This window comes from Nesoenas mayeri (genome assembly GCF_963082525.1).
Source record: "Nesoenas mayeri genome assembly, chromosome: 1".
NCBI classification, from domain to species: Eukaryota; Metazoa; Chordata; class Aves; order Columbiformes; family Columbidae; genus Nesoenas; species Nesoenas mayeri.
The window spans coordinates 68,131,481-68,203,569 of NC_137541.1; the positions used below are offsets into that span (position 1 = coordinate 68,131,481).

The window sequence follows — 72,089 nt, forward strand, 5'->3', positions numbered from 1 at the left end:
AACAGGAAGATTTGTGATTTCTGCAATCCAGGGAAAAAATCTAACACCTCATTTTCAATAATAGTATTCATTTTTTTTTTAACATTAAAAAGAAGTACTAAGCAGTATTTTAATTTCAAATGCTACTGTGAAAATGCCCAAATTGTAGGTTTTTCAGACTTCAAATACAGTACGCTCCTGGGTGCAACCAGACGGTTGGTATTTTTTTGAGTATGTCACTGCAGCTGGACACTCGTGCCCCCAGTGGTGACCCGCGCACACCTGCTGGGTCCCTGCGAGGGACTGGGGCTGCCAAACCTCAAAGGTGCAGCAACTCCCCTTCTTCGCCCCTCTGACCAACGTGCGAGGGGCCGACCTTGGTGCCAGACCTCACCCCACTTCCCACTAGTGCTGTGGAGCCCCAAGGGGACGATACTGTAGAGGGGACCCCGGCCTGGGACCAGGGCACCACACGAGGTGGGACGGAGAGCAGGGGCAGGCACCCTAAATCCTACTCCTGCCTATTCTTCACCTGCAGCATGGAGGGGAGCAAACCATGCAAATGGGATGGATACGGTGCCCAGCGTGCTGAGGCCATCCCGCTGTCTTGGGGACCCTCTGCCCGCTCCCCTGTGAAACTACGTTTGCTCATGCAGAAAGGCTGTCAGGGAATGATCCGATCTCTCATTTATGTGCTGCATGTGGCTCCTAAATCTTGCTTCCACAAAATTAACAACTTTTTTTTCCTCCAGGAGAGACACCATGGCTGCTGCTCCCAACATGGAACATCAAGGTGGGAGGTCACGGTGGTGAGAACAAGGCTGTCCCCAACACCAGTTTTTGGGAATAAGGATGTCCCAGACCAGCTCTGGCAGAGAATCAATGCATTTTTTCCACTATGAGTAGGATACCGAAGACCGAAACGGAGCCAGCGCCCCGGCTGCCTGCAAACTCTCCCCAGTGCGGCCGGAGCACGGGCCCCGGGGAAAAACCAAACTGTCACGTTGTGAGGTATTGTGAAAATGGGAACCATTTCTGTTTTGTCCAGTAAACCTGAGGTAAGTATACCGTCTTTGCAGGATGTGATTGAGAAGGAAGAAAAAAAAAAGAAAGAAAGAAAGAAGGAAAAAGATAAAATAAAAAAAATAATCATGAACACGCTATTAGGAAAAAAAAAACCGAACAACTGTACAGGGCATTTCCAGTAAATCAAAGAACTCATCATATCTCCACTTAACCATCTACTTCAGGATTTGAAATTTAAGCAGTAAAATAATATATTATAAAAATGTTTATAAAATAGCAGCACACTCAGTGAAACAATACAGCTAAGTACTGTTAATGTGAATAAGAATGAAACAAATCATAGCTTCTTAGCAGCGCAAAAAAAAAACCAAACAAAACCAAAATCAAAACAAAACACCCCTCCCCCCAAAAAAACAAAAACAAAAAACCCCAAAAAACCTTAGAATCTTAATCCATTTTCTACCCTCATCTAGCCAAATACGGCTGAGTCCATTCATATAATATTCTTCAAAGTAGCATGTTCTTTCTGGATTTCTGTCTTAAAAATGCAAACATTAACATTTCAACCAACAGCTTCATACTGTATAATTGCAAACTGTTAATACAATTGTGCAAAAAAAAAAAAAAAAGTTGCTCCAACTCCTTTGCCTTCTAAATGCCTCTTCGTTACAGATGGAGCAGAAAAATAAATTCAAGTACAATGAATACACCTTTGCAATAAAACTCCAAGTCACACACCTTGATGTTTCCCACTTGTGTCTTTTGCACCAGCAATTTTCTTTTGTTGTCCATAGATAAGTATGCAGGTGGTATTAAGATCCTTCTGTGACACTGAACAATACAAATCATCAGGCTTTTATCCGGAATGTCATGACAGGAATGTCATCTGAAGCAGGTGTTGGTATTTCCAGCAACACTGCAACTAACCAAGTACACCAGATACTGGAAAATATTGACTATGAAAAGCTATATGCTTTGCTTTTGTGACTTCTTAATATTTTTTTCCTTTTTTTTTTTCTTTTTTTTTTTTTTTTTTCCTCGGCAAAATCGTCATAAACCATCTCATTTAATCCCTTAGGAACAATTTTCAAAGTGCTTTTCGAATGAAATGGTTTACAAAAATGCTCACTGTGGATCAATAAAGTTAATGAAATGCTGAAAAAGTGTGTAGGGGCGGTGGGGGAAGCTGGGCAGGTAGAAGAGGGATCAAATAAAATCTCATCTTCTTTAACACAGTGAGGATATGTTAAAAAGGAAGATGGACAGATCGTCATTTAAATGTCTTTATGGCCAAGCTAAGGAGCTGCCAAAGGTTAACATTGACGTGAAGCATTAGCGCTGTAAAGGACTATAATGCTTTTCACAGATGATCCACCACATCTTGCAATCCAAAGGTCAGAGGCAGTCTGATTAGCGAACTGGTCAGAATTAATGGTGCATTTCCCCCATCTAACATGAACACTCAATAACTTTGGCTTGGCCCACAGCTGGGTAAACGGGATTGCCCTTATGCCAAAGATGCTGCTGTGCTTAGAATGAACCATTTCTAAAGGAAAAGTAGAAAAAGTCAAGAGGGGAGAGGGGAATTTGAAAACAAAACAAAATGAAACCAAACCAACCCAAAACCAACCAACCAACCAAAAAAAACCAAACCAAAACAAAACAAAAAAAACACCAAAGAAAAAAAAACACCTGCTCTTCCAGCTGGCAAAATAAAGCATCTTCTTTCTTAGGTAGCAGCTACCACAGACAGCAAGAGTAAACAAAACTAACATACAGAGATCCAACAAACACTTCTGACTAATAACAGAGGTGACAGATCAGCAAATCTCTTCTGCACTCAACATGGTTCAATTGCTTCAGGGATCTTTTCCCACTTTGCCCTAAACCCTTTATTCTATTGCTTTGCAATCTAGTCAAGCCGTAAAATCGCACACACGATTCCTTTCTTAAATCTAAAAAAGGGGTGTATGCACTAGGTCATAATACACAGACAAGTATACTCTACTTTGTTCCCACAAATGCAGGCTTATATTTATCTAGCTACTTTGTATGCTTTCATAAGCATTTAATATCACTGATACATAATCAAATAACAATTACCAAATATATTGTGGGATTCCCTTCTGTAGAACATCACAGGCACCAAATGCTTTTTTTTTTTTCCATTATTCAGTTTTTGTATTTTTTTTACCTAAAAGAGCTTTAAATACGTTCTATGTGGGAGCAGATTAAAAAAAAAAAAAAAAAAAAAAGAAGATTTCACTCTAAAAATAGTAACAAAAATAAAAGGGCAGGGGGAGCAAGCGTGACTTTCTGTGCTGATGTCCTCACAGGTTGATATCTCTCACATCTGTGGGAGTGCTGGCCTGGTCCAGTTCGTCCACCGTCTTAGAGGGGTTGCTTTGCTGTTGCTGCTGCCGAACTTGCCTAAGGCTGTTTACTAGCACCGCCTCGATCTGTTCTTGACAAGCTTTAAGGCAGTCCTAGAGGATAGAAAGCAAATTGGTCTGTTAGTGGAGACAGGTAGGTTTCTTTTCCTTACTAGGCTAGTAGACATTGGAAGAGCATCAATCTGATATTCCCAAGGAGCACCTGCTGCGATGGAAAATGACCCTGAATTCTCACAGGTAATCACCGTGTACAAACTCCCTGAGTTAAACAATGATAATGCTGTATTTATTAGAATCTTCAAATTTTAGTAACTCACCTGTTTGTGCTCATTTATGTGGTCTTCTTGAGCACGAACCCAAAGCATTGCAAAAAACGAAGGGCAAAGTACAGGAATTTTTGCATTCTGCTGTGCAGGGTTAGATGACTTGCGTAGGTCTTCTCTACAAAAAAGCTGCACTTTTCTCCTGAAATAACCAACATGTAATATACCCAGGTCACACAGACAGAGGCACTTCAGTCTTACCATCAAGCAAACTGATGGTAAATCAAAGGAGTTTTGAGTTCCCTGAAAAAGCGCAGTGCTCTGTCTGTGTTTTTATCATTCACGCATTTGGGTCCCCAAGGCAAAAGCAAAAGAAGGCTCTGTTTATCTGTGAAAATTCACACAAGTGGAATTAATGACGCAGCCCCAAACATGCAGCCACGTTATCATTCTCTGAGCGCATTCCAGAGGAAAAAAGAGATTTCAGCAGCTGAGGAGAAAGAGGAGGTGTAGGGTACAATTCCATACCTTCAGTCTGAGAACAGCATTATTTTAACAGCCCTACGAGTATTTATTTAGGAAAACATTTAAGTCAAAATGCACAGCCAAGCCTCAGAGACCACTACTTTACAAATTATACTACACAACACTTGGAGAAAGAGCAAGATACAGTACAGCAACACAAATATTACAGGATGTTCTGCATTCTTGATAATATGCCGGAAGACCAAATAATACGGATATTTAAAAAAAAAAAAAAAAAAAGTGTGAGGAAGCATTGACTTGGTTATAGCAGAAACTGAAAAATAAAACCCAAGCCATGACTGTATAAACACAATGCCGATTACGGGCAGCATGCTGGGGATGTGAGAGTATCAGTATGATACTGTGTAGGTGGGTAGATGGTGCTACAGTAAATGCTTTTTTCTCAAATGAACTCTGTGAAGTCCTTCTACAATACTGGAAAAGGTATCGATCCCATAAACTCACTAAAGCCTCAGTCTGTGTAAGAGCTGGGTCTCTCACAAAGACTTGAGGCAGCAGAAAAACACAGTTTTTGGTAGCAAGGAGTTTCACAGCAAAGTATTTTAACCAGAGCCCTGGCAGCACCTGGCAGGGGTGGTGAGACCCGGTATCACCATTCCCACTTTCAGACAGAGGAGCTGAAGGACAGAACTGGGGATTGACCTCCACAGGGGCCCACGGATGCTGGTATCAACCCAGGAACTGAGTATGGGATGCAACTGCAGCTCTGGGGACACCACCTGCTTTTTCCACGCAACAACAGGTTACTCAGGAGAGTCTAAAGTATTCATGTATGGAGGTTTAATTTGTCATCCTAGGCAGACTGGCAAAACACGTCAAATGCAAAGTATCTGCTCCGCTGACGACATTTACATTCGTGACGGGCGCAATTAACTCTGGTGGGTCATGTACACCCATTTTTCTTGGCTACTAGCCAGCAGCTGCTAGCTACAAAATTATGTCCTCTCCTCATCGTGAAACAGTCCTGCTTTATATAACAAAGCATCATAACCTTTCTCTGAAGGCACATCTGCCAAACAGAGGCCGCGATGGACAGTTTTTCAAGCTGATGCAGGAAAAAGGGGTTGGATGAGATGCTGGCTATATTAGAGAGAAAAATATTCACAGTGATGTGGATCACACCAGATATCTGCGCTACCTGTGTGCAGTATGACTCAGAAGTTGGTTCCCTCAGTGTGGTGAGTAACATCAGGGTGAAACAGAATATGGGCCATGGTGACACAAAAAAACTCTGCTGCAACATCCTGTGCATGTGGTGGGCAGACTGAGCCCTCCGTTTTGTCCCAAGAGCTGGGGACTGCTCCTGAAAAGGAGCTGTGGTCCAGTTAACTGGTTCATAGCTGTACCATACCTACTGCAACACCGCCCTGCTACAAGTAATGCTTCTCACTGCAAGTAGCTTTCCCAAGAGCTAAACTTTCCCACGATTTACCCTCTGCCTCAGGGTGGCTTTTTTATGGGAGGAGAGAAACCACTACAAAACATGCTGCTATGTCAAATGAAAGGGTTAAGGAAAGCAGGTGATTTTACCAACATTAGGCAGCTCTTAACCGAAGTTTCCAATTGTCTTTTTTTTGAGCAGATTAAGTATAATTAGAAATTGGCATGGCACATGGAGGGAGGGTCAGATACCTTTTGATACCCTCAAGAAATGCAGTCAAGGGTAGTTAAGACACATGGCTCAGAAAACTGCATACTACATTCATTCAGAGCCCTTATGGTAAAGGAGGCCCATGCTTTGAAGGAAGGCAACCACCGTCCTTGGCTGCATCTAAGCCCAGCTGAGCACAGGAGGGTCCCTGCAGGGTGCACAGGAGCTCCCTGCCAGCCCAGGCACCAACATTTCCTTCCTGGGGACACCAGGTTATAGGAAAAATGGTATGTATGTGCCATGCCACTGGTGCAGAGTCAGAATACAGACAGAGCATGATGTCAAAAGAAGCTGGGACACGGAAGGTTTGTTTAAGATGGCCTGGGGAGCACTGAATGCTGCATTCAGGCATCTGGCTGTAGGCTCCTCATCTCATGGAGCACCACACTCTGCTCCTGAACTCCAGCTGGCACCAGTGTAACCCCCATACAGCAAGGGAGTTCTGCAGCCTGCTCTTGGTCACATCAGTCCTTGCCCATAAAATGGAAGGTCTCCTGTGTCAGATGTGTTGCAGAAATCACCCAGAGCTCTTTGTAGCTGCCTCTGGGTTGTGCCCTGATTTCCCTCACTCCTGTAATTCATCCCAAGACTCTGAGCAGGAATTATGCTCTCAGGAAACCAGAGGTATCTCATGGGTAACACCACTGCATTGCCACAGTGAGTGCATAATCACAACCATCTGCCACCAGTGAATAACCATGGGGCTCAGAACCACACAGCACTTGGAATGTCAAGTCAGCTCGGTGGGACGCAGATATCACTGGTGTACTGAAGAAATGACCACTCAAGAGAAATGGCAGAAAGGCTGTGTTGGCAAACCCTGGTCACAGTGTGCATGGTTGCCTGCTTCTCCTTCCCTGACACAGGACACCAGCTCATCCCAGCATCCAGGCTGTGGCCCTGGGTAGACCCACGTTGGTCTGCATCTCTGCCTCTATCCCCACACCAGCACCCACCGCCTCTCCCAGCACCCCATGCGGCACAGCTCCTCCTGGGACAACCCTGCCAGCAGGAACTTAACCCAAAAACCTGACAGTTACCCAAAACAGGGTTCAGGCATCAGTTTCATTACAGCTAAGGTTTGACAGAGGGGGGTGCCTAAACCCAGGCCTCCCAGAGCTGCCTGGCAGGCAGAGCCCTGGGCAACTGCCCATCCCTGCCTGCACTCCCATCGGCTGGGGGCTGCGGTCTGCTGGACTCCTGCACCTGGAGACAAGGGAAGCTTTAGTATTTCATTTACTTGGAGTGGAGCAGGAAGCCTCGGAAGTGAGAGACTGAGGCAAATGCCTCATCTCAATGGGGTTCTTCCTTTCCTTTCAGCAAAAGGTAAGGAGAAGAGGGCTTCTCTGTCTGTCACCACCTTCCTGTGGCTGCTGGCAAAGGTACTTCTTTTAAGGTAAGAATATGTATTTCTGTTTAACCAGGTAAAGTTTTTTTATTTATAGCTAGGGCTTGCTCTTGCATTATTTGGGGCGTGATGATTTTCTAATACTGGATGGAATTGCTTGTTTAACAATAGCAGCTGGACAAATTCCTCGGACTTTCTTCCGAAGTATCTAGCTGGCAAAAGCTATCAGAAACTCAGATGAAAGAAAGTCTGCCACTATTAGCTTGCGTGGGTTTTAGGTCCACTGTAACCATCCACCTGTTTGTGAGAGGGCAATGGCAATAAGTCACTTCCAGGGTCAAGACATTTTCAAATGGAAAAGAAGAGCAGGGGCACTACTTTGGAGACACTTGTAACAGACTACTTTCATAATGCACTTTTTTTTTTTTTTTGGTATAAGAATGTCTTATTTTAAAGCTCAGTGGTGCACAATTTCATAATAGTATGTCCTTCTGAAAATAAGCCAGATTTTGTACAAGCAGCTTCAGACTGGAAAGCTTAATGAGGCAATTTCCTTGCAGCCAGGCTTGGGGAAGGAAGGGTGGTAACATGCGGAACACAAGGCTTGAGCATTTGGAGCCAACTTTGTCTGTTTCTAAACACCCTTATATGTGATCATTTACATCGTTATTACACAAACTTCTGATGATCAATATGACACATCATTTAATGTATGAAGAGAATAAAGTCTCTAGGTAATTCTATAGACAAATGGTTCATTTCTGATGTATTCTGTACATAAAACCAATGAAGGGGTCCAGACTGGAACTGTCACAGTTTGCATGGATTTTATTTCATATGTGGATCCACAGGCCACAGATGTATCTTTTCTGTCATGTGTTAGCTCTGGTCTACACTTAAATTTTGAACTTAAAATGACGTACCCATGAATTATTTGCAACAAAGAACGCTATGGCAAAATGACCAGCATGTTGCATTCAGCATGAAATAGCTTCCCAAAAAAGTGTTGCTGTTTGCATACTAATACTCAAGTTTTTATTAGTCTGAGTAATACATTCTGTTTAATTAGTCTTGTCCATGAAGCATCCATCCAGGAGCTGAAATTGTCTGGCTAGCACAAACCCGAACTGGTGAAACCTTTCTTTTGCAAGTTGTCAAGTTCTACAATCAAAATCTAGTAATGAAAAAAAAACTAATGCCAGATTCATGAATGAACCTCAGTCATGCAGCAAAACGTGCTGGAACACACCAGCAGGTGCACTCTCCAGTACTGATGATGGAAATACAATAAAATCATCCACATGATGCTGTGACTGCAATCCTGGAATCCTGGCTCTGTGCACCATCCTGGTTTGCTGAAGGTTACACACAGGCCCACATCACTGCTTCTGCTGAGGTGTTCAGGCGACACGATGGGTTTTTACTCACCGTGGTAGCTGCAGGACAAGAGATGATAGCTGGTACAGCACAATGGCAGAGTGAAACTGACGATCTTAAACACCTTTTCCAACCTAAATGATTCTGTGATTTTGTGCTGGACAGATTTTAGCAACGTGTTTTATGCCCGATAAGATGCCAACTGAACTTGCCAATGGTTTTTTTAATAAACTGGAATTAGCAGAAGAAGTTTACACCTGGCAATGTGACATGAGCAAAGTGCTTGTACTCTCACATGAAAAATCCTAAAACCACATTTGATATGCACTTGAACCACTGTCTCAGTCTGCAACTAGGTTTAAGATGTATGAAGTACACCAGCTGAATGGTAATCTCATGGGTGAAAGGAAAAAAAATGAATTTATCATTAATTTATCATTAGTGTCTTATCAGCTCACTTGCCATAGTGTGATACAAGTGGCTTATTTTATAGATGGGGCTATGACTTCTGTTTGCTTCACTGGGCCTTTCTGTCAATCCAGAGTTAAGTGACACAATACAAAAAATACAAAAAAAACCTATCAGGACAAACAGCCTGGCCCTCCCATGATGCAGTGGTTTTAACCCCTCCAAATTTCATGTGGATTTGCTGCATGTGTACATATTTTACTGGTGAATGTTCATTTTGCAAGCTTTAGATAACACTGACAAGGAAAGTTAAAGCTTTAAAAAACTTAACAAAGAAAAAAATATGAATTGCACTATTTTCAGCAAATCTTCCTTGAAAGAACACTATAATCCACTGAAGAAATGGCCCCAGATTTTGCAATACAGGGACTGGGCCATTCCTTCAGAATATTGTAGGGCTGCCTTTGCTGTCTTTATAAAGAAGTTTTTTAAGTGTGTGTCACATGGATCAACTTCCCCATTCTTCTATATGGTCTAGTAGCTTTAATGATTAAAATAGTTCAGGTACTTTCCATTCCATAGTTTTATTTTTACTTCAGCATGTACAGAACTAAAAAGGCAATTAACTTTTGGGTGCTTTTTTTTCAGAGACTTTTTCATCCCTGGGTGATTTTACTAGCACACTTGAAATGCATGTGAAGGAAAAGAAATGCTTTTTTGTGTCTGACGAGGAGTGTCCTCGTGGCTGTGATTGAAATGCTGGCAGTGAGGATGACTGGAAGGGGGAATCAGCAGTGCTATGGCAGGATCTACTTCAAGTAAATCATAATTGGGGATTTCAATTTCCATTCATGCCAATCTTGAAAGAAAGTGCAAACACTAGGAAAGATCCCGCAGAACACTATACATAATTATCTTGAACTTTTCAATACTTCTGCAATATATTTGCCCTATACTGCCCCCCAGCTTCCAGTTTTAAATTGTTTGTAGCACATTGACAAGCTATTAGGGGAGGCATCCCACTCAACTCAACCAATGGGCTCTTGCTTTGCACTGGAATTTTCAGTCCTGACTGCTCTAAGTTCCAGGACGACCCACCTCATCGTGACCCACGCAGCCTGTCACCCTAGCTTAGTACCAAGTTCAGCTTTACTGAGTCCAAGACATCCTCTCCATTTTGCAACATCATGACTGGATTGATTAAAAGAAAAGGGGGGAGGTGGAAATAGGAGGGTATTCAAAAGACATTTTATAGCTGTTTTAGCAACTTGGCTTGAGTTTCTCCCATAGACTTTATCTAGTCATTTTCAAGTCTTCCTTGGTACCTCATCCAAACCGAAGCTGATAGACAGTACCTCGTGGATGACAATGGTCTCTGCATCAGGTCCTGCAGTAACTGAGCAATAGTACGCCACCTTCTCCACAAAGCAAAAGATCACTCCTCTCAAATGCCACCAGTGGAGGACTATCATGAGAAGTGAACTATTTCAGCCACACATCTTTTCTCTCCTTCTCCATTTTGAATCAATCCAGAAGCTCTGCAGCTGTATGCAGACTGTAGCTGTGTATTTATTGCACCTACTCCCATGATGACAACCACTCTAAAACACATTTAAACCACCAGCTTCATTTCACAGCCAGGCAGGGCCGAGAAACGATAGCGCAGCCCTGGATCCATAATGGTCACCTAACCACAGGTCTGGCAGACCATGGGCTCCTTGTGCCCGCAGCCACCACAGCTTCGCTGCTCGCCGACCCCGTCAGGCAGGGAAGATGCTGTCCAGAAGTGATGAACTGAGCTTTGCTGCCTTCCACAGTGCCTCAGGACACAGAGCTTTTTGTATCGTGATCTTTAGATTCCCCTTTTGCATTTCAGTTTTGGTCTTGCCTGGGAGAAGAAATAAGCAAGCTTACACCAGCAAGGCTTCTAATGTTTGTTTGTCAAAAACTAAATTTAGGGAAACATCTGGGTACATGGCAACTGGTCTGAGCATTGCAGCCACACAGCTTTTGCGCATCCAAGATGGCACTCGTGGAAATACCAGTGTTCACAGAAAATGTGTTATGTATTACGTCTTAAGGAAGAAACTGAAGACTGCAAAACCATTGTTTAACAAGGTTCCATTTTAATACTGTTAAACTTAAATATTGCTTGTCCCTTGACAAGATCTTAGCTTTATGATGAACTGCTGTGCATCAGCAACAACAGAATAACTAAGACCAGCACTAGCCAAAGCCTGAGCCAGTTAAACAGCTTTGATCAGACCAGTGAGAAACAAGTGAAGAGAACTGACACCATACCTGGGACGTACAGATGTCCAGCTGCAAAAAACAGAGCTTGGTAACCCCAGGGAATCTGGCAGGGATTGGCACATCTGCCATTGCCACCACAGCCCTGGCTGTGCTGAGCCCAGGCCAACAGCAAGGCCAGGTCATTAAATCTTTTCCAATGTCAAGGCTGAGGACAATCTCACTCTGTCACCGAGTGGGTCATTTCTCAAGGGCTTTCAGAAACCAAACTGCAACCCTACTCTCCTTTACAACCAGAAGCAGCAGAGTAATAGTAAGGCTGTTGTTACATATAACAGATGCATACAAACAATGCAAAATACTGAGCTATAACCCTACCGGACGCTTCTTGATGCTCCTGCATTTTCTGACCAGATTTAGAAGCCTGGATAAAAACACTGGATTGCTTTGCTGAGGGTCCAAGTCCCAAAGCTGGGAAAGCTGCAAAAGCCCTCTGGAGTTTTTGTGTTAAAGGGTGGCTGGTTTTCCACATATATATTAATTGCTTCACAAATAACTGTTAACGCCTGCAATCTCTTCCTCTTTCTTAAAACTAATTGCAAAAGGGAAACCAGAAAAGAACTTTTTTTAGGTGCAGGACTTGGTATGATAAATGGAAAGGATGCTGGAGATATTTGAAGTGACAATACTGTTCACCCGTCATGTATGCATTGCTTGGATAATTGAGGAAAGCAGCAATCAGACATGCATTAAAGAGCTGGGATTTACATAAATTCCAGCATGGAACGTGTCATCTGTACTCCTAAATACAAAAGATGTCTGGATTCCTTCGCTGGTTCACATTTAAGCCCCAATTCAAACCTCTCCAAAGCACATGCTTCATTGTTGACATAAAGAGGGATTCCTTCCCAAAGCAGGGCCTTCGTGTGACAAGCGCTGGCCTTTAGCTTGCCGACATTCTCCAAAACAAGAGCTTGAAAAACTGCTATGGGAAAATCATGCCCATTTACTGTACCTCAGTGATCTCATAACTAATGGACACAGTTTAAAAACAGAAATATTTTCCCTCCTAAATGTGTCTATTTTTTGCTACAGTAACAAAGGGCACCAATTACAGATAAGTGTCTATGTCTCTGTTTTTCCATATGCAAGTACAGAAAATAGTGATTTGCTGTTTGAAAGGGCATTTAATGCAGACTCAAAAAAAAACCCCAAAACAACAAAACCAGAACACAAACCTCCCCAAAAATCCAAGACTTATCTCTGCCAGAATCTCTCCACTTACTGTTGCTACATTATTGTAATAATGCAATATGTGAGGTGACTAACATGAAGCATCTGAAAGATGGCACATTTTTCTCTACAATTTTTCGGTCTTTTCAGCACTTTCAACAGTGTACTTTCTAGATTCAGTTCTACTGTTTGCTTCAACAGTCAGTTTGTTGGTTTCCTGTTGCTGGTGTGGGTATTTCTCATAGCAACAGGAGAGAACAATGTTTTCAGAACTGGAAAAAGTGAGAGTGAAGCCAAAGCACTGGCAGTGTGATCCAGGGGCAGATGCCATGCCTGAAATTAACACTCCCTGCTTAATGTGACTTGGGATTTCAGGCTAATCATCTCTAACAGGTAGACTTTGCAACTGTGAAAAGTAGCGAATTCACCACACTGTAAGGAATGCCGCGAGCGCTTATTGAAACAGGGGATTTAAAATAGAAAATAGGCTGTGACAACCCGCCTGCATTACACAAAGCTGTACGAGCCGAGCAAAGATTCCCCGCTGGAGGTCGGGGGCAAGTCTCTGACCACAGTCTCCATCGCTGGCCCGTGAGCTCCTCCGGCAGCCGCGATGCTTTGGGCTGCGGAGCCAGTTCCTGGGGGGGGCCCCGGCTTCCTCGGCGTGCCGGCCGGGGCTGTATTTATGAATGGATCTGACGGAACTCCACCATGAGCCCGCGGTGTAACTGCATCACCCCATTGTTGCTACACACGCACAGCACTCACTGGGGAACAAAAAACTGAATGAAGCGGAGCAGCTGCCAACTCAGGCAAAGACAACTTAGGAAACTATCTCATTCTTCCTTTCTTTTGGAGGCTATTTGGTCTGTTGTTTCCTTGCATACAAAATGTGGTCTGCAACAAATAAGGCAGGATAAGATACAGCGAGTCCTGTTACTTGGTTCCAAAACCACAGGCCCTGAACACTACAAAGGAGGGGATAAACGGTGTATGTGCTCTAGTGACAATGTTTAAATGCTATCCATTCTAGATGGATTATTTTATACTTCAGCTCAACAGAAACTGAATTCTTGAGCGTGGTGGTTCTGAATGTTGTTTCTGTGCAGAAATTTGCAGAGATCTTTATGAAGGGACTCTTCAGACCTTGGGAAAAAAAAAAACAAAACAAACAACCCAGCACAGACATACATAGCACATTTAAGTGGAGATATTTTAAATGCCATTTTAAATGCCATCCAGTCTTCAGAACAGCCTGACTCCACATTTTAAAGGGCTCAAGGCCAGCTGTTTGACAAGACTTTAAGAAAAGATTGGTTCCATTCTTCTTTCTAATTCAGGCCTTCAAATACGCTTTGGATTTTCAAAATCACTCAATACACACCAGTTCCCATCTGGGAACAGACTTTTAAAAAAGGACGTGAGCCCGTGTACAAGCCCACATGTTGGCTCTGCCTGAAAACCTTCCCCCTGCAGCTGATGCCAGGGACAACTCCTTTTATTGTCCAGATGCAACCTTGAAAGCTGAGCTCTAGGAAGAAGATGCTCCTTATGTGCACATACAACCTTCACTACCACACAGAGTCAACCTGGCCTGCCCTTCTGGCAGCTATGGTGCTGCAGAGTTCATTACACAAACAGCTACTAACCAGCTTAATGTGGGACCTAACCTTGCCAGTATTTGTAAATGATGTAAGCCTGAACACGTTTTTAATATGAGATAATCACTTCTATGTTTCAGTTCGCTCAATCTCATAGAAAGAGGTTGGAAGGGACCTCTCGAGGTCAACTAATGTAATTTGCTGCTCAGAGTAGGTTTATCTTTAAAACTCAGTTGTGTGCCTAATTCTCAGTGACTTGAGCCTACAGAATTCTGCCCGAAGACACTTTGTAGCAAGTAGAGGCCTCATCTACCTACCACTGCAGGAGTTCTGTGAGCTCCTCAAAAACCTTAATGTACTTCTCCTCCACCAGGAGGACTCAGGACAGACTCAAGGGAGATGCCAGCAGTAACCAGATCAGGGCATGCATGCCCTGCACATGATTTATGAGAATGCTCCCAGGCATGGCCAGAGAACCTGGTTCCAGACCCATGGTTAGCGAGGTGACATGTTGGACTGACAGCTGCTCTTCCAGGAGGTGAGGATATAGATCTGCCCGAAAGAAGTCAGCGGCAAAGCAGAGCACTGATTGCAAGGTCGTACGATGTGCCCTACCCATTCAGCTATCCTTCCTCACATCCCGTAATTGTGCACGGCGGGGATGCTCGTATCCTCCTCTGAAGCATCTGGCTCCACCGGGGACAGGATACTGCATGCACTGGAGTGCTGGTCTGGGATGCTATGGAAATTCCTGACTTCCCCAGCTGTTTATTTTTCCACTGCAATGACCCACTAAGAGATGCACAGGGAGCTCCGGCGTTTCCTGTGAGCAGGTCTGTTAACTCTTTGCCCACCAGCCTCTCCTCTCCCTGAAACAGCAAAGGAAACGTTCCCACTCTCTGGCAGCAAAACAGCCCAGAATATGCAATCCCCATCCTACAGAGCTGTGTGAAGCTGTGTGGGACTGGTCCTTAGCTATTCTTTGGGACAATAATGATCAGAAAAGGCAATTTAGATATACCACACAGAGCTACTTTCACTACCCATAAGGCTGCTGACCTTCTCAGTTTCTCCAAGAGTAGCTACCTAGTGTTTATTCTCGTAGATGGAAGGCGTAATGAAACTGAGGTTTGTATGGCCTCATTGTCACTGTCTCTTCAAACTGTGATTCAACCTTCACCAAATGGCCCAAGGCAGCTATTTATCAGAAATAACTGTTATCCCTAGAACGACACTGGCAGGATGCCGCATACTATCTTGTCTGAAGTCTGGAGCGCTGCTTTGGATTCATACAAGAATAGCTGACACTAATGTGTTTTTGAAAGAAATGCTTGTGTGTTGGTTGTCTGCTTACTCAACGGCTGGGTCCTAAATTAAATGCTGTTTATTAATAATGTATTTTTGGTCTAATTCTTAATGAAACATCTATTAAAAAAAAAAAAAATTATAGCACTAAATGCCAAACTCCAGTCTCCGTTACACCAGTGTAAATCTAGAAGAACTCCACTGATTTCAGTTCTTGATTTACGCTATTTTCTAACAAACAGATAGCACCCTCAAATTATTATTATAAAGCAGTTATTAAAGTTCAGAAAAGCTCATTGCAGTTAAGTTGCATCAGGATTTCATTATCATTCTCTATTTTCATACGCTTGCAACTTTGAAGCTGAAATTTTTCATGCTTGACATTTTCTGGAGAGCCAATGAGAAAGTCCCATCATCTGCTTCCATGCTAAGCAATCACACCAAAAGAAAGATGCAGAAGCCCCGTGGATCCTCTGGTTGGGAAGGACTCTTCCCCAGCTCTCTGCTGTTTCCTTGTGGGCTACCAGGAGGCACAGTGTAGAGGGGGCAAGGAGCAAAAAGATTTCCCTCTGCAGAACTGTAATTTCTGTGAGTTCCTTTGCTTTTCTACCACGTGCTGCTCCTGAAGCCTAGGAGCTCTCGTTTCTTCCTCTTCCCTAACCTCCTCTTTGAAAACAAAGTCATTCACACTGTGAGGATGAATTAATTGTGTTGCTGCAGGAACAGCTCTTGGGCATCAGAAATTAGGAAGTGAGAGAACTGAAGCTGTTCATTCAACTTCAATTAAGTCCCAGCATAAAATATATTACAATAGTCTTTACTCTTCATTAACACAGCCTTCGGCTAACTCTTACACAATCTAGCCAGTACATTTTTTCCAACAATACATTTGACAGATGAGGATGGTATTACTACCTATTGCTGAGACTGCCCAATACTTCCCTGTGACCCTGTTTTCAGCTACTTATTTCTCCCTCAAGCTTTAATAAGTGGGATGAAACTTTGCAATCCAGGGCCCTGATTCCAACCCAAATTTACAGGAAAGTATCTACCAAAATACTTCTCCCATTTCCAAATAGCTGGCTAATGAAAAATACACTGTTTTGCCCCAAGTTTAAAATTCTGTCCACCTTTAGGTGGGCTGCAACTTCAAAGCTTGCAGGAGACAGACTTTGAGTTAAGGCCACCTCTGCCACAGCAACAGAAACATCTTGAAAAAATGACAGCACCTCTAACTTCTGCAAAGACTAAAATTTTTTAGCTATTACATTATCTAGAAGCTCTTTTTGTCCCAAGTGTGCCCTGATTTGGGGGCCGAGTGAGACTCTCACTCTGTGGTCTGAGACCCTTCTTCTCTTGCGAGAGGATGTAACCAGTAAAATGTTAACAGCTCTTTGTTATTTGGGAAGAGTATTTACTTTTTTTTTTTCTTTATTTTTCCAAAGTCATACATGCTCAGCCAAATTTTGGAAGATTTTCACCAGGATGGCAAAACCACATTTCTGACCAAAAAAAAAAAAAAAAATAATCTGCTAATTTCAAAGAAAAGGCATGAAGAAATTTTCAATGCAAAGAAACATAATCTTTTTTTTTTTCTAGCCACTTAAGAACTACTAAGCTGTTCTGACAGGTATTTACTTTCAAACTAAAACAATCAGGATAGAAAAATTCAGCACGAGAAAGTTTGCCCAATCTGCAAGATGCTGAAAAAGGGCCTCACATTAAGAAGCATTGGGATGCTCCAGAAAGCTTCAAGTCCCTCCTACATGATAAATAACATAAGCTTTAAATGTGCATCAATATATAACAAATAGAGAAAATACAGAAAAACTCCAAAGACAGCAAAAAAGCCATGTATACCCATGCTAAAGTAGTTCTGAGTATTATGCTCACAACATGCTTGGAAAATCAATTAACATGGGCTCTACCATACCAAGGAGAAAGAAAATTCCAGCAGAAAGACACACTACTGTGACTTCTGTCCCTACAAGCCTTCTCAACTATCCCTGGTACCCAGACCAAGCAGAGGAAGAGTCAGCTGGGACCCCGATTCAAGCAGGGCTCTACATGTGAAGCAGCAAGGCACCCACCAGCACCCAGAAACACAGAGAGACGTGCAGCAGGAACACTTGTGGGTGTAATTCCCCCCATGAGGAGCAGGTATGCAAGCCAGCAGCTGCATTTATCCTTGTAGGACCTTCTGAACATGACCCCATGCAGCACAACTGCAGTAACTCAAGGGAAAGGTGACTAAGGAACAGGATACTGCAGCAAGGGTTGCGTCAGGAAGTGATGCTCAAAATGCTTTTGCTGGCAAAAATTATGGATAAGGAAGGGAAATGCTCTTCCCTGTGACCAAGGAATCAAGGTACACCTAAATATCTTGCAAGGTCCCAATGAGGTAGCCCTTGTGGACCTGGCCCATGTGTCAAGCCTGCTTGCCTGCACCTAAGGGCTGAGTATCATCAGCACTATGCAGGCCTGCCCATGCTGAAAAGGAGCAAAGAGGGAAAAGATCCTTGTGACTGTACAGGAAAACTCTTAGAAAAGATGAAGAACAACCCTGAACAACTAACTCTCTGGCATCTCAAGAAAGATGAAACCCAGCTACTCACAGCTACTCAATGGTTGATCAAAATTCACCAAAGACGTCAAATACAAATATACCAGCAAGGGTTACTTTGGCATATTTCTTCCAACAAGTGTTAAAATACTATGGAAACAATATCAGAAGTTTATCTGGAGGTCACCAATATGGGGAACATGGTCTGGTGATGAGAAGACTGGAATCAGCTGGAATAGGAACAAAACTATGAGCTCTGCTCAGGGTATCTATTCTAGGTCTGGGTTTTGGTGGTACCTGAGCACCTCTTGCCTCTGCCTTCAAAAAGGATTTCCAAAGGACTACCCAGCAATTTCTGCCGGCAGCAATGTGCTCTGTTCTGCTTCACAGAAGCAGAAGTAGGTGCCGACCTTGTGAAGGCCCCCCCTAAGCTTTCCAATTACTCTCTTCTCCCACACTCTGCAAGCCTCCCTTGTCCCTCCTCTGCCACCGTAAGGGCTATTTGTGTTCCCATTGCTCACCCCACGCTGTCATTCTCTCGCTCTCATTGTTATCCTTGTCCTGTTGACTACCAAGGTGGTTCATTGGGCTGTAATATCTATAGCTGTAGTACAAGAAGCTCACAGACAATGATGGTTCCAGATACTCGTCTCATCTCCATCTTGCCCTGTGGTCCTGCCCTGTGCCACGCTGCACAGCTCTCCTCACCGTTTGTGAGGCTGCTCTTGGAAACCTATCAGTGAACTGATCCAGCTTAGAAATCAAGCAAGCTCCCCTTTGTCCCACCAGCTCCAAAACAACAACAACAAGAAGTGGTCCTTCCTCCCTTCTTTAAGCTGGATCAGTTCCAGGATGGGTTTGAAACACAAGGATATGGACAGTTGTGTCAGCATAGATGATCAAAAACAAGCACAAAAATAAGCAGCAGCCCAGCAGGAACAACTTCATCTGGCATCATCGTATAACAAGGAAAATCACAGTGGTGAAGCACCAACCTTTCAGACACTCCATGGAGTTAAGACATGGAGTTATACAAGAAGCTCTTAGTGGCTAGCAAGATTTTCCTTATTCTGTAGATATTCACAACCTTGGCTGAAGACAGCACCTTTGCTAACAAAATGCTAGCCTCTCTCCAAATCCTCAACTTCCTCCACCTAGTTTCTAATGTCCCTCTCACATTTACCCGCTTGTCGTACTACTCCTCCCAGACATTTGCTGGATACAGCTTCTAACTCATCATGTTACATCCAGTCACACAAACATCCAAGGAGAAAATTTCATTCAGGCAATAACTTCCAATACCAGTAGCAACAACAGATAATTCTTATTATCGACATAAATGAAGTAAACTTAATGGATTTATGCAGTTTAAACATGACAACTGTACCAATAAGCTTTGTGCAATACTTGCACCGGGCAATGCAGCCTGCATTGTTATATAGGATTCTCCTCCTTGCATGCTCCTGCTGCTTACTCTAGCATATCACCACTCTGTTTCTCCACGTTTATATACAGACACAACAGAGCAATTACCTGTGTAAAATTTTCATTTACACTGAAATAAATGTATGTTAATTTTCTGCAGATACTTTATTTACATTATAAGCATTCAGAATCGGATTTGTTCCTTTTTCTCTGCAAAACCCAGTTCCAATCAAAAGAAATAAGAAGTCCCAGAACGGCACTTGAAAATTAGGATCAACTTCAATGAAAGAAAGAAAGAAATAGTGAAATTCTTCCCTTTTTTTTTAAAGGTCACTATTCCTTTTTAACCAAAACATAGAACATTTGTTGGAAAAACAAACCTTCTCTTGACAATGCTATCACAAACCTAATGCAGAGTGTATTTACCCTGCAAAGTAAATGTAATCAAAGGATTTGTAGTTAGCATATGTTAAGGACAACAAATTGGAAACTGATACTTTTATGGTAAAAAAAAAAAGCATCATCTTATTAGTGGTCTGCATTTCAGAAAGTCTTACTCATTTCCCTTCGAGTGAATTTCATGATGGCTAAACATGTCAGCTTCACAAGAGATGAAACTCCTATTTATTCACAGACCAAGTGGTTTGGATTTGCAGAAGCATAAACTCTCCCCACAGTGTCCCACCGACATGAGGATGCAGCAGGAGACGCACCACTCCTTGGGATGGCCCCTTGAGTGCTCCTTTCAGTCCTTCCAGCTTTCTGCTGAGACTGCCAAGTACAGCTGTCAGGTTTGGGTTTTTCTGATGTCCCCATCAGAAGCTGACCAGCACACCCCAGACCAGCAAACTCACTTCTGAGTGAGCTTGAGCACCATTGAACTATCGATCACATTGAACGATTGATCAGATTCACTTCTCCTACAGAAAACAGGACTTTCTGACAAGGAAAGAAATGCCCTTCATGGGGCAGGCTTAACGAAGTTACAGACAAAAATCCAGACAGCCTGGGCTGCACCTGCTTTGCATCCTGCCAGTGCCGGAGGATTAGCTCATTATTCTCTTCCTCATTATTCACTTCACAAGTGAAGGATATTTAGATGGTAGCTCAATAAGGACGAGGAACAGTTTCAAGGTTGCAAACACAGGCCTGATGCACATACTGATTTGCCTCATGTGCCCAGGGATGCTGTTTGCCTGCTCACCCATCGTCCAGGGCAGTACCCAAGGCAGCTCCCCCCTACAGCAAGCCTGATCATCAGCCACAGTGGGCAGAGCAGGATCTCCACACCAAGCTGCTGAACAAAGGGTCAATGAAAATTGATCCTGCAGGGGTAGTAAAGGAGCTTTGGACATCCAAAGCACCACAGGCAAGGTGCAGGCTCCATGCCTGCAACCCGCTTTCTTTGGGAGGTCCCCACTCCTTCGCTCTTTTGGGCTTTCATGATCAGACTGCGTTTGATGGCTCTGTTCTCTACCGCACCCACAGAAGTGAAAGGAGAAGAGGAATGTGGGACACTCACCACATCTGTGTTTGTGATCTTGGCCAGGAGGTCTGTGAGGCTGTCCCCATCATCAAGCTGAAGGCCACAGATGGCTGCTCCCACACTTCCAGTTGCTATCATTGATGGTGGGTACAGGGCAAAGTTAAAATCTGCAAGAACAGATCTGGGAATTAGTCCAAGCCCAGACAAGAAAAGCTGCAAAACATCAGAGGCAAGCAACATAAAAAAAACCACACCCAAGAATAAAAAACGGGGAAGCAGAAGAAAGGGAAAAGTGCCACTCTTTTTGGTCTGGTGGAGCTCATTAGTCATACTGCTCATCACAAGCAGTCAAAGGAGGGGTAACAGATCTGCAAATTAAAATGGAAATGCGGTTCAGTCTTTTCTTCTCACTGATGCATAAAGTAAACCTGGACAATATTTAATAGTCTTTCCTTAGTTTTAAAGAAAAAGAAAGAGAAGAAGGAGGCTTTCTGTAATTTATGTCAGAAATTTGGGTCTTGGTCACATTAGAACTCTCTGTATAACCGTAAAACTAACTGGAATAAGGTATTACAAAAGACCAAACTGAGATTTTTAGTCACATCAATTTTTAAAGACTTAATTAACTTGAGCTTTTAAAGACCTGTCCAAGAAAGAGCTTTTAATTAACGATTCATCTTTACCACCTTTGCAATTAGTAAGTGAGAACACTTACAGCCCATAGCTACGTAACCAAAGAAAAAACAAAGATCACGTTTGTCATTACTGCTATTTCTTAACAAACAAGTTGAAAATACATTTCAAAACTTCCTCTCACACATCTGCGTGGATCAGGAGAGAAATGAAAATAAAACTAAATGTTCTTGTGACCTTCATAAAACAATTTTATGTTTTATGATACTGCCATAGACTCTGGCTTATTGACATGTTTTACTAAATACCATTTCTAGGAGATCTTCTGGATTACTGATATCTTCCAAAACCAAAGCCTGGTTTGCAAGTTCTTTGGTTCAACAATAATTCATTAACAATCCTTTCTCTGCGAATTTTCAGCTGGGGGGGGATGGAGGAGAAAGAAGAGGAAACCCAAATAAGTAATACAAAATAAATGACAAGCAATGTATTTGGTCTGTTTAGAGAAATGGAATGTTACAGAAAACTGCCCTTCTGTTAAGGGCAGATCCCTGGCCTTCTCTCTTCAGCTCCACAAATTCTGTAACCCTGCTGATGTCTGTGCGACTGTTCAAGTTTTAGACATATGGGGAGTTGTTCTCGGGCCTCCCAGACTCTCAGTTGGCAGATACTGCAAATTGCTGTGGAGATGGCATGTTCTTCTCCAGCCTGGAATGTGTCCCTGGGATCCACGAGGAATGAAGCAGTCAGGTAAGAATGGGACTCAGAACATAACGTTCATCCAGACGGCACAGAGGAGGGATGTAAGAAGTGGGGAGATAAACCCTAACGTGGATTTATCTTTCCCACAAAGCCATGAGGAGATGACTGCCTGCAAGCTCACCACTGCATGCTGCTGAAGTCCACTGTTTTCCCTACTGGGAGAGCTCAGCAGACATCACCCTCTGACAAACACTTCTGAAGGAGCAAATTCCCACTGATAGTACCAATTAACTATTATTATGAAATATATATATGTCATTATTATAAAAATAATAATTATGCACTACTGAGAACCCATTGCACTTAAGAAAGCTAATGTTTTTGGAAATTACGTTCTATTTCCCGCACTAATGAGTGAGTCAACGAGAAAACCTTGACTCCTACTTATCAGTATGGGATGCAGACCTGAGGATGCTGATCTCGGCACATGGTGAGGTAACAAGAATTGCTTTCACATTTATTTCACGTGCATTTATACATGCACATGCAAGGGACAGCCCTATCCTGCCTGTAAATGGATGACCAGGGAAAACAGACAAGACTACCTGACACAGGGCACACGCGCTCTCCAGAACGCATCCGATCCCCAGCACCTCAGCCTTTGGTTGCACTTGCCATTGGGCTGGACCTCAAGAGCAGGTCACAAATACAGTGGGATTTTAAGCCCCCAAAACAGATCTTGGTTTATGCTGTTTTGCCTCTCTTCTTGCTTATTACTGCTGACAGGAGGCCCCAGGACTCAGCACTGGGTAAAACATTGCAGTAACTTGTTCCTGTAGGTTGGTCTGGTAGGTAGTGGCTCCATGGAGGAAGTGTGATAGCTGGGCCACCAGTTTACAAAGCCCAATGGACAATGAGTTTAAAAAGTTCAATAGGAAAACCAGGAATAGTTAAAGGACTTAAATTATGAGAGGTTTTTATAAAGATCATAAATGTTTATGTGCTTGCATGGCTGTCCTGAGCCTCCTCCTAGTCCATGGAGCAAATAACAAGTGTCTATAAAATTTAAGAATGTTCAAACATTTATGGAAGAGACCTGGCATCCCCAAAATCTGCTCTCATCTACATAGTGATTCATGAGCAATCCCACTGATTTATTTAGAGAATGGATACATTAAAGCAGACTACATCTCCACAGGTCTGTTTCTCCTCTTGCACACACCGCATTTGCTTGGCTTTGTGAATCCTGTGTGCTCACACTGGCATGGATGAGGCTGCACGTGGGCCAACGTGGCCCTAAGTTGGGAAGTGACTCCCAACCTTTGGACTTACCAAACCGTCTCCTAGCTATCCATGGGAACTACAGGTGGCAACAGACTTTCCATAATTTACTGCTCCTTGTCTCAAGTTTCAGGAAGATGTAGTAAAAAGATCAAGAGCAACCTCTCAAACTCTGCCGGTGTTTGGAGAGTCCCTATGGAAACTACAATGCAGCAGGTGAGAACGAAAACCCACTCCCTCCCACCCACCATTTGAGTCAGCAGCAGGGAGAAACAGACCCACTCAGAGGGCCAGATGGACCTACACCCTCATGTGTGGTCACTGAGCCCACACGGAGCAGCTTCACCCTGCCCTGAGCTGGGTGAGGAGACCCAAGCAACAGGGATCTCCCATATCTTGCACCCAACGCTCTGCACTGGCCAGGCACGGCAGGCTGAAAGAAGGACATAGCTCCAGCCTGCCCTCTGAACTTCCTTGCTTCCCAGGGGCTTGCATCAAGACCTTCACGTTATCCAAATGCCGGTTTTCTCCTGGTTGATTTTACATCTTCTCCCGGAAACCGTCTTCCTAGGAAGCTGAATAAAGAGCCACAGTGCCCCTGCCAACTAGCACTGCTGTAGGTCTGCTTCCACGTGGGGTCACATGAGAACATTTCTATGCCCAATAACCTTGTTAGTTCCCTTAATGTCATTCATAATGCAAATGAGACAGCGAGCGAATGGCCAGAGGCCCAGAGTGACTAAAGCTCAGCATCCAGAAAGTCTTAGATTGCCTCTAGCTCTAAACTAACTTCCCTCCATAACAAGCACCATAAACTTGGCTATCAAAGCTACACATGCCCAGTCTTTGTTGTACAACAGGCAGCGATTTGTATCACTGGCTTCTATTTTTAGCATATTAATTAACTACTGCAACTGGTGAGGCAAGTGTCTCCAACTGGAGAGTGTGGCACCATTGTCTGAAGTCATCACCTCATCTCGCGCTATTGAAAATCATGGCAGTGACCCTCCTGCTGATATGAATTTAACCTGACATGCCCACAAAGGGATAGGGGGTGGTGCACCAATTTTGTGCACATGGTTCTCCACATCACCCTGGACCCTGTTAGTGTGGAAAGAGCTCATTGAAAGAAAAGAAGCCACATTGTGCTGGGCCACCTAGAGGGTTGAATAGAAAAGGCTGAGGAAAAGAGCAGGCAGTGGAATAAAGGCCGTAATTAACATATTTCCATATTCAAGCAAAGCAATAACTACGTGAAATGTTTGTCAAGGTGCAATGAAAGCATAAATATTAAGTACCGTATCCGAGGGGATGCATAACCCCCCTCTGAGTCCTTTACATTCCATCAAGAAATTAAAAACAAGCTTTTTACACATTATTTTCAACCATATACCTCTATCCCCACTTCCCCCATGACAACAAGCCAAGTCCCACCAGCCTCACTCAGTTTTCACCCAGGTAAAACTTCTCCCAGGATTAAGTCAAAGCTTGCCCTGAGATTTTAAAAAAAAAAAAAAAAAAAATCAAAGTAAAAGGGGGAGAGAGGGGACTTAAGCACAGCTGAAATAGATGCTCTTACTTTAAGTCCTTGTTGGAGATATTGAACCCTGAATTACAGAGGGAATCTTGTAAAAAGCACTTCTTACTTGACACCTGAAGCAAGGCTATGGGCTAAACCCTTCTTTCGGATCTATGCACAACCTTGGCTAACAAGCACCCAAAGCCTGTGCCGAAGACATGGCACTGTCTCTAACTTTGTTGTGATTTATGCAATTCCGTGGCAAAGCACAAAAGAGTCTCATTAGAAGTCAGAGGAGTAGTGCAACAACGTGTAGTCTACAAAAATCTGAGCACATGAGCACGTCAAGGAAGAACTGGGTTATTAGAAAGCAGGACTTGTTTTACCTTCTAATCCCAGGCAATAAACAGCAGAAACCATACCATTTCCGTATAGGTATAACTTTTTTCCTAAAGGACCTTCATAAAAACAAGGGTTCAACCTCGCACAACTCAGCTTCAGTGCTGGAAATACAAGAAGCCGATATAAGAAATGGTGCCCTCTGAAACACAGCCACCTCTGGATGAGGCAGCTGGAGCCATCGAACAAATTCAGGGTACCATGAATCTGCACTCTGCTTTCAGACTGGAGCCAACACAGCCAGGGCACACATGTATGCACATACCGAGGATGTTCTGCCGGCGTGGCACATGTAAGCAGTGGCCAGGTTTTAGGACCCTGCACGCCGTGGCTGAGCTGTTTTGTTGGCTCTCTCCTGATCCAGTGGACTTCACGACCTCCGAGCCAGGAAAATGTAAGGTTTGACAGTCAGGGAACTGGAGACAGGAACCAGAGAGGTCCTGCAAGGGGAAGCCCTAACTTGCAGCCAACAAATGAAAACTGCCGGAAGGAAAAGAGCATTGACAAATATCCAGGCTGAATGTTCTTGGTGTGCCAAAGCCAGGTGGGAACTCTACCTTCTTACAATGACCCTTGTTACGACTCTCGCCACAGGTTGGTTGGCTGTTTGTTTGTGGTTGGTTTGTTGTTTTGTTTTTTTAACAGCCAGTTTTCATCTCTATAATTTGATAGAGGTTTATTTTCAGAGTTGCAAATGGAGAATTAGAAACCCCTGTCTTGAGGAAGACAATGCTTTCGCATAGGGGAAAAAAAAAAAGAACATTAACTCCATGAAGAGAATAGAATCATGACAGTCATCTATATGGGCTATAAAATTATATAGATAATAGTCAAATTTCACCCAGCCTCAAACGTTACCCAGCCAATGACTCTACTATGAGGACAAGCATGCATCTACATTGTACCAGCTAAGTTTAGAAGAAAGGTCTAAGGGAAAGATATAAGCAGTGAATTTAATCCTTGCCTGTTGTGATCTAAATGCAATTTCAGCATCAGTGTGCTACCTTTTTTTCAAATGCAGTTGGGTTTCACAGCATTGGCCATTTTTTTCTCTTGCTCTTGTTATTTCTACAACATACAGTAATTTTCCCCCATGTTAACTATCTCTGCTTTTGAAGGCAAAACCAGACAACTCCTCAGCCCTTAAAAACAGTGCATGGCTGTGCCAAGTACAATCAAACAAAAAATTGTCAAGTAAAATAGGATGAAGACCTGCTTCTATTCTTTGAGTAGGCAGGAGAGCATATGCCTAATTCTGTTACTAAGCTACAGTAAGGCAAAAAGTATTTGGCCTTTATACAAATGGGTCTAAAGTATTCTACATACTAATGCACCATCACAGCCATCAAAGTGAGGCAGAGAGAGGGAAACACGTTGAACAGCGTACATAAAGTATATGAGTACTTAGTAAAACCTGCTTATTAGCTGATCATAAACCCTATTCCTGAACAACTGTTTGCACTGATTTTTAGTTTCATTTATTCTACAGCTTCAGTAAGGAAGCTGAACCAAGGATCAAGATTCTGTTTGCACATGAGCCATCAAAAGGTCAGATCTGCAGCTGGTAGGAAGGAGGGCAACTTACTTATCTGGCAGCACAGGAATTACACCAGCTTGTATCAGTGGAGTCTCTCTTCCTTCATTTCCTTCCACCTCATCTTCCCAGATCTGATGTGTCCTACAACTTAAAGAGTGAGTCTGCTCACAAGAAACACTCCCCTGCTCCTGCTACTTGTTGATGGAGCTTCCACGGTTCTTGTGGCTTCATTTCTCTGGAAAGCTCAATATGCTGATAGGAGCTGCCTCTCCCAGGAACAAGCAAGAGCCTTCTTTTGTATGGCAACAAATCGATATGGATTATTCTTTCTTCTGTCATGCAAGATGTATCTGTGTAATCACTGCCACTTCGCAACATGTATTTTATTTCTAAGAGATTAATTCACACAACAAAGCCTCTGTGGACTTCTTTCCCTCTGCAAAGAATAGGTCCTGAATAAAACTTGTATCATACTTCTATCCTCTGCAGGGACAGACCCCAGTTACTCTTATTGGCAGAGCGGGGAAGGATGCATAGTAGACTTGCCCAGCAGGAGTCCTGAGGACCAAATATGCCTCTTAGTGATACAAAGCATTCCATGTGGTTACCCTCCAGATCACTAGTAGGGTTTTGGGCCTCATCTTGCAGTCTTAGCTCAGACAACACTCCCATTGACTTCCGCAGAACTTCTGTCTGAGTGAGGACCCAGCATTTGGCCCAGAAGTTTTAAAAAAGCCTTCTCAGCTTTCAAATGCAGATGATTAATGTCCCAGCAACATTGGGCAGAGGTTTGGCACACACTACAAAACTGACTTAAAGCTGAAATTTTCCTCCACTTTCTTAGCCTCTTTGCTGACACAGACTTTGAAAGCCACCAGTCTATGAGATGCTGCATTGTATCCATCATGGGAACATCTCACCTGCCATAGGACTCGGCTGAAGCACAGGAGAGACCATGCAAAGGGCTGAGTCTAGGAATCCACACAAGTTGCCTTCTGTCTCTGCAAGTCTGCAAAGCTTTTTGCTTCCAAGTTTTGCAGGCCACTTAAATAAAACACTGAAAACCTTCTCACTGAGATGAACCTCTCCTTTACAGATTGCATTCAGAGATGTACAGCTCCTCTTCTGGAAACCCTGACTTGTGCAGCCTGTCCTCCCTCAAAACCCACTCCCTTATAGGTACTGAGATAGAAAGGGGTATCTTGCGTTAAAACAGTGGCACGTACAGCCTCCAACAAGAGAGCATAAGGCAAGGAAGCCGCTGTCTATCTGTGACTCTGCACAGTCTGGAAGAAATGACAGACACACTTAAGTCAAGGAAATAAGGAATGGTCTTCTTCTGGTCTGCATGCAGCTCTGTAACCAGTGCCCTTTCCCACTACTCTAGGAGCGATTCCTTGCCTTGGAGCATGGCACATACAAGCAGAGAACCCCAGAGAAAACATTCCCAAACTAGGGAACACCATGTGAGGAGACATGGGAGGAACAAAAGGTACAAAGCAATGACCCCAGAGAGCAGAAGGATGATCTCCATTGGGCTCACAGATAAACAGGATCCTCCCATCCTGAAAAATTAGTAAGCATAAATTTTGCCAAGCTTTATTGTAAGGAGGGTTCAGATGCAGGCTTTTAGCGCCTTTAAAATGCAGAAGACTCCTGAAGGAGGTTTTAACTTGGATGGGGAGCCACTAGTGGGATGAGATAACAAATGACATCATGACAGACTAGGCTATGCCAGTGCTTATAAATCTATATGTGCTTCCCGCACAGCAGGCAAGGCAGCTTGAAGAAAGCTGGCCTACGTGTGGGCAATTCCCAGCCAACAGATCATGTTTTTGCTTAATGATGCACCCTATTTGCACGGCCATGGTGCTGGAAGCACAGCCAGAATACGCTGTGAGTGAACACCACTTCCAGTCATTTGCAGTGAAGAAGGAGGCTCCTGAAAGCATTGTGGGTGCAGGGCAGGGGAAAGAGAAAACTTCTTATTCAGCTTCTGTCTTGCTCAGCAGCCATACATTCAGATGGGACCAAGAGCAACGAGGGATACACTCCAGTTTCAGCCATACTCATGAGAATCCTTAATCACCGCAAGGACTGGGGAGAGGCTGTGGATTTAGATCCATGCAGCTTGTTTCAGAAACTGGGCTCAAAATAAAGACAGAGAAAGAGAGAGAATGCCAACAATTTAGAACATGACTAAGAGGAATATACAAAAGAACTGAATATCACCTCCTTCTGTGTAACATTCAACTGGAAAGGAGAATAGAGATGTGTATCAAAATGATTCAACAGCACAACATCCAGAACTGTTAATGGCCGCTTCCCTATCTCCCTTAGGTGATGCAAAATACTGCAGGACCAAGATCCCAGGTGTCTCTGTGAAGGCAGGGAACACTCAGGAATTTCTGGTATACCACTGTTGCTGCAAAATCAGAAAGGAGCAGTTCATAATGAAGAACTCAGGCTAGAGGAGAAAAGCTAAAAATATGCCAGATTTTGCACGATGCACTACAGAAGAAGAAAAATACTTGAGAGATGAGAAAGCTGCACTGAGGTTAATCAGGAAATAAAAAGATACTCAGTGCTGTGCTCCAAACCAGAGCTGTTAGCCAGCCAGCAAGGTCAGGTCTCACGACAGTAAGGAGACAAAACTGGGCTAAAAAACTGCATGGAGGGAGCAAGGGAAGAGGCAGACAGATGTCAAAGGAGGTCATCCTGCTGAAAGAGGGCAAATGGGGAAATGAAACAGCAGGCTTAACCCAAGACAGTGGAGAGCAGAAGCTTTGAGGGAGAAAGGGAAAGAAGAAACACAGTGGCCAACGAAAGCTCTGCAACAAATAGTACAAGAAAAGGAAATGACAACTGGATCTGGAAGGAAGTTTGATGAGAAGTGGCTTTTCTTCACCAAGGAGGGCAAGAACAAGTTTTGAGAAGAATGGCAGTGAAAGGGAAATACAGTAGCAATAACACAACATTTCTATAGTGGGGCAGTAACTTGCTAGTAAACTGGAAATGAGGTAGAAAACTGGGAGTGAGGGCTTGGTAAGATCTCTGCTTTCAAAACTACAGTGGTTTGTCAGTCCTCCTCAAAACTAAATGCCAACAGAGTGGTCTGTGGAAAATCAGATGAGAATAAAAGAAAATCTACAGCCACCACTATTGTGTCCTGTCTTCTGGGAAGCTCTGTATGCAGCAAATTATGTCTTTCACATGCAAGAAAAGAAACTGACTTGTTGCCTCTTTAAACTCTCTGTAAAGGACTTCAGTTCCTGCATTGGAGACTTACAACATGAGAAGCAGATCACATGTGGGAAACAAATGAAAGAAGTGCATTACTGGTTTAAGGGTTGGAAAGGGGATGCTATTTTGGGTCTCGGTAAATGGACTAGTAAATCATGGAGCTAACTGTGAAAAAAATAATGGAGAAAAGGTGGAAAGAAGCCACAGACTTTGGAAGTTCCTTCATGGCCCACAGTGCTGTGATGATCTGATTATAAGGAAAACTGCAAGGGCAAAGGATTACAGACCAGAATTTGAAAAGTTAAATCATAACTACACCTATGTCTCTCACACTATTGTAGGAGGTTAAAGCGAAAACAGAGAGAGAAGATTGGTCTGGTTTGGAAGACAACATCCAGATACGTCAGAGGTTGATGGCTGATGATCTTGTGAGGAAATGTCCACGAGAAAGACCACCTTCATTAGAAGAAAAAGAACAGTGTGAAAGAATCCTAGGTAAGGAGAGAAGGCAAAGCTGATGTAACAGATTAATCCTAGAGTAAAAATCTAATCAGTCCAGAAATGACTGATGAATTACCAAGAGTGATCCTGTAGACTTTGAGCATGTTGGTGGCCAAAAACTCAACTACGCTAACTCAGCCAATGTAAGATGCTCTAACACAGACTGAAAGAGGTAGTAAAAACTCGCCTGCATTGTAAAAGCAGTCACTACACCCCAAATATTGAGCAGACATATCAGCAGACATTCATACCAACAGCTGCACACCGTCTTTCTTTTCCCTCTGCAAACACACAGGCAAAACTATTTCTATGACAAAGGACTAGGTATGTCAAACTGTAGTGAATGCAAACACCGAGCCATACACTACTTGATAATAACCCTGGAAAACACTACATGCTGTTTATCTGTTCCAGGTCTACAGGTCTAGCTTCTAAGAAGTGGTCTAACTGTTAATCCTTTGGATGAAGATTAAGAGTACACTTATTTTCTAAAAGTCAATGGAAGGAAAAGAAAAAAAAAAGCAAACAAAGAATTGTGTTTTGCCGACAGGTATAAATTAAAAGTCTCTCTTCCAAAGAAGGAATGATTGTCATCTAAATCTTCAGCAACTGTATTCAGACAACCATACAACAAAAGGGCAGTGTAATGGTTCCATACGAAACAGACTAGTTTCACTGTGTTCTTGGGAGCGAAGTTAGAGAAATAACCCAAATTAAAACAAACAAACAAACAAACAAAAAAAAACCCACACAAAAAACCAAAACAAAACAAAAAAAACCCAACAAACTTTAAAAGTTGTAATTCCCTATGCTTCTGTAATGAGGTAGCATCAAATATACATTAAAGTACAATTTTTTCCTTTATCTGGACAGTGTCCAGTTAATGAAAAATGTACAAGCCCATTAATTTAATGCACTAGCCTAAAGCATTTTGGGCTAATTTGCCATAACAGCTTCCAGTATTTTGGTTGTCTCATGTCTGTCCTTACAAATGACCTGTGGCCCTTTAAAAAAAATTAAGTGAACAGGCAAAGAAGAAAATCATACCGTCTGATCCAGTCTTATTGACTTTACCACAAAAGCACCACACGTTAGTAGGAGCAGGATGGCAACTGCACTACAGCCCCCAATTGTATGGATCCTGTTTATACGCCATTTCAGAGCTTGATTCATGAAGCCTTTTGCAAACAGTCCCACCGGCTTGAGTGGCTCTTCCCACGTCACTTAAGGATCGAGGGGATGAGAAGCCCTCGTACCACCAGCGACTCATCTGACCCTTCAACTGCAGGGCCAGCAGCAGAAGCACCCAGAGCACCTTGGCCTACCTGTGGCACAAACAGCAATGAACGTTTGCGCATGCTTCCGGATCAAAAGCAACTTGTCTTTAGGCAGAGGCAGCTTCCTTAGGATGTGTTCAGTGAAATCGTGTGGGGTGACGGCTGCAAGGTTCCACTTCAACTTCCCCAGCACCACCAGCTCCCATTCCTGCAGGGGGGTAAAGGGATGGGGAAGGGAAAAGAAAAGCCATTAGCAAACCTGGAAAACAAACCGCCTCACTTATTTCTCTGATTGTAATTATATCACTGCTGAATTGGTTTTGCTCAAACATTTTTTTCCATATGTCCCTACTGCTTTGAAGTTGTTGACTTTTTTTGTAAAAAACACTGGAAATGTCAAGCTCTACTGAATATAATGAGACCTGGCAGCTCCTGCCAAGATTTTACTTTTTTTGTATCCAGTGCTGAATGCCCACCCAGAAAGTTTAGCCTGCAATTAGATATTGCCAAGGTCACTGTGGTCCTTTCCTAGTAACTTCTTTTAAATGGCTATAGTCCTTACTTTATAGCCATTTAAAGTCCTAGGGAAAACCATGCACAAAAATAACATAGATGTACACTGGTTTTTTTTAACACTGGGGAAGTTAGCTTAATGGCATTCTCTCCCAAAACTGTATTCAAAAGCTCCTGCAGATAAATCTGATGGTGCTTGAACTACTTCAAGACAGGCTTTGCAGAAAGGAAATGCATGTAACACAGCTGAGCAGTAGCCTGTGTAAATTATCTGCCAATAAATCACGTAGGATCCATTCCCACATTCTTTGCATGCCCAAAACTTCCAGTGAAATCAAAAGAAAGCTTGGGCACATATGTAACTCCTGGCCATTCCCTGCAATAGGATTACATATAGAAATGGTACCTAATCAACAGAACTGGCCACAGGGTTCAAGCAGGGCTAGACCTGCATGCTTCAACATTGAAAATAAGTTTTGAATACCTTACAGTGCCCTGCAGAGTGAACAAAGCTCAGGCCTTGGACTCATTTTTGTCTCATGCATCAACCGTTAGTTATGAACTAAATCCTATGCACTGGTTCTTGAGTCCTGATGATGTGTGAGCCTGATGGAGCCCAGCATGGAGGGGAGCCCCAGCTAAACTTGTAGAGCTGGCAAGTCGAAAAAAAAGTCCCTTAGTTTTGCAGCCGAGGAGACGTCAACCAGTGTTGCTGAGAAACCATAAACATGGACCCCACAATGCCATTTCTGCAGTCGTTTCTCTGAATAGATGCCTGCTTTAACAGCAAGTTGCTTTCCTACTGACATTCCTGCTGGATTATGACAGAGTGCTCCATAGCTTGAAAACTCATGTTCATGTATGCAACTGGCCCCAGAAACTAGATTTTTTATTTCTCAAGAAAACCTGTAGAAAGTTTAAACATAATGGCAATTACATTAAGTAAAAACTGACCTTTGCAGCATTACTAATATGGTATGTTTTGGTACAGAGGCACACTTACTCTAGAAGACTAACTACAGGGAAGTACTTAAAATATGCTTAAATCCAGGTGGCACAAAAAGGCAGGCACACTGTTCTACATCTTCTTGTGCGGTGGCCACAGCACTTGTCACAACAGTCTGGACTATCAACAGGACACCTCACGTCTGACAGTCATGGCAAGGTTTGCAGTGCAAAGCTCTTTACTCTGCAGAAGCATGAAGTCCCAGCCTCTCCCCGGGGGGAATTCCCATTGCCTTCATCCAGTGATTCATAGGAGAAATTCTCCTGGGATTCCGCTGGCTACGTGCATTCACCAGGATCTGTGAGAACAAAGCTATCTGACTGGATATACGTCTCACCGAGAGGCTTAAATGCTATGCCTATGCTCTGTACCATGGAGCGCTCTGCAAATATTAATTAGTCCATTAAATATTTTTAGATTGCTGTCGTTTCTGCTTGCACTATGTCTGAATTGCACACAGCAGAAGTATCACCATGAAAAGTACCAGACGGGACTTTTACTCACGGCGATGCTTAACCCAAGCTGAATGTTCATCTCGCCACCTGCCTCAGCAATAACCTACGGGGGAACCACCTTCGCAGAAGCCACACTGGCAAGCCTACGGCTTCCCAAGTTGTAACACCAGCCATTTACTCGCTGGCATCAGAGCCTGCCTAGATCCCACCCGACGGCAAAAAAGTCCTCCTGGCCTTTAGCAAGCACAGTAACCCACCCCGGTGACACCGCCGGGCATCTATAGCAGCTGAACAGGCTGGGGGAGGAGCGGGCTCCGCAGCCGGCGAACCCTCGGAGCGGATCCCCCCGGAGCGGGACCCCCCGGAGCGGGACCCCCCGTCCCGCCGCCGCCGGGAGTGCGGGGCCGCCTGGCAGCCGCTCCAGGACTCAAGTCCCGCCCGCCGCCGCTGCCGCGTGTCTGCCGCCAGGTGGCGCCGCCACCCCGCGCCGCCCGCCCCGCGCACGTGCGCCCGGCACCTCCCCGCCGGCCCCGCGAGGTCCCCGTGGGGGGACACCCACACCCGCACCCACGGGGGGACAGAGCGCGTGTGTGTCTGTGTGGAGGGCGGAGGACACGGTCCCCGCCGGCAGCGCTGTGCCCGTGGATGAGGCGGGGAGCGGGTGTCAGCGCCACATGGCCGGGCGGCTGCGGAGGAGCCAGAGCCATCAGGGAGGTCCTGCCTGTCGCTCCCGCCCCAGCACCACACGCCTGCGGTTTTGGGTCGATCCCTTTCTTGAACCTTTAGCATTTTTTTTTTTTGCAATTCACAGCGTGTGTAAAAACCCGTCAAAAGCGTGATTTTTTTAAGGGAGGGTGGTGGCACAAGTGACGACTCGCCGTGCAAGAAAGGGAGAGGGAAGGTGAAGACCACCAGTGCAAGAGCTGTTGGAGAGAAGGTGGAAGGGGGCTGCTTACCAGCAGCTCTTGGGGTTTGATGGAATTGTCCGTGTATATGCACAGCTTCTCGGCTGTGAGGGGGATTGTCTCTTTCAGCTTCGAGGCCAGGAACATGCACACTGCGCCCAGCAGCTGCAGATGGCACTTTCGAGTGGGCACCACAGCTAAGAATCTGTCCAAGTAATTCATGGCCAGAGGGAAAACTTCTTCTTCACACTTCTGCTCTTCACAGACCTGCAAAGCGAGGAGCGTGGGGAAGGGAAGATGGGTTGGGAGGGGGATGAAGAGAGAAAAAGATAAGAAGGAAAAAATAAATAAATGAGTGATCCCACAAAATAGACCACTGCCTCCCTGCTATGGCTCCTGCTATTTTTGTTTCCCGGGGAGCTAAATTTTGGGGGAGGGGGAGATCTCTGGAGAGGCTGGGAAGGCTGTCAATCGGCTTTCACATTCCTTTAGTTCATTCAGTAAGAAATGAATTCAAGACACTGTGTGGGAGAGCCGAAGAGCCCCATCCAGCAGCAAGCTAGCAGCCTCCGACTTTTTTTTTTTTTTTTGCGACCCAATTTTTTCTTTTTTTTTTTTTTTGATTTCGTCATATTTTCAAAAAATCGATAAAAATATTAAAACTTCCCCGGGGGTCCCGGTTTTGGTGCCGGTGGTATCCTGGGACGGTCCCCTATCGTTTCCGACAATTGCAAAAATTCCCCCGAGGGGTGTCCCCCAGCCCTGTGCCCCCGATCCGGCGTGGGAGGGGAAGGACGGGAGACACAGCGACGGCGAGGTGGGGTGGGGAGAGCCCGAGCAGCCCGGCTCCTTTTAGCAGGAGCGAGCGAAAAAAATGTTTCAAAAATTTACAAAAAATCGGAGCTTGGGAGAAAAAGCACAAATCGCACATGAAAACCAAGCTGGGAGCCTGTTCTTTCCAACCCAGGGGTTTTGGTCCGGGAAAGATCTCCCCCAAAGGAGATCCGAAGGGGCAAATGATGGGTGGTGGGGCCGGGGCAAGGCAAGCGAGTCTGCAGGGATCTGGGCCCGCTGCCGCTCCGCCTGAAGTATCGGGGCGAAGGGAGGATTCGCCGACCGCTCGGACTGCCCCAGCAGTCCCCTGCCAGGCCGGGGGGACTGGGGTGCAGCGACGGGGTGCACTTCCGAGCCCCTTCTTAGAAAGGAGGGGTAAAGACGGGCTCGGCGCCTCCGAGCAGAGTTGCATGCAGCGCAACATGGCGAAAAAAAGGCACGTCCTCACCACTGCATACGTGGGCACAAAATCCTCGCTGGGCAAAACGCGGGGGGCACCGGGCACCCTCCGTCCCTCGCCCTGCCCCGGGCGCAGCTCCCTTTTCCCAGAAAAGCCTCCATCTCAAGCGCTCCCGGCCGCCCGCAGCCGGAGGCGGCTTTTCTGTGCTTTTTAATTGAAATTGACTTTTCCAACTTCCCTTCCGCCCCCCACCCCATTTCCTCGCCTACAGCACCCCCGCTTTGCGGCAGCCCCCCGGAAGGGGCAATTTCCACCGGGGTCTGTCGATGCTCTCCGCGCCCCTTCCCCCACCGCAGCACACCGGGTGAGCTCAGGAGGTAGTGAAGGGGAGAAAGGACGCAAGAAGAACCCCCACCGCGACCGGAGGGGCAAGAGGCTGCAGGGCGAGAGGGGGACGAGGCGTGGCGGAGGTGCTGCCAGCGGCGAGGAGCCCGCACCCGGCCACCCTGCTGCCCCCCTGCCCCGGCCGGCACCGCTCCGAGGGGCCGGGGGAAAGCACCGGGATACAGACCTCCAGCATCCAAGTGGCCACCATCCTCCTCATGAAGGGCTGGATGTCCTTCTGGACGCATTTGAAGTAGGAGCACTGGGGTAGATACCTCTCCTCTATGGTTAATAAGTTGTGCAAAACGCGGTCGTCGTAGAGCAAGTTTGGGTCAGGCAGAGCTCTCCTCATGGGATCCACCTCGCAGCACAGCAGCTCCATGTTTCCAAAGAGATCTCCCTCTTTCTCTGATGGAAAAGTTTTTTTTTTTTTTGGAGGGGGGAAAGGGGTGGGGAAAGGAGAGGGGTAAAGGAGGAGGAGGGGTAGGTGGGTGGGAGGAAGACGGCAGGGCTTTCCAGCTCGCTCCTGCCTCCCTTGAAACTCGTCTCTCTCTCTCTTGATTTCTAGCCTAAAGTTGAAGCAAAAGTGACGCAACTCGCCAGGGCAGGCAGTTCTCTCTCTCTTGTTATTATGGAGAACAGCAGCTGGTCAGACGTAACATCAAACGCGTTTTTTTTTTTCCTCTCTATAAGCTAACAAGGAACCAGGAGGCCCTCGTATAGGGACACATACACAAATGACAGCTTCTCTTTTTCTTCCTTCCAGCAACCAAATTAAATCCGCTCCACACTTTCCTCTGTGGGTGCCCGTCTCAATCTATTTCCCCCCTCTTATTGTAAGAAACTACGGGCTCTCCCTCTGTACCTACCGAGACGATGGGGGCGAAGGATGAAATGTCCTGGGGCTCAGCAGGGTGCCAGATGCACGCCCCGTTCACCCCGCTCAAGCCCTTGATTCACTCCTCCCCCCTGCGGTACCCCCTTAATCTGCAGCTGCAGGGAGCACACAGCTCCCTGCTAACTGCAGCCTAACAGCACATCCGAAGAACACCCCAAAGCTCCTCGAGAGGTGGGGGTTCGGCGGCGTTCGCGAGCTGAAATCTAACAACAATCACCATGCTACTTCCTCCGGCACACATACGCGCTACTAGCAGGGGAACCGTTTTAGCACAGCATGGCCACACTGATATAACTTTCTAGGAAACGCAGCGAGGGAGGGAGGAGGGAGAGAGGTCACCGGGCGGGGGGGAGGGAGGGAGAGAAGTTATGTCCCGTACCGGCTGACTTCCACCCTACTCGGACTTCGCCGCCGTCGCCGTCGCTCCCCGCCTGCAAAATGTGTCAACTTTGCGAAGTCTCTGCCGCTGCCTGCTACGGAGAGCAGAGGCTCCCGAGGGGGAAGGAGCTTCCCGGGGCCGGCAGGGGATGAGCTGCCCGGGTGGGCGCGGAGCGGTGGCGGCCCCGCGGGGCATGCGAGGAGCACGCTCCCCGGAGCGGCCGTGCCCCCCCGCCCCCCCCCCCAGCCCCGGGCGCCGTGGAGGTGGGCTAAGCGGGAGGGAAAGAAATACCGCCTTAAAAGTGTGAGTGGGGAGTTTGGGGCGCCGCTTCCCCTCCCTCCATTTGCATAGCCAATAGCTCTGGGGCTCTCGCCGCTGCGCGCTGATTGTTACCGGGCAGATTATATTTTAAGGACGCATGCTGCCCGCCACCGAAAGCAGCCAGGGAGGAAAGGGGGCGAGGTGCAGCCCCCTCACCTGACCGCACCGCCTGTCCCGGCAGCGGCACGGGTCCTGCCGGCATCAAGGAAGGCGGGCGACCGGCCGTCGTTGCCCGCGAATGGGCAAACGCACCCTATCCCTCGCCAGCCTTCGCCCCTCTGCATCAAAAAGGATGGGAGGGATGGGACCAGCTTTGTCGTGGGTGGCATCTCTGCGGAGTCCAGCGGCAGGGGGTCCCTTGCAAAAACCGGTTGGAACGGCCCAGCACCTAAGCCGCCCGTAGGAGCAAATGTCTACTTCGCCACCAAAGAGCCAGCAGGACTCCCATCCCGTCCCCGGCAACACGGAGCCGGTCCAGGACAGCCAGGCCGGGACAGCCGAGCCCTCCACGCGTAACTAGCAGCATTTCCTCGCAAAATCAGTTCCGCGCCCTCCTAGTCCCGGCCACAGCTGAAACGAAGTGGCGGCGGTGGCGGCGGCCGGCCGCTGCCGGGCACTGTGTGTGGCCCCTCGCCCGCCCACCCCCCCGAGGCGGGAGCTTACCGGGGCCGAGCCCACCGTAGGCGGAATTGGGCAGAGCTTTGCCCGGCAAGACTCGCGTGTTAGGAGAGAGAAGGAAGGCAGCGAGGAGGGGGCACCCCCCGCCGTACGTCGAGGGCGGTGAGCGGGGACCCGCTGCGGCGCGGCGTGCTTCGCAATGAAAGGCTCTTTAAGTTCCACCATTCATTTCCCCTTCCTGGCTACTCCTGTGAACAGGGAGCGTGTTGTGTCAGCGCACGTTTTCCTTCTCCAAACTTAAATTCATAAGCGCTCCCGTCTGGCTTTGTAGCCCGACAATGCAGCGATTGTGATTTATGTGGGTTTCGGGGGGGAGGACAACGGGTGTCCTAATTGTCCAGCACCGACTTTCCGAAGTGGAGTGATGTCTGGGGCACGGCGCGGCTGCCGGCGGCGGCGACCAGGGTGAGGGATGCGGGGGCCCCCCGCTCCCTGCGGTGGGGCGGCCGCCGGGAGAGCACCCAAGAGCCTCGCGGGCGGGCAGCTGCCTCCCCGCCACCTTGCTGGGGAAGGGATCCCATTAAGGAAAAACAAAACAAAACATAACCCTAAATCAATAAATGGAAGCATGCCAGCTCTGCACGCGGAGGTGCCGCTGATCTGCAGCGACGTCATTAAAAAGACACAAAAAAAAACACCCCAAAACACACCAAAAAAACCCCACCACTTTTTCGCCGGTGCGACGGCCTTTTTATACTCCGTACCGTTTCCAAAGGGGAAACGCCGGTCCTGTGAAACGCGGTGGGCGCGTAGGCAGCCTGGGCGGCCGTCGGGCGCCCCGCGGGCGCGGAAACCGGCGTGCCCGAGCTGCCCCCTTCGCCTTGTCCCCGTGCCCACGAGCGCTGCTGCATGCGTTTGGAGGCAGCAGATGTTTTAACAGCCTCCGTGTAGAGATTACCGAGTGCCATATGTTAAATACCACCCTTCCCCCCGGAAAAAACAAAACAAAACAAAACACAACCAAAACTTTTCGCACTTGCTCCCCTTCTTTTGCTGAGCTGCTTCGCCCGTTTAAAAGCATAAATGATTAAATCAAGCATCGTCGGTATATGCTTTTTCCGTCGGCGGCTCCGGGAGCGGCGGTGCGCGCAGCCCCAGGTGGGCGCTCCCACGGAGCAGCGCTGCGCCCTGCGCGGAGCTGCCGCCTCGCCCCGGGACAGCCGCGCTGCTGGCCCTCCCCACAGCCCGGTGGGAGGGGATCGTCCTGTCTCCAATCTCACCGCAGCCGCCCGGGAGCAATGCCGCGGTCACCACTTATGTTTTGGGAGCCCCTCTTCTTCAGGTCATCAAATTGTGGTGTGACGTCTCCTCACCATTAACCCGCACTCAGTTATCACGAAATCGGTAATATGTAATGGTATTTTATTGGTGTTAGTCTGAGAGCGCTTCAAAACCCGGCGACTCGCGTTTTTTAAAAAAATAGATCTTTAATTCGTCATCACTCCTATTTATTTCATTTATTTTCTTTGCGAATCCCAGAAAACCATCTTGAAGGTGCTTCGGGGGACAGCATGGGATCAAGCTTTGCATTTGAATCGCAGACCGATAGACATGTTGTGTGTGCGCGCCGGCGGCCGCAGGTTTTTTGTTTGTTTAAATGAAATAAGTATTCCCTTGCAGTGCTTGAAACCTGAAGACTGGAGTGTGAAATGTGAGAATCTGAAAGTGAAACCGACTGGAAGCCAAAAAAGAAACAGATGAATGTATTTCCACTGTCCAAGCTGAGGAAAGCCCCGAAAGGAAACAAACACTGTGGATAAGAAAATGTGTAATAGATTTAAAATAAAAATATTCCAGCTTTGGTCACTGGAAGCAGCCTATCTTGGTAGTTTCTTTCTTCTTCTTCTTTTTTTTTTTTTTTTTAATTTTAAATATCTAATTTTTAGCTGTTCAAGGGTAAATTCCATAATTCTATGCTGTGCATTCAACAGGAACAACATAATAAAAATCATATTTTCTTTCCTCTGTTTTCTGATTAAAGACTAGAAAATGATTTGGATACCTCAGGAACTGCTGCACATTACCCATGCATTTTCAAGGAGTTATTTTTAATTGTACAGGCAATTTTCAACTCTAAATACATGTGTAGTGGCTGCTTTATCATTAACAGCTACCTTAAACAACATAATTACTGAGCAGGTGAAATATATCCTGTAATAAAACTATACCTGTCTTTAGAGGGTGATTTTATGCAGGCACAACAGTTACAGTATTAACTAATGAATTATATGTGATTGCTGAACATATGCTTAATTATTTACTATTTTCTGCTTTATGCAAAGTTTCTTCTTTATTCTTTCTCATTCCTCAGCTTAAACTTCTTCGGAGCAGTAATTAGAAACTGTGTTTTTGCAGTGCCCAGTGCAAGGAGTGCACAACTCCACTCTCCGATTTCTTACTAGGAGTGATGGGAACGGACTCAAAAGATGAGCTACAAGAATGATTGTGTACCTGAGACTCATGCTTAAGGCTCTAAGACTTCATAAATTCATTTCAGTTAGCCCAAAGAGACTCCCAGGTTTGACAAGAACATAAACTAGAGAAATCTAGAGAAGTTCAGGCAGATTTAGGATGACAAAAGTGGTAGCAGTACATTTAGGTGAACAACAATGTGAACTTTTCAACTGCAAGTTTAATTAATCCCTTGATATTTTATTTAGGGTTGTGTCTTTAAGTTTAGGTGGAGTTAAAGCCTAAAAATTAAAATCTACCACAAATCACAGTTGCAGAGTTGAAGGAGGAGCTACTGAGTGGGGTTCTGTGACTAGTTACACAAAAAAAAAATCAGATACGTAATCCCTGTGATGCATTATGGCCTTAAAAGTGTTGGATCTATGAATCTGTATAAAACCTATCACCTGCGGTAATGCAGGCACATGCAGAATTAGGGTGAGATTCTGCAGCAAAGGAGTTGGAGCTGACGAGAAATTTCTGCTGGAGCTGAAAGTCTAGGATTGGGATTTTTCTTGCTATGTGGGAGACAGGGAAATTTTTGTTTTGCTTAACTCTCCTGGTGCCACAGCCTTATCTTGCAGGGGTGCCATGTACTTTGCAGTGAGTGCTTCTGGCTCAATTCTCTCCTCGGTGAGCTGGGTGATAAGGCTGCTGTGCATTTGCAGGGAGCAGGAACACGTAACAGGTGCCTCCCACACACCAGGAAATCAATTGAAAGGGAGAGCACTTGACATTTTTTACAGGATCGGGCCCCTGGTATGCAGAACTGTACATAAACACAATCATTCTTTTTTTTGCTAAGTGGTGTGGGGAGAAGCTGTGTGGCTTTTGGAGCAGATGTTTGACAGAGCAAGAACAGTTCTGACAAATTGCAGGTATGAACCATTGATATGTCTTTCATCACTAACAGTATGATAGGATCTGAAGGTGACAGAATCAGCTTGCTTTTCTGCTTAAAATTGACTGTGATCTTAACCTCTTGCATTCTGCTGTGTGATTTCCCTGGTCTCTGGGATATTTGTAACAGTGAATTTAAATAAGGCTTCCACATTAAATGCGCGGTCTTTTTTTCTCCAATTTTTTAAGCATCTTGCTGTCACATATCTTCCTTCAGAAGTAGTGTTCTGACTTTTTTCTGTGGTGTCTCAGTCTTGATCCAATACATGTAGTTTGACTCTTACCAAAACAAATGTGGAGCTTCAATCCCATTGTCTTTTCTTTCTGTCTACACTGAGGTAAAGATTTTACATTTAATGTATGCCTGTAGCATGCCCAGGTCTATATATACAAACAGGAGAGAGAGAAGGAAGACCATAGCAAATTGATCCTTTTATGGGGAACTGGGAAGGGATACTGCGTGCCTTGTTTGTCTTTACATTGCTGTTAGATGCTAACTAATCATATTTGTTTCTAGAAGCAGCTGTATTTTGAAAGTAAGTGTAACAATTCTGTTAATCTGGAGTAAGAGAATTACCATTGCACAGGGTCCCATGCTGGGTAGTTTACTGGAACATATGAAGCACATATTGTCTGGCAAATAGCAAGAAACTTTACATGGAGCTACATCAGTATGAGATTTTGTTTTGGAACCCATGTGAATGACCGTGTTAAGTGACAACTTGTTATGGACGTAAATTGGACATCTCATTCTGTGCAGATGTATAGAGCACATCTGAGTTCTGAAAATAGGTGGATTTTTAAATGAAAGAAAAATTATGTTTCACCTCAGCACTTGGCTTATTTCGTCTCTAAAATCATCAAAACCTGTCCATAAAAAAAATACTATTTTCACAAGTATTCTGACTTAAATACCCTTTGATACAGTATTTTGGATGTCTCCTTTGCATTCTGGGGACTATGAAATACTTTCTAGATCTGTTGGCTTTGGGTCTTCTTAATGTAGTCATACAAACAAATAGAATGAAGAAAGTTTTATTGCTTGACAAGCAGACAAGCACATAAAACCAAACCAAAACAAAACAAGAGTAAACCAAAATAAAACACTGTAAATAAAAGCCCTCTATTTAAGTAAACAATTTTATTTGTTAATTTCCTCTTCTAAAACTGGTAAATTAAAATCTATTCCACAGATAAATAGTTCAGATATTGTACTACTCTGCTCTATGTCCATTACATCTACACCTGGGAAAATTAATTACTTATAAAACAATAATAGCCTAAAAATATGACCTTGCATATAATATTGATGACCACCTGAATGCAGCACTATCACTTGCTTCTTTTTTCTCTTTCTCTCCTTCTCTTTTGTGAATGCAGTACTTTATTTCTGTAACGGAGTGTCTCAGCACCGGTGTGCTACAGATGAAGAAGTATGTGTTTTGAAGTTAGTCATGAAATTAAAGCATTTTGAAAGGCTGTGCCCCTTTTCACAGTGAAAATTAACACCCAGAGTCTTCAGTCACTTGCCAGGTGCCACATGGCTTTTGAAGGCATGGTTTTCTTGAGAAGAAATGGTGGGTGGTATGAAACCCCTCTCACCCATGAGCTCCTTACCATCCCTCACCACCCCAGCTCCTCAGGCTCAGAACTGCTGCCCTTGTTGAGGCTTTGCTGGGCACTTGTGTGAATAACGGGGAAAAAAGACCTCAGGGACTACTGGCCTTCTGTCTTTCTGGAAAGGGGTGATAAATGTCTTTATTTCAAGCTCTAGCCCCAACTATTCCAGATCTAAGCTCCCAGCACTTTCATGCAGGTAGTTTTTGGCTGACTGAGGTGTTTTGCTAGGCATGGTGAAGGTCTTGTCTGCTTTGTCTGAGCTACATCCAAAATCTTCAAGAGGTTCCTTTTTGTTCTGGGCAAAACTCCTGATGTCGCTTGGGCAGGGGCTGACACAGGAAAGCAGCTGAAGTGATAGCTGCCCTCCTGTTGAAGTGGAAAGAAATTCTCACAAGTCATAGCAAAATCTGCTGGTGCTGCCACTAGACAACTCCCAAAACTCCTCCAGCAACCCACAGAAGCAAAAAACCACTTTGCCAGGGATTGCAGCATCAGAGCGACGGTGAGTGATTTCTCAAGGGCTGCTTCTCCTAGGGCCATCAGAAGAAATGTCCTCTCTGCAGCTCTGCTACCTCGCTTCTACAGCATTTTGTTTTGCTTTTGACTAGGAAACCCTTTTGCTTGATTACTGTTTTCCCTGATTCTAAAGTTGACGTTCACAGGCGTACAGAACTTCCTGTGCATGACTTGATGCTCCCTAAAGGGTGGTGCTGCCTTTCGTCTGTTTTACTGGATGTAAATATGCACAGGTCTGAGAGAAACGTGTCTCATAGAGGGAGTTAGTTTGGAAGTCATCTAGTCCAATACACTGCGCACAGCAGGGCCACCTTGCGAGATAGATTGGGTTGCCCAAGGCCTTGTCCAGCCAAAATATCCAAAGATAGGGATCCCACAGCCTCTCTGGGTAATCTGTCTTGCTGCTATATCACTCTTAGGGAAGAGGAACCTTTCCCTTGTACCTGCTCAGAGTTTGCCCGGCTGCAACATTTGTCCATCACCTTGAAGTTTCCTGAGTATTTGAAAAACAGCAAGAAGCATTGATAGGTGGTTGCTGACCCTTGACATAACTCCATATACATAGATCAGGAAGTAGTCTTCAGGATCTGTAGACAAGGGTTTTATTGGTAAATGGAACTAAACCACCTTATTAACTAAGAAAATCACTAGCACATATGTGATACCACTCTCCTTCATTGAAACCTCCAGACCTCCTCCACTGTCTCCTCCCCTGTCTCCATTCTTGGTTTGTGAGTTATGCTTTTTTTTCATCCCTGATGTTGAAAATCTGTACCCCCAGCAAAACTCTGTTGTGCCACTGTCTCATTTCACTGTATGCTGAAACTCTCACCTGGGCTTTCAACTCATCTTCACGTGTCAATAAATCCTTTGAACAGGGAGTTGTTTCCTGGGGCAATGTTCCTAGCTCCTCATCCTAATCTTCAATGCTTCCCTGGGTATTGTCCACTGACAGAGTCAGGGTAGTGGGCTAGAGGACCTTCAGGCTAGACATCAGGAAGAAATTTTTTATAATGAGGCTATTAAAATACTAGAACAGGTTGACCCATCCCTGGAAACTTTCAAGGCCAGGCTGGACAGGGCTCTGAGCAACCTGATCTAGTTGAAGATGTCCCTGCTGATGGCAGTAGGGTTGGACTAGACGACCTTTGAAAGGGCCCTTCCAACCCAAACTATTCTATGATTCTGTGATTCTGTGATCTCCCCCATCAGAGTGGATGTTATAGGTATTATTTTAAAATAATCTATGCACAATATAGAATCCTAGTTTCCTTTTGTATATTGTCTCTCCCCCTTATATTCTAGGACTGTCTTTTGTTGTTCCCTTATCTCACAAACATTGCACTAGGAAAGAAGGGAGTGGAGCTGGTTTCTCTGTCTATGAATAGATGGACTATTAGAGACTGTTGGCACCTGAATGGGCTCGTTGGCTTCAAATAACACAGGAATTGCTCCATCCTGGAAAAGGTCAGGCTACCCAGCTTCTCTGGAGCAGGCAGGGACTGAGGGAAAAGCAGAGCTAAGAACCCATATGCAAAGAAAACTTAGGGAGGAAAGTAAGGAAGAGAGAAACATACTTCTGCAAAAGGTGAGTCCTTCAAAAATGAGACAGTACCTGAAAACAGGAGCTGCAGAAGAAAGGCTTGAATTTCATGTGGAGAGACCTTGTGCAGGAGTGAAAGAAAGTTCTCCTGAGAGGACCTGGAAAGAGAATGATAAAGGATGGTGAAGAACCAGGCACAGGAAAGTGCAGATGGGCTCTTCTGTTGCGTTATTTAGCTCTATATATTTTCTTGCATATCTCAAGTAGAGATTGTTTATTTTTAGAAATGTTACACAGTCGATCTGCTATGTTTCTTAGTAGATATTTATCCCTGAGGTGGTAAATTACAAAGTAGAGGGCCTACAAGAGTGGAGTCTGTGCAGAAATATAAGATGAAACTCCTCAGAGATGGGAAAGCCAAAGTTAGTCTCCTGTTCTGGCTGTGGGGTCTCAGGGACAATTGCTTGATGGACAACCTGTGCTCTGAAAACACACTTAGAAATCTGCTGTGCCTGGGATCTGTTTGGTTTAAGGAAGTGTAAAAAGCACGAGTCCAACATGCTGTGACTAAGCCCAGCAATATTATGAATAATCAAAATAAATAAATAAAAGCAGCGTTTGAAAGGATTTAGTAGGTTTGGGGGACTCAGTTTTTTTTTTCTCATCTTGTCCTTTTCCCTGTGAAAGTCAGGGACAGATTGAAATCTGCTGACTGCAGTGCTTAGAAGATGGTTCAAAGGACCCAGGTCCTGGCTCAGAGTTTCCAGACCCTGCTGGGAATCAGAGAATCAGAACATATGTCCAGAAAAGCATCAGATACCTAGAGAAAGTTAGAAGGAGATGTAATTTTGCTTTTCTTCTAAACTGAATCACAACTATAGTGTTTGGTGACAACTTTCTGATGCTTACTATAACTACAGCGCCTTTTTTTTTTTTTCCCTCACACTGCAGAAACAGCATATTCTTGTCATGCAGCTGTTGCTTACTTGTGTCTTCCTTCTGCTTTGGGTGGATTTTCCCATGTTCATATCCGTAGCTTTTGAGTCCTTCTGTCACTGAACAGCTGCGGGCTGATACTAGATAGAGCTGAATTTTTTCTGTGTTCACACACACAAGCAGGCTTGTGAACAAAAGATTTTTAAGAAAGTTGATAAATGAACAAGGTCTTTTGGACGATGCAATGTTGCTAACATTACAGACAATAAAAATCCTTGTACCCACTTAAAGCGAAGGAAGACATAACTCAATTTGTTTTATCTGTGAGCCTCCAAGCTTTTCCCTACAGGCTTGAGAGAGGATGTTCTATAATGAACTCATCTTTCATGTGACAGAAAGGGAAATGCTATCTCACAGCCTAATGCTTATATTTCTATCTGCTGTTTAACAGAACGTTGCCTTCTAAGGGGAGCCCCTGTTTTTAGTGGTCAGAGCTTAACTGAGGATCAGGGTTTCCCCGGTAGTTTCAGCTCTAACACGTGCAAATCACATAGCTTTCCTCTGTCTGCAAGGAAAGAAGATACAGTTATCTTGACGTACGTCCATCTCAGGCATGCTCTGAGGTTTGATTCAGTAAATTTTGCCAGCTGTTCGGCAGGCAGAGGATGGTGGGTCTAGCCAGGCACACTGGTTGCCATTGTCTCTTGAGCAGGATGGAAATGAGAACGGTTGTGGAGAAGTATCATATACACTTGTCCTATTCTTGCATCTCTCTCACTTTTCCTTACAGCTTTGGATTTTGCCTGTGCACCCTGGGGACATTTTTTTTTTTTTCCCCACTTCCTTAACTTTTTTTTTTTTCCATTCTTGAAGTAGTTCTTCCACATGTATGAAAAAACCCATCAGCAACTGACCCACTTAGCTGTCACCATCCACCGTCCACTCTTGCACAAGTGAGCACAAGGACAGAGACAGATCCTGGTGCCATGGGAGGGGATATCACGCCAAGTGTGCTTGGGTGGTCAACTCACCCCAGGCAAAGTGGAGGAGGTATTTTTTGAGGAGGGAAGGGGAAGACCAGGGTGTCCAACAATGGGTTTGGCACAGAGCTGGACACTTTTTGCCCCCTCTGCCAAGGGGCTTTGCCAGCATGGACATTTGTATGTGCTAGGGAGGGCAGTGCGGGCTCAGGACAGGGGGAGGGATATGCAGACAGATGGACAGGGGAGGGTAGCAGAGTTGTGCCCAGCTCTGCTCAGCCTCCTTGAAACAGCCCCGTGTCACAGCTGCTTGGGCCCTTGCCAGTAGTGGGCTCTGATGTGAGCACGATGGGAGGCAGGGGAAGCACCAAACCCAGGCCTGATGCTGGAAGAGAAAAAGGAAAGCAATAAATGAAATCTGGGCATAGCTGAAGACATGAGACTGGGCAAGGCAGGTCCTTGGTCTGAGCTGGCTCAGTTGTGTGCCATTGTTTTCCTGCTTTGCTTCATGTGTCTCTTGTCTTATGTGTGTTATTGCAAGGTTGCCGGGGAAAAGATTGTGCTACGGATCTGTGTTTGTGCAGAGTTGAACACACGTCCATGTGCTAGCAAGGAGACTTATGTTCAGCTCCACCTCCTCTTAGGGCAGCCTGGTCATTTTAGACATGTGGTTCACTTCTCCATCAACAAGAGGGCTGTGAGGAAAAATATGTGAAGGCTTCCATGGCATTCACCTGTTACAAAAAGTTCTTGGAGCTTATAGAAAGGTAGAGTGAAAATGTTACGAGATTTTTAACAGCTTAAGGTAGTGAAGCCAGCCCTGGCAGATGTTAGCCTGCCAAGGCATATTGCTCTTTTGGTGTAGGTCTACATGCATTACAACCTTGTGGAAAGGAGTCAGACTTGAGAGACATTTATCCTGCAGTCAACTGAAAAAATATGCAATGCTCTGGCTGAATTAGCTCTTACACTGACTCACACAAAGCCAGAGGATCAGCTTCTGCTCTGGAAAAAGTATTCCCCATTTTCACCCTGTGAGATCAGGACATGTAACTAACTGAAAGAGATGAGGAAAAGAAGTGTAAAGGGGTAAGTGATATAAGTGACACAGCTAGCCCACTGATAGCACTTTCCAACAAATGTGCACTTTCTCCTCTACTGTTTTTACATAGGGAAAGTTCTCCTTATAAAACATAGTCTCTTCGCCATCCCACAGACCTTTCCATGCTGCCCTCTCTTCCTCAACCCCCACAGAAACTTGGCAGTAGCAAGGCATCTGATGTCCTGCCACTGCCACTCAGCATGCTGAATGGTACCACCTAATTTCCTCCCTGGGCTCCCTGCCCTTCGGTTCAGACCCACCTGCTGCCTCTCATTGTAATGCTGCGTGTGTGGTCGGTACCATCATGGGAGCCTGGGCTGTGGTTACTAACCCCACTTGCGACAGTGGTCCCCAGCCAGTGCAGATGAAGTGTCATCCTAAGAGCAAGGTCTCATGCTGGGGAGATGTTGCTGCTAGACCTACCCTATTCCAAATGCTCCTCATTTGACACTGAGACCCTAGGAAAAGATTCCTCCGAATTGTTTTGTTTTCTGCTTGCACTAATGATGGCTTAATAGTGGTGAACGCGTGGACCTGGCAATGAGAATGAGCAGAAAGTGCTGTGTGACACCTTAGGCACAGAGGCAATAGGACCAGAGAATAAAAGTCGGAGGAGCAAGAGCAAGGTGAATTTTTTTGTTGTTGTTTGTTTTGTTATGGGTGAAGAGGCATGTGGATGGGGACTTGAAAGTGTCAGTTCCATGAAAAGTGGAGACCAGCAATGAAAAGCACAGCTTAAACTCTACATAGGGTGTTGTGCCAACAGGAGCTAAGCTTCAACAGTGGGCACTGATGGAAAATGACAGCTGCGATTTAAGTCAAGGAAGGATTCAGGGCCATCTTCCATCACATTTTGACAGGCTGCAGCATGGTACTGGCCCGGAGATAGTGCATCATCTCAGTTGGCAGGAGGTGGAATTGAGAAATCTGGCAGTAATCTGATCAAAATAAGGAGCTGAGGTTAAAGAACATAGTATCGGCAACAACCCAAATGACATAAAATGCTTTTAGCTGAAGACTTAAAGGAAACAAAAGATGTTGGGGGCATTGCTTACACAGTGATGTGACTTAATATTTTACACCTAGGAATTTTTATAATCTGTAAAGCATTATTAATGGAGACAGTACTTGATAAAAAAGCGAGAAATAAAAATTTTGCTCTAAAAAGTAACATGGAAGGGATGGGCTGCATCACCAAGGCAAGTCCTCTGCGGATCACAGGCCACTGAACAAAGGTGCTGATGTCAAAAGGGTTAATTACCTTCAGGAAAAGCCAAAAACAAAGCTATGGGAAAAGTGTATCATGGAAGAGTGGAACAGATCAAGGGCTTTGCTGGAATGGTCATCTCCTGCACCAACAGGGAGTTTTGCCTCCATGTTTTTCCTAAAAATCGGTTCTTCATCAAACAGCTTTCAAAGGCTCTGCCAATCAGCAGACTACTTATGTTCAGAGAATGTCAGCATGACTACCAGTCAGGGATGTTGGTGGTTTCAGCACTGCATGGCCACCTGCATCTTCCTTCAAACTGTCACTGAGCAGTGAAAAGCAAAACCCATGATTTTCATGGAAGCATGGTATTCATCAGCTGGTACAGACAAAGACCAATTCAATCTTCTTTCCAGCTCCCGTGAAGATAATGCTGACACCTGTGGATTCCAATCACAGGTTTAATTCTCTCCCTCTTGGAGTTCTTCCATTTAGTTATAATCTCGTTTTTCTAAGTTTTTAAAACTTCATCTTCACTGGGGAAAAGTAAAGGAAAGAAGACTGGAAGGGCAGATTGAATTTAACCTTGCTAAGTGCACAGTATTGCACAAGAATAGGTGAGTCCCTGGGGTGTCCCTTAAAGTGTCTGGGAGTCTAAGAACCTGCTGTTGGTAGGCACCATACTGCTCAGTTTTAACCACTTCTGAGATGTTTAACTGTGTAACGTTTTTGATATAGCTTTTTCCTCACTTGTCACAGTAGTAACTTCCCAGTTACAGATAGCAGCCTTAAGAGGGGTGTGGATGAGGCTCTCAGCCTGACAGTAGCTCATTTTCCCCTGCCAGTATGAGAAGGGCTGGAAGGGAACCCTCTACAAGGAGGGCAGGAGGAGGGGAGGTTGGGAGACCCTGCTGAAGTGGCGGGGGCTTCGACTACGGAACTCTCCGCTCCCACCTGTTGGTGAAGAAGGGGAGGAATAGTCGGGAAAAGAGCTTCATTTGCATAAGCTTTCTACCCAGAAGTCTTCTGGTGATACTTTGAGTCACTGTCAAGTCAAAACCATCTGGGTGTGGAGGAAAAATAACTTCTAAGAAGTTGTCAGAGACTTTCCTGTGTGTTTTCTAAATGGTAGAGCTTTCTTTGGGCAGTGGTGAAGTCCAAACTGGAGCTGGGGCAGAGCTATGGTGGGGAGTTCAGGATGGTAGGTGATGAGACCAAACCTTCTGATAAGGAGGTAAAATAGTAATGTAGCAAGTTGTTGGATGGCATCCAGGGGTGATAGTTGCTATGTTGCCAGCATTGTAGGATCCTCTGAAATGCATGAGCTTAAAAACAGTGGTACATTTTATTCCTCTTGCATTTGAACACTGAAACCTTACTTTCAACCCTTTTTTTTTTTAATTTTAGGGTTTTTAATTTTTTTAAAATTTTTTTATTTTTTTTTTTTATGTGGTGAAAATTATTCCATAATCTATGGCTCCAGAACTTTGGATCATAAGAGAAAACCACAAGACCTAATAAAACACACTAAATACTGTGACTGTACAGAGGAAGACCTATGTTGTTTTCTGATTTGTTTTGATGTTGTTGTTTTTCCCCACAAAGAACTGACTCAGAAGAAATGTTCTGAAAATAAAAAGTGTCAAAGTCTATAGAGTTTTCAAGGCCAAACAAAGCTGGAGGTGAAGTTTCTGATAAGGTGGGAAGGGAAAGGTTATTTGACAGTTCTGGGGACTGTGGAGTAGTAGGAACAGTGTGCATTGGGTAGCATGTGAATTACTGGTAAGAATAAGAAATCAGAATTTCTTCTACAAGGCATATAGAAAATGAGCAATATATTTTCAATATTTGTTATGACAAAGATAAAAAGGTACCAGGTGAATACGAGAGGAGAAGGACAGCTCAAAGTGTTTTCATTAGAAAATGCCAATCCTGTAAAATGTTGAGTTCTTTTGTAACCTGGTTTTGGTTTATCTGAAATTGTGTAAAGGAAATCCCAGGAAAAGACCCAATCTAACCTTTCTAAAATTTTTTTTAGTTTCTCGTGAAATATTCTTTTATAATTTTTCACTTTGAAACAAATATTTCAGTAGGTCTTTATTTTGAGTTCGTGTGATCTCGCTGTCAAAGAAAATCTAAGCACAAACCAAAATCCTCTGAACTGTCCTGGAGCAGTTTATCATTGCTGATAAAATTTTTTGTCCATGGAGAAGTGTGGAATTTTCAATCTTCTTTCTGCTTTAAGCTGAGCTGAATTCGGGCTTCCAAAATCCTTTTGTGCAAGCAGAATCCACAACTGCTGCTCTGTAAGAAACAGCCCACTGAGCTTGCAGAGCCGGTAGCTAAAGCACATATCAAGCAGGTGAAAGATGCACCATGGAGAAAAACAGAGAAGGGCTCAGACTGCAAGGTGCTGAGCAGTCTGGTCTCAATTCATTAAAGCTTTTTGTGGGCTTAATTTAATTCTCAGTGATTCAAGAACTATTTACATGCCTGGAGTTAAGCACCTGCTTAACAATTTTTCTGGACTGGAGCTTGGACTCTGGGCAGCCTTGGGATCAGGTCTGTTTCTAACCAGTTCTAGGCTGTTATCCTCCTCAATATCACTGCCCTAGTCCAGATCCCCACCTGATTCTTCTCCCAACCCATCATTTTCCAGGCTGCAGCAGAAACTCCTTAATACTTCTGTTTTTTGGTTTTTTTCTTTGTTTTTTTTTTTTAATTCCTTATTTATGTTTATATTTATATTTATTCTCAATTTATTATCACCTGCAACTTTCATGCATGCACAGATAATTCATTTATCCTGGATTATATGATGCATGCAGTTTAATAGCACCGGTACTAACACTGATGATTTTAACACTCCAGGAAAGAAAAATCAAAGTACTTCCAATTTGATTCATTGCTGTTTATCATTACCCTTTGTTTCTGGTCTTCTTGCCAGTTTTCACATCACATGTTAATACTTTTTTCCCAAGCCAATTTGGACTAATTTCTCCACTGATAGTTTCATGGGACATAGGATCAAATATTTTCCTAAAATCCAAACATATTGTGTCTCTTGTATTCCCTTCACCCACTAATTGTGTAACCCATCCAAAAATTAATCAAATTTATCTGGCAAAAAGCAGTTTTCTCAACCTCTTAATGGCTATTTCTCACGATTCTCTTACCCTGGAGATGTCTAATGACGTACCACCCCCTCCACTCCCACCCCTTAGTTGTTTCCATACTGTATTTTGGATAAAAGCTGGACTTATGAGATGAGGAAGTCTTACAGCCACCCTGCACTGTGCTGGGCTGTAAGTCTTGAGAAGGAGTGCTGCTGTAAAAAGTGTATTACTGAATGCACCACCAGATGAAACACTTCCCTGTCAAATATCCAACGATTCAGAATGCTTGCACACAGTGTCATCCTTGGTCTTTGTTCCAAAGGGCACTTTTGAAAGAGTAGGCATTGACTCTTAAGCAGTCAAAGCCACTCATTGCTTTGGGCATTTGGGTCTCTCACAGTCTGAAATGACCCAGCCATCAATGGTAGATAGGCTAACAGTATGTTATTTAAATTCTTATACCTAGAAATACCTTGAAAAAACCCTTGATGTCTCAGCTAGGATTACAAGAAGGTATGCTGAGGCTCTGGGTGACCCTTCATTTCAAAAGGCTTATTAGGAAAAGAGCCATGGCAATGGGAGGAAGGACATTCTTTTGAGCATCTCTTTGAAGATACAAACATTTGAAACAAAACCGTCTACAGTGCTGCAAGTGTTAAGGAAGAGAAAAGACTGTATGGAAGGAGAGAATGAACTTTTAACAAGTATATACCAAAAAAAAAAAAAAAATACAATCCAAGGCAGTAAAATGAGATTTTAGAAATATATATATTTAAAACTAAATTTTTTGTGCTTTGCAAATCATGGTCAGATATAAAACCATCTGGTAGAGATAACAGTGGAAAACAAAACTAGATCATTATACATCTGGTATTTTGTATGATGAGTTTTCTCCATGTGTGTTGATCCTTCAACAGAGCTACTTGCATTGCATACTTGGTAGCAATTCAGTGGCAACAGAATATTTCTTTTATTCCAAGGAAAAAAAAATCTTGCTGAGATTTTCCAAAACAATCTGAATCTTTGCAATAAGCTTCCCAACAGTATTTTCTTTCAAGTGAATCTGAATTTGTTTTTTTGAAGTGTCCCCAGATACTTTGACTGGCAGGGGCTCCACATGAACCTGTGGTGCATTGCTTCCTGCCGAGTTGCAGTCTTGTGGCTGGGCTCTCTGATGAGACCACATCCCCCCACGATGTACTGTTCTACCCTTTAAGGAAGCAACCCCAGGTGGCAAAAGAACATGAATGGGGTGGCCTGTAGCAATGAAGAAGGTTGTGGGCTCCTTCACTGCTCCTTCCTAGGAGACAGCGACCTGGCACCACTGCAAAGTGCTGCTGAATTTTGAGCTAGCTCAAAATGAAATGAGTAGCATGAATTCAACAGATCACATCAAAAACGTATCAATTGAGGGATGCTGAAATTTCTTTGGTAGAGAGTGACGTAATTAAAAGCTTTGCAATTTTATATAGTATTTTTGCTGTTGCATTTGATGACTATCTCCTGAGGCAGGAGGAAAATAAACATAGCAATATTTTCAGGGTATTGGAAATTCCTGGATCTGCTCAAGTCACATTCTAAAGTATTTCATTTTCCAGCATATAGATGTTTGCATCCTTGCATACCTTCTTTCTCCTAATGGTAGACATTAGATCTTTCCCACTTTGAAGTTATGTACTTGTAAAGACATCTTGAAACCTCACAAGAAAATTGGAACATTTATTCCAAGTGTAGGGAAAGTTGAGTAAAACTTTTTACAGTGGGTTAGATCTCACAGTCATTACTTAGTTTCATTTAGGTTTTTATCAGGTAAGGTTACCTTTGATTAATTTGGTGCCTATGTAAATACAACACTATGGCCACCCTGCCGAAGACCCCACCTCTGGCAAGTGAGTTAGACTCAAACACAGTGCTTTCGTCCTGCCTTTCTGTGGGTTGACTATTGTGCCGGTTGAGACTTACCTGGTAAATGGCAGAAAAAACACAATTGTAACCTATCTGAGAATGTGGCCAGTTGCTTTGTATTTTTTGTTTACCAGCTCCTTCTAAAAAAACATCTGGGCTGATACACTGTTGTGCCACTCAGTAAGCTCTGATACCTTGTAGCTTAAGTTTGCCCTTCAGGTAGGTTTGCGTCAATGGATCTTCTTTTCTGTGAGAAGTCATTGTAGCAGAGCTATAAATAGAGGCATACTTCTCCCTCTCATTTTGGAGATATGTATTTTATAACTTTGAAAACTCATGGGTGCTCACACGTCTCCATAGAAAATACATTTGCGAAACTTTTACTAAACTTCCTCTACCTTTTTGCTGACTCTTCATAAATTGAGGTATATGTGCAGCAGTCAGATTAAATACAGATCTGATGTATCTAAAACATTTCTGCCATAACCTAATCCCACCTGGCTTAATTAATGTCAAACATCCTTTGGGAAAGTCTTGGGTTTGCTTGTCTTCCCAAGGCTGCCTGGTTGTTTCTCCAATAGCCAAAGTGAATAGTCTGGGCTTAGACGTTGTGCTTGCTCTCTGCCCACTGAAGAGCTTTGCGTGCTGAAGAAGACCCAAGACTACGATGCCAATAATGGTTTCTTCTTCCTCTCCATCATTAGTTGGGTGTATTAGTAAAGCAGAGTTATGAAGGATAAACCACTAGATTTTGAATGTGAGTTTTCCCTGTGCTTTGCCAGCAGTAGGAAGCAAGACAAGCATTAGTTGGAAAGTATATGATGTTGCTTGTCACTACGCTTTACCTACAGACACCTGGGGTGTGAGTGGACTGATACCAAGGAGTGCATATAGTCTAATGTATGCTGAGCATTGATCTGTGCCTGTGGATGAGGTCCACCATTCCTCTGGGAAATCCACAGCTGGAAAATGGTTAAAAAGTCACTATCCCTAATATGAAAAGGTTAAGCTAGTGTACCTGAGGATGCAGGGTGTTTTGAGCCAGTCAGAGAGCTAGCTGCCACTTAACAGAGTGGTCCTGTTCCCACCACATCACCCCCTCACCTCTCTTGTGCCAGTGGTAGAGTTTCCCAGGTCAGGCAGGGAGCCAGCGCTGGGGCCTGACCCAGCAGGAAGCTGCTCAGTTGTTGCAGCTGCACTAGTTTGCCGCCACTTTAGGTCGTTTGTGTTTCCCCATCCCCCAAATTAGTTTAGCGGGATGTCAGATGAGCTCCAGACCTTGCGGCGCACAGATCTCGAGGAGGGCAGGAGGACTGCCTCAGATCTGTGACAACTGGTCATCGATATGTTCAGACATAACATTAAAAATATGGTCCCTACAAAATAATACAGAACACCTATATGACTTCTTTCAATATTGCAGCGGTGTATCCCTCACTGATAGAAAAGAAAATATTTGTGAAATTGCAGCTCAGTTAAAGGGTGAGAGATCTCTTTGAGTTTGAGAAGTAGCCTGTAGTTGTATAATTAAAATCTGAACCTCTGATACAAAAGAAGCAAATTATGTTGGCCATTCATTCTTCACTTCAGTGTTTTGATAGGCTTCGCTGTAGAGAAGTGCAGGTGTCTGTGTGGAATAAGCAGCTGAATTTAAAAGTATGGTCTTCACTACAGGAGAATTCATCTGTTGTTGATCTTCCATCGATCTTCCATTCAGAAAAGAGGTTATGAGTAAAAGGCAAAGTTTACAAGAGGGTTGCCTTGGCTTAGCTTGTGCTTTAATCTGAAGAGGTACAACCATAAACCTTGTCCTCCTCTCCTCTCCTCTCCTCTCCTCTCCTCTCCTCTCCTCTCCTCTCCTCTCCTCTCCTCTCCTCTCCTCTCCTCTCCTCTCCTCTCCTCTCCTCTCCTCTCCTCTCCTCTCCTCTCCTCTCCTCTCCTCTCCCCTCCCCTCCCCTCCCCTCCCCTCCCCTCCCCTCCCCTCCTCAAAACCTGTGCTTGCCTTCTGGAGAATCCTGAATTTATATTCTTAACTTTCACTTTGACAGAAATCTAGGACATCACTGAAACGACATTGGTGTGCCAAGTGTACTTGTACACTGACTTGTAAACCAAAGTAAAATTTGACCCTTGTTGCCCATTCAGTAATTTGGTATAGGTTCTCATGGAATCCTAGTGTCCTGAGTTGGAAGGGACCCACAAGGATCATCCAGCCCAATTCACTATCATAAACTGCTTTTGTTAATGAGGTGACATATGAATTCCTGCAGCATAGCCAAGGGGGGAGTTGTTTGTTGGGTTAGTAAATTGTGTTTTGCAAATATGAGATAGTTACTTTAAAATAAAAATAAAACAGTCAATGACAATTTTTACTAATGCAGAAACCAGGTTATTCTCAGCAGAAAGACTTATGTAAAAAAAGAAATTTAAACACTGCTTCACAGTGTTTGTAGGGTGTCCAGGACAATGCAGCTCCAATCTTGTTTGAGACACTCCTTTTTAGACAGTAATAATAAAGGGAAGGAGGAGTACATTATTATTTCTTTTTAATCCTCTTGCCTAGTGCTTCTGTACTTAACAATATCTTGCTCTCAGAAACACATCTTTTATACTTAAAGTCCTGGCTGTGCAACACAATTCTTGCATGACCTTAGACAATTTTTTCACTTTCTCTGGGAAGGATTCTTATTTATGGTCTTCTTACTTCAGCAAACCTCCCTGAAAGTACAGACAACTCTTATTTACTCAGTGATGCTGAGTGGCCTTGGCCCAAGTGGGAATCAGTTTCCCACATATGAAATGGATTCACTGGTATTTTCTTCTGCTTGCTTTTGTCTGCTGCGTCCATTTAGGTGATGATGTGTTAGAGAAGGAGCAGTCTGGAACAGCCTGCATGTGTTGTGTCTAGTGCTATGAGACTTATGCCTTTGGCTGAGGTCTCTAAGCACCACTGTAATGCAAATAATAACATGGCCATAATAGTACAGCAGGGCAGAAAAACCCAGATTCTCAAATCTGAAAGTTTTTGAGGCGCAGAAGCCCATGGCAGGCAGGTCCCATGTGCCTGAAGGATTTTCCTGCCTTTGAGGTGGGGCTTTCCCAAGACAGGACAACATAGCAGCTTTTTTCCCTCGCCCCCCTCCCCTGAAAAATTGGTGTCTGCATGTGAGCTGTGAAATTACTTTTTCTTTGAAATTACTTTTAACATTGTCAGTTTTCCTACAAGACTGGTAGTCTCAAATCAGAGGAGTTGTTTAATTTTTTATAGACTGACTCAAGAAACATGATAAAAGACATAGGTATGAGTCAGACAATTTGGTAAAATGCAGAACTAAGAGGTAAGCTGTATAGTGCACATTTTTCTCCATATAGCAGACATGAATAGTCTCTGAACTGCTTCAGAGTCTGATGTTCCTTATCGTTTCTTTCCAAATACTGTCTACAACTTCCTGATGAGGGGGAGTGGAGTTGGAGGTGCTGATCTCTTCTTTCTGGATGCAAGGAAATGGCTTAAAGCTGTATCAGGGTAAGTTCAAGTTGGATATTAAAAAAAATTATTCATTGAGAGGGTGGTCAAACACTGGAACAAGCTCCTAAGGGAAGTGGCCATGGTGCCAAGCCTTTGGACAACACTCTAAGATATCTGGTTTAATGTTAAGTTGCCCTGTGTGGAGTCAGGAGTCGGACTCAATGATCTTTGTGGTTCCCTGCCAACACAGGATATTCTGTGTTTCTGTGCTTCTATGGAATACTGCAGCTGTGTCCACTTCTAATGGTAGGATTCCTACCCAAAAGTCTCATCCAGAAAGAACTAAGGTGTAAAATGGAGTTTGTTGTGACTGCCTTAGCACTCAAAAATTATGTATCTTGACTTAAACGCCATCTGCCTGAATGGATTCAGATAGTTTCTTACAGCTTTGGCAACCTTCCTTGCAGTAATAACCCTTCTCACAGTGCATGTGAGCCATTTGGTCTCCATATTGTCCTCTAAAATTTTTGGATGGCAGCATGACATGCTACTAAGAGGTGATTGGAAGTACATTTGTTTAGTAGAAACTAATTTTTTTTTTTAATTCCTCATGAATGTGTTGCACTGACTTGATCTTTACAATCAGCAATCAATAGAGTAATTGCTTTTGATCACCATTAACCTTGGTTAGATTAGAGCCACCAAGCTACTGCCTTCACTCCAGTGAACAGGTTCACTAACATGAAGTTTTGCTTTATTGTGACTTCTGGTAGTGTCTCATGTTGAAGATTAAAGAGCTTCCTGGGTGATCTCACCTAATACTTCTCAGGTCTGTCAGATGTGTGATGGTCAATTGATTTGAGCTTGATGAGGTGAGACTTGCAACACTGAGCGTGATGAGGTGAGACTGGAAGAAGTGAGAACTCAAACAGTTTGTGGAAATACTATCTTCTGTCTTCACAGTCTTCTTGTTTCTAGCTTGAATTGATTTATATATCACCTTTCTATTGATAGTATGGAGAATTCATCTACTCACTAATCAGATGAGCTCTCTAGTTACTGCCTTCTCCTTGGCTTAGTTCAGTCATTAGGTCTTTATCTGTCTACCTCATGTCCTGCATGTTTGAGTGGGAAGTTGAGAAAAGACTAAGCAGCTGGCTTGCAAGTTTGTCACTGTTATTTCATTTTATTAGTCTGAAATACATTCTGAGGCCTCATGAAACATTTTAGTTTGAAACACTTTCTCTGTTAAGTGCTATGTGCATTTTTATGAGTGCAAGGCATCTAAATTAGTTGACTCCTCCTCTAGTAGTAGTAAGGATAGTAATGATCTGTTCATAAATGGCTTTAGATGCCTAACCAGGCCTTTGAAAGTTTGGCAAAGCTCAGGCTTTCTGAAAGCTCCTAGTCCTCTGCCTGAAAACATTGTTTTCAAGATTTAATGGATTGATATTATTTTTTTTTTTCTGGGGAATGAGAAACACTTCACAAGGTTTTCCCATTCCAGCATTTCCTACTCTAACAATTATAAAAGAAATAATTTCTGGATAAATCTATTTTTAATCCAGGACATTATGACTGAGATGCAGATCCTTTGCAACAGGATGTTCTTAAGAAAGCGGAACTGTGTGAGGCGAGACGAGGAATCTCCAATGGGAACATTTGCCAGGCCTATGATGGAGGAGAATTCTGACGGTCAGTGCAGGTCAGAAAAACAGAAAGATATCTGAAAAAAGAGTCAAACAAGCAAAAAGTGGGTGAAGTAGATCCCCGGAAACTTACACAATGCTGCCCACCAGAAAACTTCCACAAAAAGAGAGACCCATAGAGTGGGAAAAGAAAAAAACACAAACGTTGCCTTTTACATGTTAAAAATGTACCAAGTCATATAGCAAAAATACTCAGAAAGGTATCATTGGGCCCAGAGGAACTCATACATCCCCATGCTGCAGAGCAGCACTGGGGGTAGATGTTATCATGGCCCAAAAGCTGTGCTGTCCTATTGACTCAAGCACAGTGCCATGTAGACATGCCATCCTTGAGCTACCCTGGGGGCTCCATTTTTTTTTTTTATTATTATTTTTTTTTTTTTTATTAATGATTTTTTTTAGTTGAGGGGAAATATTACTAAAAACTCAGCACAGAGAAAATCTCAAAGAAGCTGCACCACAATGTCTTCTGTATGAGTTACCTCATATATAAAGATTCATTTAAGACTTTGTACTTCGTTAGCCACTATGAAATGCTGAAGTGGGACAAAAACAGTAAGTGAACCTCAAGTGTCAGCTTTTATCAAACCTCAGAGTGTTCAAATATAGAAAGAGTCCTAACAGTCTACTGAAAGTTGGAACACCTTTAGATACCAGATACAATATCTGAGATGCCACCTGGAAAAGCAATCAGGAGTGTGCCTTTCTGTGGGCAAATGCAAATCCCTCTGTTCAAGTACATGAAAGCAGTACCTTGAAATGACTCCAAAGCTATAATGGAGTATAGATTCCTTGGTTAATCTAGGTGGCTGATTGGTGTGAAATTTCATGTAAGCTTAGTTTTAACACCCTTTGACATTTGTTTTGCTGTTGGATTTTTTTTTTTGGATTTTTTTTTTTCTCTCTTAATACTCTTAAGACTCTTACAGAAAGTCTTTGAAATTAGACACTGTGTGAAATTCAACCCTTTCTGTTTTTAAATTCATATACAGATATATATATATGGACTACATATATACAAATATGTACTCCATAAAAAAAGCCTAGCATCCTGGACACTAAGTTTTTCTGATTCAACAGCTGATTTAAAATTGAAATTAGATTTCCTTCCATTTCCATCCATTATCCATGGTGTAACTAAGCAACACCACCTTCATGTTATTGATGGGGCTGAGTGCACACAGATCTTGCTGACTGGAGTAGACATAACTACACACCTCTTTAAGCAGCAAATCTTGGATTTCAACAGCAATGATTTTCTGCTAGTGCTTGTGGAGCTGCTGATGCAGAAGCATTGATGTGGAGCTACTTGGAGGTGTGTTCTTCAGTGAAAGGCTCTTCTATCCCAATCAACCTGCATGCAATTCTTTTTCTTAAGTGATTAAAAAGTAATGTAAATAGCTGTGCAAAGCCTCACTGGAGGTAATTAGACTTCTCTAAGTATGAAACATACCTCATTGAGACTTGTAAAGTGAGGGAAATAATGAAACAGTTGGTGTTCTCCTCTCTTCTGCCATGTACAAGGAGCACATTTCATCTCTCCTGCCACCATTTCATCTCACTAACCATGCTCTCCATTTTCATCTCTGGCCCTTCTGACAAAATGTCTCTTTTTCTCCCTTTAATGTCTATTCATCAGGCACTTGTTCCCAAACCAACATTTCTGAGTACAACTTACTCCTGCACCAGCTGTAGCAGTGATGGAGGAAAAAAACCCAACCTAATAAAGATTTGCACATCAAACAGGGCACACTTAAGGCTTTCTGAGCTTGGCTCAACTGCCCACAGCACATCATGGGAGGTATTAGTAGCTGTAGGAGGGGAGGAGACAGTGTCATATGTGAAATGATGGCCTGAAGATGCATTTCTTTGATTTTGTGCATTTGTACTGGGGATGTTATGCTCTGCCTCCAGTTGTCTCAACAGAGTGGTTGGCAGGTAGATTAAAAAAATAGTTTTGAAGACTGTGGAGGGATGTAATTCAAAGGTGATAAAGAAAAGGGAAGGAGCTTCTTTCTGAGAGTGAGGAATGATGATCTGAGGATGACCAATTGAGGCATGAAGGCAAGAGATTGCAAGGGATTGAGTGCTGTACATCTCATCCAGAAAGAAGACTTGTTTAAGTGTGTAACTGCTTGCACTGGAGTCAATGGAAAATATTGACAGGCTTAAAGCTCAGCAGCTGCCTATGTACTGTGGAATAATATTCAGAATTCATCCTCTAGGACCTGCCTCGAATGAGGGAGGGATGCAGGCTCTCTACTAGCTATCAATGGAATCCACAGAAGAGGTCAAACTAAGACAAAACACATTCTCAGGATGAGATCTATCTATCTGAAATTTCTGACCTGACTTTTCTAACCCCAGTAAATGTATACTCATTAACGTAAAATTCCGTGCTGGCTGAGTGGATTTCAGTTAATTTTCTGGTATGAAAGCATTTCAATTTTAACAATAGCTGTCACTCCCAATATAATACAGAAATAGTTTAGTAATATAGGCCTTGAAACACTAGTCTGATAAATATTTATGTTACTTATTTCAAGTTAAAAACTTGGTTATGAATTGTTTTCATTCCAGAAGTGTAAACATCCTTCTAGAGTATGCACTGTGATGTTGAGACTGAAGTCACCACCCTATTTGCCTGGTCTTATTTTATCAGTGCAAAAATATGTAGTGGATGCTGATAAAAGTATTTTTACCACTTCACTGTACAAATGCTCTTCTGTGCAATACAGAAGGGAAAAATAATGTTAGGTACCTATGGCAAATGAATATTCAGTCAGCAAAAAATCTTAAGTTCTTTATTTGTCATATGTTATTTTAGTTTAAATAGAAATTTGAATACATGATCATAAAACACAGACCTTTACAAGGGGCATTTCCTGGTGATAAGTGGATTTTGCTTATTGTTTAGTTAATGTTTTATGCTTATTTGATAAAGAAAACTTAGCTTTATAAAATGAGAAACAAAAGCTCTTGAAGGTGTGTGATATGAGATACCAGCATAAATAGTCTCAATGGTAGATAAATAACTGTATATTGGTTTTGAACTGGAATCCCAGTCATACACATGTGGTGAAAGGGAAAGATTTGAATGATGACAGCAGAATGCAAACCTCCCCAGTATCATCAATGTCTGAAGTCTCTGTAGAAATTCAGGCAGTCTTTAAATAAAAACACCTCTTTTACTATGGAGGCTGTAAATTATACAAGCCTGTCAAGTTACAGCTCTGCCTTTGTGCTCAGCATGATTGTAATGTTCTCAGTCCATAATTTAGAAAAGGATTAAAGTTCTCCAATGCTCTGCTGTTTTTACAATGTTTTGGTGATAATAAGATTACCTCAGCCTCCCTCTCTCATGTGAAAATGTTGCTAGAAAGACATACCATCTATGAAGGTGGGGTTTTCTCACACACATGCATATATATGAGAGGGAGAAAATACATGACAGTGGTGTCTGGCATCAAAGTCTTATTGTAGAGCTGGAGATGCCTCATTATTCATGGATGTTGAAGGCATGCAGCTAATGTATGGATTTGCTTTGTACAAGGGTCGCTAAGTCTTTATGGTCATGTAAGTAAGATTTCTGTTTATTCAAAATATATATATTTTTAATGAGTTTTTTAAAAAGCTTGCGAAGACTACACAGCTTTTAGAGGACCTATTGCTTGGAAAGCCAAGTTTCTTTACTTACCACAGTTCCACAATTGGAGCCTCAGAAGTCTGGAGCCTCAGAAGGAAAAAAGTATTACGACAGTTGTGTGTCAGTAAGTTATAGAAAAATTGTGTTCTTAAAAACTTACTGTCAGTGGATATTCTGGGGATGGAAGAAAAAGCTACATGCTCTGCTGGTTATCTGGGAATTACCTGTTTTTGGCACTAGGAAGCTCTGATTTCTCTCATCATTTGCCTCAGCACATCAGGTCTTCAATCTGCCACTAGGCTCAGACCCCTTCTTCCTGGTTCTGCAGTTCTGGCTACTGTAGCTTTTAGGGTATGTGGGTATCTTATTTTTTTAAAAAAATGGTAAATGTGACAAGCTGGTTTTGTTTTTGTTTTTGTTTTCAAAGATGGCACTGTGAAGCCACACAGTGATTCGGCAGAGCTCTTGTGGAGGAAAAGTTATACAGCAAAAGTGCTGGAGAGTTAGACAAGGATGCATGAAAGACAAAATTTATCATATGCTGCTTCAGTATTTCTCTGATTATCTCTGCCACATACCAGACATACTTAGGTTTCAATTTCCATGTGAAAACTCTTGTTAATACCATTTACTCAAATTATTTAAGAAAAGGAGTGAACTCTAGAAGATATGAAAGCCCTAGTCCTCACCTACAGTCAGAGCCTACAGCATATATTATACAGGAAAAATAGGGCCACAAAAAGACATTAAATTCTTTGTGTTCTTTAGATCCAGGAGCAGGCAGCTCCCCTGGAGTTAGCTATTATTTCAGCTATTCCCTGTATGAATGGCCACGGAAAGCAATCCTGTCAGGAAGACTTGACTGTCATCCATGAACATCTTGATCAAGAGTCTTTTCCCTTCCACCCTGCTACTGGGAGGAGGAACTAAACAACTCAGCCACCTTTATTCGCCAGGACTCTTCTCAGACTGGACAAAAGGCAGTTTCATGCAGTACATTGTAGATAACTGTGGTATCACTGGGCTGTTGTCATGTGTTACTTTGCCTTCAAAAACCACAGTCCATTCCTCTGATGTGGAACAGCCCGTTCTCAGAGCCGTGGAGCTGCTTGCTTCAGTTATGCTGCCCTGGTTGTCCCTTACATGCTCTTTCTGTGCAGATGGAGAGGAAAATCTGTCTACAATGACACTGAAGTCTGCTGTGGACCATGATGGAGTTAAATGAGCTGGAAAGCTGTGCCCATCACCTGGACAACTCCTTCAGGTAGACACTTCAGATACTGCACATGCTGAAAATACCAGTGGTGTTTTCTACCCAAAAGATGCCAGTTTTAATACAGCTTGATCAAGTGTTCCTGCAAAAACTGTTGCCCTGAAATAAATGGGAGCTTTACTGGAATATGGAGCTTCTTTATGTCAGTAAGCGTGCCAGAATCTGGTCCTGCCTGTACTCCTCTGCAGCTGGAAAACTGGAGGTGGATCTAGGAAGAGAGTCCTGGGAAGGGTACAGGGATAGACTACACTAGGCATGAAGCAACCTTCAGGAAGAACTGGTCTTGTAGATCCCCATCTGTTTACTTCTGGACCTTGAGGCCAGGGCATTGAACCTTTCTGCTCTCACTCTTGCCTCTCTCTGCATGCCTGTATGCACTGCATCTGAAGCCACATTTGCAGTCAGTGTGGCCAGATTGGGCCAGCTTGAGGTAGACTGAGTCAATATGTGCACATGTTGCCACTGTTGCATGTGGAGGAGGAGCAAGGAGAAATTGACAAACTGGGGCAAATCCTGCAAAAAACCTCTAGGCTGGTCAGGGGCTGGAGGATGTGGTGTATGTGGGGAGACTGAGCGTGCCAAGTTTATGCAGCTTCGAGAAGGCTCAGGTGGACCTAGGTGCACAGAGAAAGGACCAGAGGCAAGGGACACATGTTGCAACAAGAAAAAATATGGGTTTTTTTAATTAAGAAAAATTCTTCCCTGGGAGAGTGGTGCAGAACAGGAGCAGGAGCTCAGGGAAGCTGAGGGATACCCATCCTCGGACATCGTCCAAGCTTGATTGGACAGTGCCCTGTGAGATCTCATGTAGCTTTGGAATTGGCACTGCTGTGAGCAAGGAGTTGGACTAGGGACCTCCAGAGGTCCCTCCACACCTGAATTATTCAATGAGTCAAAGTATGTGCAGATTGTTCTGTCTCTTCCAGAGCTACTTTCCACCTTGCATTGCCCCTCCTGACACAGGTTGCTCTGGAATTTTTTGATCACTTAGAGCTTATAGATATTGCTGCAGTGTGTGCAAGTGGTGATATCATACAGAAAAGAAAACCTGCCTTGTTCCCCCCTGGTTATTCCTGCCTAGAAGGTTTTTCCTAAGCAGTAAGCTAGAAAAACATAAAAGCAGCTCATTTTTCTATATTACCTTGTCATCTCCCCTGCTTCTCTCACCCAAAATATCTTGAGAAGTTTGTTCATTCAGCCTAAAGTTTCCTAAAAGGACATTCTACCCTGGGATAATATCATGCCTGCGAAAGTTCAGGCTGATTATTTTTTTGTCTAGAGGGAGAGTCAAAATTTGGCTTATAATGGAGTTCTTGTTTCAAACAACGATGAAAGAATTTAGCATTTATGACGTCAGTGGGGTGGCATGGGTGTGGTGTCGCATGCAAGCCGGGGGAAGCTGGGCTCTTCTCTGCACCAGTGGTTTTGTGAAGGAGTCTTTCACTGATGGAGGTTTATTCAAGCCCACCTAAACATATGTACATATTTATTTACTAAAGCAAACCTGACTACAAATGGGACCAAAATCCGCGTTTAAACATCCCTACAAGCAACCCATCTATGACAAATTCTTTCTCCAGCCCTGCTTAAGAAAAAGCCTGGGAGAGTTTATTTTCCTCGGGCTTTACAACTCATTGTTTTCTACAAAAGCACCCCTCTGCTTTTCCAAGAGTAAGGATAATTCTGTGGCTAAAGCACATGACTAGAACTTGGGGTTTTCTTCCCAGCTGTTGCACAGACTTCTTGTGTGTCCTTGAGAAAATCTGATTAATCTTGTTGCACATCTGTAAAATGGATGCAGTGCTCTTTTTCTGCATTCACAGGAGCTGATGTTAGCCTTTTAGACCTTTACAAGACAACCGGATAGAAATGGAAAGAAATATGCGTGCAATTTTGTATACAAGCGTGTGTGCTAATTGAGGAAACAGTGGAAAATTTTCTCCCAGAATATATTCGACAGAGCAGCTTATTAATTCTGTAGAAATTTGGATGCAAAATCTGTTTCTGGGAAGCTTATGGGTTTTTCCTCACAAACTGAAGAGCGTGTTTGTTTGAGTGATTTTTTTAATTTTTTTTTTTTAATGAAAATGAGAAAACTCAAAGAACTCAAAGTTACTTTGTTTGTTTGTTTGTTTGTTTTGTTTTTGTTTTTGTTTTTTAAAGGGAAGGCCCTCTTCCCAGCTAGCTATAGCCCACATGTGTTGTGGGAAAAGCAATGTCATTCTGCTTAAATTCAGACACTCTCAGGGCTGGGAAATGACAGGAAAAGAATGAACATCCAGCTCCATCCCATCATGCTTGCTCAGTAGGTAGATATGCAGGATTTGTTTTATCATCAGGGTCAGTGTACAGCCCCATACCTCACCATCCACTTCTGAGCTCTGCAGTCAGGAGGGAGTGATTACTGCCTTCCTGCAATTGTCTGTCATGCTCACCATCCTTGTCCCTTGAGTACTTCACAAATATTGACAGAGATACTTTCAGGAAAAGGTATCTACTACCGCACGCATTTTCTGGCTAAAAGTTGAAGCTACAGTGTTGGCAAAGGTGTCCCCAGGTGTGTAGTGTCCTGCTAGATGCAAATTTAGTGTGAATTTGAAGAACTCTATATGTTAAAAAAGCAATATGGCATGAACTCATTCAACCCTCTGCCCTTTTATAGATCATAAGCACAATAATTCATTATGAGCTAGAGCTTTTAAACTGACTAGTGGACTTCTGTGCCTTGTTTCCCGCTGTTCATAATGTGATACCTCGGAGGGACTAGATTTTCTGTGTGCTATATATTCACAGCTGAAACTGAACGGTTCGGACAATGGGGCTCCTTTAGATTAATTCAAGATTAGGTTCTGGAAAGAGTATCCAAAATTGCTAGCTGAGTTGAAAAGCAAATAAATATGATAAAAATTTAGAAATAATCTTCATTCTCAATTTATATTTTCCCTTCAAATTATTTTATAATATTTTTGTATCAATTGACACGTGGTAGAAAACATTACTCAAAAATAAAGCCAGCTCAGTCACAACATGAGATTTAAAAGAAAATGTTTTAAAAATATTTTTTGAAAACAATAAACCACTTACACAATAACAAATCTTAAAAAAAGGTGTTTGCATTTTTGTGATAGTATATTACCAATAATTTTGGAAGACTATAATCTTCACCCCACACTTTAAAGCATAAGAAATATTGTCAGTGCCAAAAGTTTAGGCTGCAAGTATTTACAGGAATGGCTGAAAAATGAGATTTAGAAAGTAACTCAAGTTCTGTTCACATTTTTCAATTTTCATTCATCTTGTCTTACATTTTGAAGTTTTCTCACCAACAAGCACTGATGATTCACTTAATGAATACCAGTGAATTGCTTATGTCACCACATATCTTTGGGAGCTGGAAGTTTAAATAGAAGAGTGTCATGAAGTAATGATAAATCCCACGCACTGGCAAAATTGCCTTCACTACAACGTGTCGCTCTCTCTATTTCTAACATTTTAACTCAATACTGTACATGGATGATGCCGTTCCTGCTGATGATGATTACAGACTCCCTATTGACTTCTGCAGGAGCAAGATAGGAAAGTTTCAGGCATGGTTTTATGAAAAAAATCCCACTGGAAAAATGTGCCTCATGGGCTAGATACTACTCTGTTTCCCTGAAAATAAGACAGGGTTTTATATAAATTTTTGCTCCATAACGTATTATTTTTTTACATGTATAACTTCCTGGACACTATTTAAATTGACTTTTTAATGAAATGTAACTAGGGTTTATTTTTGAAGTAGGGCTTACATTTCGAGCATCCTCAAAAATCCTGAAAAATCATGCTAGGGCTTAGTTTTGGTGTAGGTCTTATTTTCAGGGAAACAAAGTAGCTTAAGACTCAGAAGGTTATTTCAGTGCTTTACATTCACACAGCTTTCTTGTGTGATCTTGGGCAAGCCTTCGAAGGTGACAGTGTAACCCTCTGCCTGTGTTCTTGCATGGTGCCTTCACTAGGAGTGCTGGAGATGTAGCTCAGCCTGAGAACTGGTGGTTAGGGGGTGTTGGTGGGTCTGGTGGTGAATTGGGGCAGAGTTTTGAAAGTGAGCTATTTTCTAATCCCTTTGCAGAGTGGGCTAACAAGCACAGATCCAGGATGTACATGCTCCGGGGTGCACAGGTTCACTCAGGACCTGCTCCATTCCTGTATCAGCACTGTAAAACTGAGTGGTGCTAGTATCCCCTTTGAGATACTATCATCCCTCTTCAGCTCTGTCTGTGCTGATCTACCCCTCAGCTGCAGATTACAGCATCTCCTTTCCTCCACCCCCTGCAGCTTCTGTTTCTTTGGGTTCCCAGAGACTTTGAGATCATGTCCTAACTGTACTGGGGCTGCTCTGAGCCTCTCTGGCACTATAGCTGGCAGAGACTGTTGAAATTATCTTGTGTGAGCTCCCTGGTCACACCAAAAAGGACACCCTGTCCAGCAGTCCCTGATGTCACCATGCTACCTGAGGTCTTGTCAGGCTTTTCTCTTGCTAGGTGAGAGCTCTGTGGTCTTTCCATGCAAACACTTAGATACATTACTTTCTCACTTCCAAGTTATATATTGTTATATATGAGTTTTATTTTAATACACAGGAAAGACAACCAGTGTTGAATACCTAATGTACTCATACATCAACAGGTAATTTTAAAGGCGTTTTGAGGGAATATCAAAATACAATACTGTTGCGGTACTTAGTTATTGAAATGCTTTACACTGATGTCTGTTACTGGAACAGCCTTCACATTATTGGAGATGAAGTTTAGTTACTTGATTTTGGAATAAGTTTCATTTTGCCGAGGGAAGTGCTCGAGTCACTATCCCTGGATATATTTAAAAAATGAGTAGACGATGCACTTAAAGACATGGTTTAGTGGTGGACTTGGCAGTGTAACATTTATGGTTGGACTCTATGATATTAAAGGTCTTTTCCAACTGAAATTATTCTATGATTCTGTGATTTGCTTGGGCACATCTTCTTGGATAAAATGAACAGGCTGAAGTCACTCAAATGTTTTTCAAGGGCTGGCTCAAGCCACCCTGGTCCTGCAGGCAGAGCTGAGCTTTATCATCTTGCAGCGGGTAGTGGACAGGTTTTGCCCAGGGAAGGGGAAGACTGGGGGAAAGTGTTGAAGCTGGAGCAGAAGGGCAGGAGAGACGCACCTCCTGGCACAGTCACAGCTGTGCCACATGTCCCGTCTTCTCCCCCAGCTGACAGAAGCCAGCCTGGCACAGGCAGAGCAGACCTGGTGCTGCCTGTGGTTGTCTGCTCTCGTAGGTGTTAAATGCCTGCGTTGTCCATGGTGAAAGCCAGCTCTGGTCTCACTGCCCGTTTGCAGGACCATTGCCACTCTTTTCTGAACCATTCCCAGCTTTTTTATGTCCCCTGTTTGAATAAGCCCCAAACAGTAACACCACATTCAGTGGCAAAAGCTCTCTCTGTGTTCTTCCTTGCTCTTCTCACACCTAAATCTCATTTTACTAATTACTTCAACACTTGGGGGTTATGCGTTCAACCTAAGCCCTGGGTAGAAAACCTTTCTGACGCATCCCTGTGTCCCAGTTACACTCTGATTTCTGTGCACACTGCGTCACATGCTCACAACATCAGTTGCTCATCGCTACCGTTTTAAACCCAGGCAGGCAAAGCGTGCCACCCAAGCTGATCCCTTAGCCCAGGTGGAGCCCCAGTGAGCTGATTTGGGTGCTGTGCCAGTCCCTGGGCCTTTTTCCAGGATTAGAGGCTTAGTACAAGGTTTAGAGCTTTGCTTATTTTGACAGTCAGCAATTGCCAAGCCAATAATCTATTTGTTTCGTTATCAAGCAGACTAATAAATGGTGCTGCATTGTTGGATATGACTAAAGGGACGAGATGGCCTTCAGTCTTATTTTGCATCTTATGATTATATCAGCCTGTCTTAAACCAGCCAAGTGTATTTACATGAAATAATGGAATGAGCTTTGCAAATTTCCCCCCCCCTTTTTTTTATTATAAGTGACTGTCTAGCCAAGTTCATTTCCTCTCCTGTCTGAGCTCCTCTCTGAAATATATTATCCCACTTATTAAAAGCCAATAGCGCTGTGCTTTGCTTTTCTTCCACTCTCTCAGAAGAAGGGGCATGAAGGGGATGCTTGGATTAAGTGAGTGGGGCACCCCAGAGCCAGGATTCTTTATGAATGAGCTCATATCCTTTCTCCGTATGATAAGAGGAATGCCGTTTGCATCCCAGAGTTGACTACATAAACATACAGACACTTGCACGAGCGAGCCTTTAGCCTGAGCATAAACTGCGATTTCCAAACCGAGACCTGACTGACAAGGGATCATCTGCCCACTCTCTGCATGGGCAGACCGCAGTCACTTCTCGGTGACACGGTCCCTTCGTTCTTGGAGAAATCCATCCCTGCTGTGAGGGGGAGGGGAAGGAAGGGAGAAAGAGAGGGAGAGGAGATGACAGATCCCTGTTTGCATTCTTCAGAGACAGCAGCTGCAATTGTCTTGCTACAGTATGTCAACATGAAATTATGACAAATCAGGCAGGGATGTACTAGCAGATGAAAACAATAAGGAAGAAGCAGAGCAGAGGGAAGCTGGGAAGAATGAACTATACCTAAAACTCTGGAGGCTCATACTGTCCTAGTGGAAAACGTCTCTGAAAATGTAGTAGAACTGAAGACTGTAGGTATGCCTGGGCATAACTCAAGGAACATATGCTGAGTTTTCTGGATGTTTTAAATCTGTCTCTAAATATATATACTAAATATATATATATATATATATATATTTACATTCCACAGGAACCTTTCAAAAATTAACCTGACAGTAGCAGTAAAAAGGCTAGTCTGTCCCCTTTTCCTGTGAAGGAGACATGGTCAAGATCTCCACAGAGCCAACTGAGCACCCAGCACTCTCACACTATATGTGATGCCAGGCTCTGACCCTGGTGAAGGTAAGGAAACTTCCCCAGCC

The 72,089-nt window shown here is 43.8% G+C and overlaps 1 protein-coding gene across 1 annotated transcript; it reads right to left on the reverse strand.

Annotated features, from left to right (window-relative positions):
* Positions 1–2,879: 2,879 nt before the first annotated feature.
* Positions 2,880–37,100, reverse strand: CCND2 (cyclin D2). The gene is made up of 5 exons (XM_080360529.1): positions 36,631–37,100; positions 34,877–35,092; positions 31,995–32,154; positions 20,891–21,021; positions 2,880–3,491 (listed from the first exon to the last, which is right to left on the reverse strand). Exons 1-5 carry the CDS (start codon positions 36,823–36,825, stop codon positions 3,336–3,338), a joined length of 858 nt encoding a protein of 285 aa, XP_080216655.1. The 5' UTR covers positions 36,826–37,100; the 3' UTR covers positions 2,880–3,335.
* Positions 37,101–72,089: the final 34,989 nt, after the last annotated feature.

Excerpts from the sequence above, each read along its gene's own strand:
- CCND2 (XM_080360529.1), bottom strand. The coding sequence starts at position 36,825 with ATGGAGCTGCTGTGCTGCGAGGTGGATCCCATGAGGAGAGCTCTGCCT. Across the intron at positions 35,093-36,630 it reads TGGCCACTTGGATGCTGGAG|GTCTGTGAAGAGCAGAAGTG; the intron begins GTCTGTATCCCG and ends CTCGCTTTGCAG. Across the intron at positions 32,155-34,876 it reads TCAAACCCCAAGAGCTGCTG|GAATGGGAGCTGGTGGTGCT; the intron begins GTAAGCAGCCCC and ends ACCCCCCTGCAG.